This window comes from Martes martes, assembly GCF_963455335.1.
Source record: "Martes martes genome assembly, chromosome: 4".
Taxonomy (NCBI): Eukaryota; Metazoa; Chordata; class Mammalia; order Carnivora; family Mustelidae; genus Martes; species Martes martes.
The window spans coordinates 103,687,288-103,759,376 of NC_137891.1; positions in this window are offsets into that span (position 1 = coordinate 103,687,288).

The following is a 72,089-nucleotide window of genomic DNA, read 5'->3' on the forward strand; positions in this document are numbered from 1 at the left end:
TCCAATCACATTATCATCCCTATCATCATTTATGATAGCCAGGTGTTGAGTTGTAAGGTGAGAACCCTTATTTTAACATATGCATTCTATACCAGCCCCATGTCACTTCATCAAACACTATTCAATACACTAGCAGTAGTCTCACCCAGGGGGAGTATCCTAAGCATTTAAAAAAATATTATATATTCAGTTTTGAGTGCACATCATCAAATTATTTGTTTTTTATTTTAAATTTTCCGAGAGCATTTTTCATCATAGGCACATAAGACATTTGTAACAAGCAAATGATCTGATAAAGGGACAAACATGTTCCTAGCTATTGGAAAACATAGTTGCACATCCACATCCGATGCTCAGATTATGATGATACACTTGTCAAAACACAGTACAATTATGTTATGAATAGGAAGTTGATTTCATATTTTAATCTTAATGGAGATTAGATATTTGAATTCTGTAGACATGTGTCTGAGTTTAATAACCATCAAATGCATGTTCAGATTGAATGACCGAGTCAATTATTTCTCCAAAAGTAGTTATTAAGAGAGTTTTAAATACATAAGAATAGCAATGGAACAACTCATGAATATTCTATGTTTCCAAAATTAATCATAAGTCAACTTCATAGTTTATATTTGTGAAATCATTATTGTATGATTTGGAGATGCTGATGACTTTCAAAGTAATGGAATGTTAATAACTTTTGGAAGGGGTAAAACAATAAAAGGGCATTAATAAGCCAATGACATTTAGCACAGTGATCTCCTTGGCTACATATTTTGGGTCTGGACTTCCATGTTTCTGAAAGAGATCATTTTCTAACCTATAGATTTCATGGTTTGTGGGACAGATCTTAAAACACTAAAATAGTATAAACAAAATTTTTATACTTTATATTTCAAACTTTTAGAGTAATAAATTAATGATTACTTTTCCTCTACAGTGTACAATTCTGTATTATTTGATGTTTGTGTACTTTCAAGTTATAGTGCACATTTCAAAGACATGGAAGAGTACTTAAGAAGGTTTAACTGAAGTTAGTTTGCCTGACCAGCTTCCTCACTAGCCCTGTGTCCCCTCAGCATTCAGATAAATGGAATGAGACATTAGGGGGTCTCACAGTAATTCACCTAAACTGAATTTAGGTGCTGCCACTGGTTGTGTACAGGGAAAAGGTGGAAGAAATGGAAAAGAACAGGGAAAAAATAATCATTATAATGCAGCACAGTAACAAAGTAACTGTTTGCGATCTGAGAGCAGATTGTACTTCAGGAGACCTGCTAGCTAAAATGCGCTACTTTCTTGACAAGATTGTAGGAGGTTTTTTGTTTGTTTGCTTGTTTTTAAGATTTACATTTATTTGTGTGTGTGTTTATTTATTTAGAGAGAGAGCAACAAAGAGAGAGAAAGACAGAGAGTACAGAGGGGAGGGGCACAAGGAGAGAGAGAGAGAAAAAAAAAAAAACAAGTAGACTCCCTGCTGAGCATGAAGCCCACGCAAGGCTGGATCTCAGGACCCGAGATCAGTCCTGAACTAAAACCAAGAGTCAGAGGCTTAACTAAGCCACCCAGGCACCCCTGTAGTTTTTAAACTCCCAGCTAAGAGAAGGCAGAGAATAGGCTCTTGCCTATGGAACTATAGAAAATTTTGTTGATAAAGTAAATGGAAAGATATTTCTGATTGAAATTCAGAATATTAAAAGAGCTGTGATTTTAGATAAGTTCGTGAGTAGGGAACTGGCTAAGAATAAGTTCTAGATAGCAAAAATAGGACATGAGAGCCATGATCTAGTATGACAGAATATAATGCAAACTTACTTCTACCTTGAATGTTGGTTTTTTTAATCCATTCATAAACCTATTTTCTATATGCCTATGCCTCTATTATTTCATAAATTCAACAAAAATTGAATAATTTATTAAGTCTGTGCCAAAGGCTATACAGAATAAAACAAAAAGACTTATAAAATTTCTGTCTTCAAGAAAATTTCATTTTCTTAGAGGGAGCTGGAAAAACAAGTAATAATACAGTAGAGGAAATTTCAAATAAGAATGAACTGGATGTCAAGGGAAGGGTTGTAAGAGACAACAGAACAAATCTGGAGTATAACAAATAGTCCCAGATTGCTGAAGCATAATGATATAGGTGAGGAATGGCAATGATCGAGGTCTAAAGAATGGAGACATTGATCGTGAATGTCCTAATGTATAGTGCCAGGAAGTATGTAATAATCAATGAGATGAGATTGGAGGATTTTAGAAAGGCGATTGTTACTGGTTATATGGACCATTATAGGAGACAAGATTGTAAGAATTGAGTCCAGGGGCGCCTGGATGGCTCAGTTGGTTAAAGACTCTACCTTTGGCTCAGGCCCTGATCTCAGGGTCCTCGGATCGAGCCCCACATCAGGCTCTCTGCTCAGCAGGGAGCCTGCTTCCCTTTCTCTCTCTCTGCCTGCCTCTCTGCCTACTTGTGGTCTCTGTCTGTCAAATGAATAAACAAAATCTTAAAAAAAAAAAAAAAGAATTGAGTACAGTTAGAGAGCTGGTATAGTTGTCCAGGTGAAAAATATTCTGAGTATACTAATATGTTATTGGAGAATATAGATAACTATCCTAAGTGTATTCATAGGGAGGGAAATCAAGAGCTTAACATCTGATTTGGTGGACATAAGTATTGGCATAGGGCGTGATGGAAAGGAAGCTGTTCGGGATAAATCCAAGATGCAAGTAACTCGATAAATAGAGATATTTTGACCAAGGCAAGAAATAAAAGAAAAGTAGATGGATATACATTTAAACAAAATTTTAAAGATAAATGTGTATCTCATAGTTATTTGATGAATCATTCTGCCTTTACTGATTTCATTTTTAAAAAATGTTTTTCATAATTGAATTTCGTCTCCATCTTTGTTTTTGAAGTGTCTTCCAGGTAGGAGGGTAAAGCCTTCTGGTTTCATACAGGATTTATTTCCATAAGTGAGGGAGAAGTAGCATGCACAGACATATTCCTAAAACTCACAAGAAAACTATAGATGTATGTGGTTTAAACAAGGAATATTCAGAAAATTAAAGTTTTATTCTTTGCTGCCACCATTTGAAAATCTTGTCAGGAAGACACAGCTGTGGTTTTTCACCTTCATATCAGTCTTGGTTTAAATAAGGCTGAAATATAAGGGGGATGGGGGTGGTGGGTGGGGAGAGGCTGTTAGGTAACTGCAACCAGCTATTTTTGAAAAAGATTAATGGAACAAAATTTCTTCTAATATTAATTTAGGTATAATTTAGAAGCCATTCTTGTGTTGCACCATCCATCATAGGCATAGGATATAGAAAAATAAATAAGTAATTAAAAACTTGTTTATTTTATGTAACTTCTTGTTCCATTATATTCACTAGGAAAGTTATTAAAAGGGGGACATGATTTGTTTTTCAATTTTTTAATACATAAGTAAAAGGATATATTATAATGAAAGTCTTTGCAAGTATTTCCTTTGGCAATTTAAGGTCAATTCATTGAAAAACTAAAACACATTTTTCAAAAAAAAATTAAAAAATAGAACACACTGTTCACTTGTGTATCCTGTAAGAAGAAAAACAAACATTTGCTTATCACCCTTCATTCTGCCACACACTGTACTAAATATTTTTGCATTGTCTATTAATTATCACAGGAACTATTTAAGAGAGAAATTACAGCCTCAACCTTTCAAATTAGAGAAACTGTTTTCATAGATGTTATTTGTTCTAGGTCATTTACCTAGTAAATAGTAGCTAGAATTTGAGCTTAGATGATTCTTAATTCTATGCTATGTCCAAAGCACAAATAGAATATGCAAAAAAAAAAATTGAAAGGCAATTCCTTAAGCAGAAAATAAACTGGAAATTTTATCCCTATAACTTTAAATCTATCATCTCATCCCTTCCAATCTACTCATAAGAGTCTGTTCGTTAGCCCAGATCTTGATATGATCACTTCCTTTTACTCCAGGATTTTGTGCAATCATTTCTTTGTCTTCTCTTTTGTATTAGTCATCCCTCCCTGTTCACTGGGTTCTTTATTGCCAGCTGGAAAACCTACTGATGTCTAAAATATACTTAAAACTAAAAATAAATGCCAAAAGTACAACACATTACTGGACCATGAACTTTTCTAGCTACTTCCCAATCACCTTCCCTTTTCAGACAGTTTCTCTATGGTATAAATGACTGTCTGTGTTCACTTTCTCACTTCTAATATACCCTAAACATTGAGAATCTGGCATCTGCTTGCAACATTTAAACAAAACAATGGCCTCCTCCTTCATATAAAATATACATTGAATCATTTAGTCCTATTATTTGGTCAATAGAAACATTTGAAACCACTGACTACATAGTTCTTGAAATTGTTTTGTCTTTGGCCTCTCTGAAACTGATCTTCCTTGATCTTTACTCCTCTCTCTGAATCTTATGGATTAAATATTCTCTTTTTCAGACCACATTTTAACCCAAGCTGCTCATAAATCTTAGTTCAATTTTAAGCTTTAATAATTTTAGAATTATAAATGCTATAAATTGAAAAAAAGTACTTGAGAGTTTAATTATTTACACTCCTTTTACACTTATTGAGTTTATGAATTTTAAATAATAAAAGTTCAGCTTTCTTCGGTTACTCTGAATGAAGATGTCAGATATTCACTGAAAGAAAAAACACATATAATTATAAATTTGCTTTTTTCCAGGGGTCAACTCATTTCAAGTGTCCAGTTTATTTTTTTCTGCAATATCTTTTATTATGTTTGTGTTTTTATTTAAGTTCATCAGTTAATAAATAATATAATGAATATAATGAATAATATATAATTATAATGAATAATATAGTTATTATAATATAACATTATATAGTTATAATATAATTATAATGAATAATATATAATATAATGAATAATATAGTGTAATATTAGTGTCAGGTGCACAATATAGTGATTCAACACTTGCATACACCACTGGTGCTCATCACAACAAATGCCCTCCTTAATCCCCATCAGCTCTTTCACCCATCCACCTAATCACCTCCCTTCTGGTAACCATCAATTTGGTGTCTGTAGTTAAGGGTCCATATAATTACACATTTATTATTTGAAATCCATTTGTTCCCTCTGATTAAAGATGAAAATGCTGCCCAAATATTTTCCATGAGCTCCATTCCCATGTACCTGTTAGACTGCTTCAAACCTTCTGTTAGAAGTCATCTAGGCAGATTATCAACATGCTCATCTTATTTATTGGTTTCTTCCTCAAACCAATTCTCCTCAAATCTGTTTTTCTTATTTTAAATGATGGAGTCTAAAGATCCAAGCCAAAAACCCTCTTCTTCAACTCTAACATCTAAGAAGCCTTAAGCCCTGACTCTTCTTCTCTTTACACTATTGTACATACCCTCTTCTTCCTGTTAATAATACAGGTAACTTAATGTAGAAATTCATAATAGATTGCTAACATTATTCAATAAGCTTTAAACTCGTCTTCCTATATCTTGTCTTACAACTTCCAAATGCCATGTTATAAAGTATGGCCAGGAAAATATTGAACATGCACACATGCACACAATTTATAGACTTTCAACTTCAGATAAGGCCTCGCAGATCAGAGTAGACCATTGCTTCAGCAGAAAAGTACTACACAAGAAGGATACATTTTAAAAATCACGTTTTTATAAGGATTAGCTACGGTGATCAACTGCTCATTAGTGGTTCCATGGTGCACTGGAGGAACTCTATGATTGCAGTTGTAATGATACTTCATTGATCTTTGAATGTTTACTCTAGTCAATAAAATCTAAATTACTTTAGAGGAAAGTCCATTTTACATTTCTTTTCTTTTTTTCTTTTTTTAAGATTTTACTTTTTATTTATTCATTTGGGAGAGGAACGAGTAAGAGAGAGTGCATGAGAGAACACAAGCCAGGGCCCAAGGGAGTAGGAGAAGCTGACTCCCTATTGAGCAGAGAGCCTGATGCAGGGCTCGATCCCAGGACCCTGAGATCATGACCTGAGCTGAAGGTAGATGCTTAACTGACTGAGCCACCCAGAGGCGTCTACATTTATTTAATCATTCCTATCATTCCTACCATCTACACAATACTTACTGTTCTATCATTATTTAACAAATAATTATTCAAAAAATGAATAGGGAAAAATAAATGAATATAAACATTAATGAGAGGACAAACAAATAAATACCAAAATGTGATTAGAAAATAGTTTTCAATGCCATCTCAGTCACTGTGGTCAAAAGATGGTGTACGTGGTTGGTACTTTCAACATGGCATATTTAGTCTATACCATCGGTGATTGTAAGCTGCTTGTGATTCTTTTTTAATTTATAAACATAAAATATTTTATTCCCAATGGATTTTTAAAAGAATAAAATGTTAGCTAAGATAGAAGGTATTAATTTCTTATGCTAAGAAACATGGGCACTTCAATATTTAAGTAAATTTTTTGAAGATTTATTTATTTATTTGAGAGAGAGAGAGCAGAGGGAGGGGCAGAGGGAGGGGGAGAAAGGGTCCTCAAGCAGACTCCCCACTGAGCATGAAGCCCAGCATGGGGCTTAATCCCAGGACCCTGAGTTCATGACCTGAGTCAACACCAAGTACTGGCTGATTAACCAACTGAGCCACCCAGGTGCCCAATATTTAAGTGAATTTCTAACCAAAATTAGAGTTAAATGATTCAAAAAATAAATGTGATGTTAATATGATGCACATTATCCACAGAATCCACTCTGACCTTCCTAACAGGGTGCCTTGCTGTAGCCCTACTGCTGGGTGATAATCTGATTGACTGGTGCATGATAGACCTCACAGTACTCAACTCAGTCATTCGACTAGAGATAAACTCAGGAATCTAGTTAGTTCTTTGACCTTCACTGGTAATAAATCCTATAAGCTCATTAGTTGCAATCTGAAGTATTTTAAAATTAATTGCCTTTAGTTTAATGAAGTTTTTGCTTGCTTGAAAATCAGACCAATAGTAAATACCTCAACAAACTCCTTAACAATCATTTATTACAGGCTAGCTGTGACCTTGAAGAGACCCTTTTTCCAATTGTAATGGCATGTATTTTACAGAATGCATAGAAAAGGTTTTATTTTAATTTTTAGAACTATTCTTTATGCATTAGGAACCTTATTATACTTGCATTCATGTATAACTCTTTAAAATATATTAAAGTCTCTTTTAAGATTGCATTTGCTCAGAATTATCCATGATTTTAATTTCTTGTTTGTTCAGCTTATTGGCCATATGATTGTCATATTGCTCCAGGCACAAAAGCAACCACCCTGACACTAATTTTTTTTTAAAGAACATTACATTATAATTCATACATATGCTTAACGGGATATGAATCGATGCCAACATTATAAAGGAAAAAAATCATGAAATGTAGTGTTACATAGAGGAATAATTTACTGCAGAGGAAATTAGAGTTCACTTCCATATTTTGAATTACTAATTTTACCTGTGTACAAAAATAAGTTGAAATATTTATTAATTGGATCAATTGTGTAATGTTGTATTTATAAATAAAAATAGTAGTCCCATAATTTTTCAGTTAGAGTTCATGCCTTCTGTTACTGGTTATTCTATTACTGATAGATTATTCTGTTTTATAATTATGTTGGATTGTATTTTCCTATGTTTGTTATTGCAGAAGGCACTCACTTTCATCATTCTTATGTGCTTGAGTTGTTTTTGTAAGGGTAGGGTGAATTTTCACTGGAACATTCACACTCTTGACTGACCAAAGACAGGTATAAAGAGCCCCGAAGTAAGATAGCTAAATCCTGGGCTTAGATTGTTTTCTAACTATGTTGCCCAAGGAAGTTATTCACATTGTATGGTTTTCAGTTTACCCATTGACAAAAAATGTAGATATGGATTAGACTATTAAAAAAGGGCTATTCTGGCTCTGATTACATTGGGATTATAGAGTGACAGAGATGATAAAGGAAGACCAAAATGAAATCCAGAAATGTTAATCTTACTCAGTCCCATAGCAAGTTTGTTTCAGTGAAAAGACAAAACACCAGGTTTCTCACTTACAGTTCAACATTCTTTGCACATACCTTTACTTAAACACACACTTAACATTCTTAAATCTACATTTTAATTAGATGAATTTATTACCATCACTGAGAGTATAGAAGTATTTCATTCAAATTGATATGAGATCATTTCTATAGATGCAAAGAAAACTAAAATGGTCTCTACCCATGCCTATTTGAGATATATTACTCTATACTACATATGAATATAAAAACAATATACTGGCAAACCTATTTTCAAACATAACCTTGATATCGTTTTTGCCAGTAAAAATTTGAAACAACATTTAATGAAAAGAACATTATTGAAACGTTTCATACTATTCACTTTAAAAGAAATATATTTATTGAAATGTTTCATACTATTTACTTTAAAAGAAATATATTTCCTAGAAGAGTGATGATCAGAAGGAAAATGCATCTGAAGTTATGTAACATAGGATTTTAATATTTTACAAACATTTGTTGTTTTGAAACTACACTTTTTAGGGCAGTCAAGTGAATATAAATAAATACTAAAATGGATTTGAAACTTCTGTGTATGAAAATTATCTGTATCTCACAGAAACATTGGAAGAATTAAGTGAGATAATGTCTACGAATTACTTAGGGCAATGCTGGGATATATCAGGTAATAAGCATATTAGGAAATTCAATAAAGCAAACTGAGTATAGTTAAATAACACTGATATAATAAGTTCTTTTCTTTGAGTATAAAGCATAATTTTTAAGTGTTTTGTTAAATTTAGATGAGTTTAAAAACAAGGATTAGAGCAGCGAAGTAAATGGACACTGACAAACTGATAAATTTACAAGATAAATTCCACTCCATCTGGTTGACTCAACATATCCAAAGTTCTTTATGGAGTCACTATTTTGTCTTGAAATGGTTTCATATATTTTCTACCTACTTACTTCATAGATTTTATCAAATGCTATCATTTTTAATTTCCAGCCCCACCACTAAAGTAGCAGTGTTTTAAAAAGAGAACATTTCCCTGAACTTTTGGGATACTTAAACTAGAGAGGATTTTAGGAGTACTCCAGTCTGTCTCATTTTAGCCTGAAGAACAAGGTCGAATGGTGTATGTGGTATATCTAAAGTCTCGCTGTTTCAAATTTTAGTTTGCTGTACTTTAAAATCAGAAACTCTTGTTCAAGTAAATAGTAAGAAAGGAAGGATATGAAGGGAGAGAGAAAAAAAAATGGCTAGAGGGTGGAAGACAAAGTGAGAGACAAAAAAAAAACACAAAAGGAAACACAAAAGAAAGCATGTAAGAAAAGAAAAGAAATATATGTGTCTTATAATCCCAAAATATGATTACAGAGGAAGCCCAGGATATCATAACATTCACACTCAAACGTGTATATTAAGGCTGACTGTGAGCTAAAAAATGAAAAAAAAAAACAATGTGCTCTCACGTAGGTATAGATACTTAACAAATACAAACTGGTGGTGCCAGGATGGCTCAGTCAGTTAAATGTCCAACTCTTGATTTCTGCTCAGGGTCCTGGGATCAACCCCCACTTCAGTGGGGAGTCTGCTCGGGGATTCCCTCTCTCTCTCTCTCTCCCTCTGTGCCTCCCCCTACTCATGCTCTCTTCCTCCCTCTCTCAAATAAATGAATAAATAAATCTTCCAAAAAAAAAAAAAAAACAACAAAAAACAAAAAACAAGAAACCCATAAACAAACTTCCAAAGTGCTCTATGTGAAAGGATGTTTATTTTTTTTTTAAATAGACCTTGTCACAATCCATACCAGTATTTTAATATTTACAACTGAAATATTTTATATTTTAATAGTTGAAAATGTTTACCTTGTTAGAGCATTAATAGTTAAATAGTCCTTGAAAAATTAAAACAGTTAATTTTTTGATGAGAATTTTCCTCAACAGAAGTATTGAAATGAGTGTGCCTTAAATTCTATATGTAGAACATACTGTGCCTTTCAAGACTTTGCTTTTTAACATCATTATTAGCTTTCTAGAATTTGAATCCTTGCTATTTCTCATGAAAATGCTACATTTTCTCTTATAGTGTTCTACTGTGATGATTTTTATCCTAAGCTTCTAGAGTATATGTGGAGAGAATGGAGTTAGAGCAGTTGGCCAGTTATGAATGGACTCCCTTTGTGAGGGTTGGTGGGACACTCAGTGGTCTAATCTTTTAACATGAGAAATAATCTTGAGTAAATAGACCAATGATATTTGACAGGAGTCTGACCTAAGGACTATTTATTATAAGTAAAACTTGAATCTATATATTTATAATAAATGCTTCCACATAGAGTCATGGAAGTCATACAGTGACCTGGGGCATAAAATAGAGATATTTCATAACATAAAAATTCACTACCTGTTGATTAAATAATTTACACAATACATTTAGAGAACTCACCTTTTTGGGGACAAAGAATATTTGACTAATCCAAGAAAGTGCCTTTGAGGTTCTCCAGATCCTTCAGTACTTTGTCTTAACTTCTTAATTGCTTTAATCCTTTAAATCATTAATAAACCTTGAAGAAAGCTAAGATTTCTGGTTTTATAAATCTGAATAGAAAATCTGATTATATGCTCAATATGTGCAAAATTTTTGAAATATAAATATGACCATTAAAAACAACAAATTAAATTTAAAATATAAACCTTTCATATGAGATTAAAACAATATAATGGTTTCCTAAAAATGGCCATCACTATAGCCCCTTTTGAGATTTTTATTTCATGTAACCACTTCTTTATGAATGCTGTATAGGTATTTATAATAAAAATTCACATACTCGGTTATAAAATTTAAATTAATCCCAAGTAGATATTTAGTGAAATATTTGTGCCAGTAAACCTGTAGCCAGAGAAAAAGATGGAATAGGAAAATGCCCTTTAATAGCTGCTCTTCTTCAGGTAAAGCAGTGGTAAAAATAATCACCTCTTATATTTAAAATAATAAGTAAAGGAGGAAAAGCAATTTTTATATTAAAAGTTAGTCAATTTAAGTAGAAACTTTGGTTAGTTACTATTTTATGCTAAAATAACACTTGTTATGCTTTAGTCATACATTTGACATGAACTAGAGTATGGATATTGGAAAGTGATGGACGCTTATCAACTGACCTTCAGCTAATTGAATACATCCAACTCTTCTCCATCTTTAGCCCTTTAAAGATTTTATTTATTTATTTGACAGACAGAGATCACCAGTAGGCAGAGAGGCAGGCAGAGAGAGAGGAGAAAGCAGGCTCTCCACTGAGCAGAGAGCCTGATGCAGGGCTCAATCCCAGGACCCTGGGATCATGACCTGAGCCAAAGGCAGAGGCCTCAACCCACTGAGCCACCCAAGCGCCCCTATCTTTAGCCCTTTAGACCGACTTTTTCTTCTGCCAGAAATACCCCTTCACTTAATTGTACCTTCTTTTGATTGTTATGAATTAATTTAAATATAATTCCTGACCATTTTAGCTAAAATGCCTTTCCTCCCTCATTTTCTATGACGATATAGTCTATCGTCATGTAGCATTTAAATGAACTAAAATTCAATTATTTCTTCAGTTGTTTGTAAAATTATTTTCTCTCTGCCTCCACTAAAATATCAGTTGTGGGAAGTTAGAGATTTTGTCTACTTTATTCACAGCTAATTCCCTAATATCTAAAAGAAGATTAAGCATACAGTAACTAAAAATAAATATATAATAAATAAATAAACAAAACTGCAAAGTGTGTGGATTACTTCATGGAGTTTGCTAGAATTCCACAAATTATCTACTGTAAAGTGTTTTTAGTATAATGCTCTCCTGCACCCAGATTTGACAAAGTGGTCTTACTGAGGTGGAATTCCTTCCATCTCCAGTGTAAGGAAGCTACAAAGGTATTTGCAGACTATACCAGTGCTTAGTTCAATAATTGCTGAAGTTCTGAAACAAGTGTTCAGCTCAGGCCCCCAATTTTTCAGAAATACCCTTTCCTACTATTATATCATTCATAATCTACTAAGTATTTGTATGCTTCAGTGGCTAGCCATTCTCATCTCTTGGCAAGTTAAAATTAACTATGAACATTTTCAGAAAATGTAACATTCAGCCCCCTGCCTAGGGATTTTGATTCAATATGTCTCTGAGTGTTTATACTTTAAAATTTCACAAATCTATCTATCTTCCTTTCTTTCTTTCTTTCATTCACAGGAGATTCTTTTTAAAAAAAAAAATATTTTATTTATTTATTTATTTGAGAAAAAGAGTGAGAGAGAGAGCGCGCACCCACACAGGAGCAGGAGGAGGGGCAAAAGGATGGAGAGAAAGGATGGGGAGATCCCCGCTGACCAGGGATCCCATTGCAGGATCTCAATCCCAGGACCCTGGGATCATGACCTGAGGAGAAGGCAGACACTTAACTGACTAAACCACCCAGGTGCCCCTCGCAGGTGACTCTTAAAGACAGTCTTATAGGTGGAGGCTACTACACCAGGCATCATGGGTACCTTACCAAAAAATATCTTGCCTTGGGGAGGAGTCAAGATGGCAGAGAAGTAGCAGGCTGAGACGACATCTGGTAGCAGGAGATCAGCTAGATAGCTTATCTAACCATTGTGAACACCTACAAATCCAATGGGAAATTGAAGAGAAGAAGAGCAACAATTCTAGAAACAGAAAATCGATCACTTTCTGAAAGGTAGGACCTGCGGAGAAGTAAATCCAAAGTGACGGGAAGACAGACCGTGGGGGGGAGGGGCCGGCTCCCAGCAAGTGGTGGAGCAATGGAGCACAAAATCAGGACTTTTAAAAGTCTGCTCCATGGAGGGACATCGCTCCAGAGGCTAAACCAGGGGGAAGCCCAGGCACGGTCAGAGTAACCCCAGGTCCCATGGGGTCACAGAAGGACCGGGGGTGTCTGAGTGCCACAGAGCTTGCAGGTATTAGAATGGGGAAGCCGGCTACAGCAACAAAGCCGAGGAGTGAGCTCTCAGCCTGTGGTTACCTTGTGCTGGTCGCAGGCTGGGTGGGCTTGGAGCGGGGCCAGAGGCCACGGAGATGGAAGCGACCGGGCGCTTTTCTCCAAGTGCCAGCAACTGACTGCTTTCCTACCGGCGCCACCACAGGACAGGGAGGCGGGGTGGTTGGGCGCTTTTCTCTGAGGGCACACTGAGGAGCAGGACCCCAAGTGCTTGGCTCCTCCAGGCCGGAGATTGGGAGGCCGCATCTTCATTCCCGTCCTCCAGAACTCTATGGAAAGTGCTCAGGGAACAAAAGCTCCCAAAAGCAAACCCGAGCAGATTACTTAGCCGGGCCCCTGGCAAGGGCGGTGCAATTCCGCCTGCGACAAAGACACTTGAGAATCACTACAACAGGCCCATCCCCCAGAAGATCAACAAGAAACCCATCCAAGACCAACTTCACTCACCAAGAAGAGCGGATTTCTAGAGGAGGAGAAAGCAAAACTTTTCTGGACAAAATGACAAGGCAGAAAAACTCACCTCAAAAAAAAGAACAAGAGGCCATACCGAATGCTGGGGACATAATCAATAGAGGCATTGGTAATATGACAGATCAAGAGTTCAGAATGACAATTCTCAAGGTTCTAGACGGGCTCGAAAAAAGCATAGAAGATATTAGAGAAACCCTCTCCGGAGAGATAAAAGCCCTTTCTGGAGAAATAAAAGAACTAAAATCTAACCAAGTTGAAATCAAAAAAGCTATTAACGAGGTGCAATAAAAAATGGAAGCTCTTACTTCTAGGACAAATGAGGCAGAAGAAAGAATTAGTGACATAGAAGACCAAATGACAGAGAATAAAGAAGGTGAGCAAAAGAGAGACAAACAAATACTGGACCACGAGGAGAGAATTCGAGAGATAAGCGACACAATAAGATGACACAACATTTGAATAATTGGGATTCCAGAAGAAGAAGAAAGAGAGAGGGGAGCAGAAGGTATATTGGAGACAATTATTGGAGAGAATTTCCCTAATATGGCAAAAGGAACAAATATCAAAATCCAGGAGATGCTAATAATGCCCCTCAAAATCAATAAAAATAGGTCCACACCTCGTCACCTGATAGTAAAATTTACAAGTCTTAGCGACAAAGAGAAAATCCTGAAAGCAGCCCGGGAAAAGAACTCTGTAACATACAATGGTAAAAACATTAGATTGGCAGCAGACCTATCCACAGAGACCTGGCAGGCCAGAAAGAACTGGCATGATATATTCAGAGCACTAAATGAGAAAAACATGCAGCCAAGAATACTATATCCAGCTAGGCTATCATTGAAAATAGAAGGAGAGATAAAGAGCTTCCAGGACAAACAAAAGCTGAAAGAATTTGCAAGCACCAAACCAGCTCTACAGGAAATATTGAAAGGGGTCCTCTAAGCAAAGAGAGACCCTAAAAGTAGTAGATCAGAAAGAAACAGAGACAATATACAGTAACAGTCACCTTACAGGCAATACAATGGCACTAAATTCATATCTCTCAATAGTTACCCTGAATGTTAATGGGCTAAATGCCCCAATCAAAAGACACAGGGTATCAGAATGGATTAAAAAAAAAATCAATATGCTACCTACAAGAAACTCATTTTAGACTTGAAGACACCTCCAGATTTAAAGTGAGGGGATGTAAAAAAATTTACGATGCTAATGAACATCAGAAGAAAACTGGGGTGGCAATCCTTATATCAGATCAATTCGATTTTAAGCCAAAGACTATAATAAGAGATGAGGAACGACATTATATCATACTCAAAGGATCTGTCCAAGAAGAAGACCTAACAATCTTAAATATCTATGCCCCTACATGAGAGCAGCCAACTATATAAACCAATTAATAACAAAATCAAAGAATTACATCAACAGTAATACAATAATAACAGGGAACTTTAACACTCCCCTCACTGAAATGGACGGATCATCTAAGCAAAAGATCAACAAGGAAATAAAGGCCTTAAATGACACATTGGACCAGATGGACATCACAGATATATTCAGAACATCCCATCCCAAAGCAACAGAATATACATTCTTCTCTAGTGCACATGGAACATTCTCCAGAATAGACAAATCCTGGGTCATAAATCAGGTCTCAACCGGTATCAAAAGACTGAGGTCATTCCCTGCATATTTTCAGACCACAATGCTCTGAAGCTAGAACTCAATCACAAGAGGAAATTTGGAAAGAACGCAAATACATGGAGGCAAAACAGCATCCCTCTAAAAAATGAATGGGTTAACCAGGAAATTAAAGAAGAATTGAAAAAAAATCATGGAAACAAATGATAATGAAAACACAACGGTTCAAAATCTGTGGGACACAACAAAGGCAGTCCTGAGAGGAAAATATATAGCAGTACAAGCCTTTCTAAAGAAACAAGAAAGGTGTCAAATACACAAACTAACCCTACACCTAAAGGAGCTGGAGAAAGAACAACAAAGAAAGCCTAAACCCAGCAGGAGAAGAGAAATCATAAAGATCAGAGCAGAAATCAATGAAATAGAAACTAAAAAAACAATAGAACAAATCAACAAAACTAGGAGCTGGTTCTTTGAAAGAATTAATAAGATTGATAAACCCATGGCCAGACTTATCAAAAAGAAAAGAGAAAGGACAAAAATAAATAAAATCATGAATGAAAGAGGAGAGATCACAACCAACACCAAAGAAATACAAACAATTATAAGAACATATAGGAGTAACTATAAGCCAACAAATTTGACAACCTGGAAGAAATGGATACATTTCTAGAGACATATAAACTACCACAACTGAACCAGGAAGAAACAGAAAACCTGAACAGACCCATAACCAGTAAGGAAATTAAAACAGTCATCAAAAATCTCCAAACAAACAAAAGTCCAGGACCAGACGGCTTCCCAGGGGAATTCTACCAAACATTTAAAGAAGAATTAATTCCTATTCTCCTGAAACTGTTCCAAACAATAGAAATGGAAGGAAAACTTCCAAACTCATTCTATGAGGCCAGAATCACCTTGATTCCAAAACCAGACAAGGATCCCATCAAAAAAGAGAATTACAGACCAATATCCTTGATGAACACAGATGCGAAAATCCTCACCAAAATACTGGCCAACAGGATCCAACAGTACATTAAAAGGATTATTCACCATGACCAAGTGGGATTTATTCCAGGGCTGCAAGGTTGGTTCAACATCCGCAAATCATTCAATGTGATACAAAACATTAATAAAAGAAAGAACAAGGACCATATGATACTCTCAATAGATGCCGAAAAAGCATTTGACAAAGTGCAGCATCCCTTCCTGATTAAAACTCTTCAAAGTGTAGGGATAGAGGGCACATACCTCAATATTATCAAAGCCATCTATGAAAAACCCACCGCAAATATCATTCTCAATGGAGAAAAACTGAAAGCTTTTCCGCTAAGGTCAGGAACATGGCAAGGATGTCCGTTATCACCACTGCTGTTCAACATAGTACTAGAAGTCCTAGCCTCAGCAATCAGACAACAAAAAGAAATTAAAGGCATCCAAATTGGCAAAGAAGAAGTCAAACTCTCACTCTTTGCAGATGATATGATACTATATGTGGAAAACCCAAAAGCCTCCACTCCAAAACTGCTAGAACTTGTACAGGAATTCAGTAAAGTGTCAGGATATAAAGTCAATGCACAGAAATCGGTCACATTTCTTTACACTAACAACAAGACAGAAGAAAGAGAAATTGAGGAGTAAGTCCCATTTACAATCGCACCCAAAACCATAAGATACCTAGGAATAAACCTAACCAAAGAGGCAAAGAATCTATACTCAGAAAACTATAAAGTACTCATGAAAGAAATTGAGGAAGACACAAGGAAAAATGTTCCATGCTCCTGGATTGGAAGAATAAATATTGTGAAAATGTGTATGCTACCTAAAGCAATCTACACATTTAATGCTATCCCTATGAAAATCCCACCCATTTTTTTCAAAGAAATGGAACAAATAATCCTAAAATTTATATGGAACCAGAAAAGACCTCAAATAGCCAAAGGAATATTGAAAAAGAAAGCCAAAGTCGATGGCATCACAATTCCAGACTTCAAGCTCTATTACAAAGTTGTCATCATCAAGACAGTATGGTACTGGCACAAAATCAGACATACAGATCAATGGAACAGAATAGAGAGCCCAGAAATAGACCCTCAACTCTATGGTCAACTAATCTTCGACAAAGCAGGAAAGAATATCCAATGGGAAAAAGACAGCCTCTTCAACAAATGGTGCTGGGAAAATTGGACAGCCACATGCAGAAAAATGAAATTGGACTATTTCCTTACACCACACACCAAAATAGACTCAAAATGGATGAAGGACCTCAATGTGAGAAAGGAATCCATCAAAATCCTTGAGGGCAACGCAGGCAGCAACCTCTTTGACCTCAACCGCAGCAACTTCTTCCTAGGAACATCGCCGAAGGCAACAGAAGCAAGGGCAAAAATGAACTATTGGGATTTCATCAAGATCAAAAGCTTTTGCACAGCAAAGGAAACAGTTAACAAAACCAAAAGACAACTGACAGAATGGGAGAAGATATTTGCAAACCACATATCAGATAAAGGGCTAGTATCCAAAATCTATAAGGAGCTCAGCAAACTCAACACCCAAAGAACAAATAATCCAATGAAGAAATGGGCAGAAGACATGAACAGACATTTCTGCAAGGAAGACATCCAGATGGCCAACAGACACTTGAAAAAGTGCTCCACATCATTCAGCATCAGGGAAATACAAATCAAAACCACAATGAGATACCACCTCACACCAGTCAGAATGGCTAAAATGAACAAGTCAAGAAATGACAGATGATGGTGAGGATGCGGAGAGAGGGGAACCCTCCTACACTGCTGGTGGGAATGCAAGCTGGTGCGACCACTCTGGAAAACAGTGTGGAGGTTCCTCAAAAAACTGAAAATAGAGCTACCCTATGACCCAGCAATTGCACTCCTGGGTATATATCCAAAGATACAAACGTGGTGCTCCGAAGGGGCACGTGCACCCGAATGTTTATAGCAGCAATATCCACAATAGCCAAACTGTGGAAAGAACCTAGATGTCCATCAACAGATGAATGGATAAAGAAGAGGTGGTATCTATACACAATGGAATACTATGCAGCCATCAAAAGAAATGAAATCTTGCCATTTGCGATGACGTGGATGGAACTAGAGGGTATTATGCTTAGCGAAATAAGTCAATTGGAGAAAGACAACTATCATATGATCTCTTTGATATGAGGAAGTGGAGATGCAATGTGGGGGGTTGAGGGGAGCTAAGAAAAGAAAAAATGAAAAGATGGGATTGGGAAGGAGACAAACCATAAAAGACTCAATCTCAAAAAACAAACTGAGGTTTGCTGGGGGTAGGGGGGACGGGAGAGGGTGGTGGGGATATGGACATTGGGGAGGGTATGTGGTATGATGAGTGCTGTGAAATGTGTAAACCTGGCGATTCACAGACCTGTACCCCCGGGGATAAAAATACATTATATGTTTATTAAAATAAATAAATTAATTAAAAAAAATATCTTGCCTTATTTGTTTCCATAGAGTGGGCAATAATAGTAAAACTGAGGAGGAAAAGGAAATGTAAATAAATGGTGAAGGACTATAAATTAACCAGTTCACTTGCTGGTTAATTATCTCTTAAATACAGGAGAGTTTTAATTTTTTAAGATTTTGCTTGGCTACAACATTGCTAGCCCTTTGTATTAAGTAGAAAATACTCAGAGTCAGTGCTATGGAAGAGATAAGAAGAGAAAAACAAGAAATGAAAGAACATATGATAGAACTAATGAATGTTTCTTTTTGACAGTCAAATGTATTTCTTACTCTGCCTTCCAGTGAACTCACAGTTTCCAAAATTGTGTTTTAAAAGATGTTGCACTAATTTCTTCCTTGATAATAAAACCCCGCTGTGTTCCCAGCTAATTTACTCAGTTCTTTTATAATGAAGGCCAGGAGGCCCTGTCTTTTAAATTTATTTCTATTTGCAAATTCTATAATTTCAGAAAGGTACTTAAGACATGGGGAAAACTTGCTTATTTATTCATTTACTTCAACTTAGCCTGAAGGAGTAAATATTCTTATTTATCTGAAGTGTAATTAATATTAAATATTCTGAGGTAGATATTGAGAATTTGGCTCAATCTTCTCGTGTTTTCACCCCCACCCCCCAAATCTCACTTAGTTATATTCACTTGTGTTAATTCATGAAATACATTTCCATTGCTAACCTGATCTATTATGCTCTAGCTGCAAGCCAGTATTTCATTCCCACTGTAATGCACGCCTAGAAACCTTGAAATTGTATCTGATTAAATTTCCACACACTTGAAATCATTGGTTTACCCAATTCTTGTGTTTTTAATCCTAATTCACTAGCATGATTGAAAGAGAAGAATATGACATTAGAGAGAAAAAAGTAACCAAGGTCAAATGCATTTTAGTAAATTCACTGTCTTGAATCAGAATAATTCTGTACACTCAGGTTCTTGTATTCCTATCCCATGTATGTGAAAAATTCACATTCTTTTTCTCTTTTGTCTCCCAAAATATGTTTAGCATATTAAAATTTATTTTAGAAATAATTCATCCCTTTCCTATAAAAAATTTTAAATATTGACTTTTTCTCTCTGCATTATCTCTATAAACATTTCAGTTCACTTCCACAAGATATTATTGTCCCTTTCTTTGTACGTAACAACATGCTAAGTGATTAGGATAGAAAAATGAGTATAATGAAGTCCCTGTCCCAAAGTAACTCACATTCTCATGAGAAATATAGCCATGTAAACATATTAATTTAGTTTAGTACAGTGTAAAGAAAAATACATGCTCATATTTCTATGGGAGCACAGAGGCAAAGAAGTTAGTTGCTGAAATATGATTGAGAAAGAAAAGAGAGCAACAGGCCAAAGGTAGATTCCTGAAAAGCACACATTTTAACTCGCAAGAAGAAAGGATGATGTAAGAGAAAAAAAAGACACTAAAGGAGTGAAAGAAGAAAGAATTTTAATAAAGGGAGCATAGCTCAATAGTGTCAAATATCATGGAGAATTTCTGCCAGAAGGGGCTATAATGGTTCATAGGTTGTGGCGAAGTGCATGCTGTTGACTCTTTACCAAAGAACCGTCTCTAAATGGTGGAGACATCATACTGCTCCAAGCTGGGAGAAAAATATAAGACAACAGACATAAAGTGTGTGTGTCCTTGATACTGATTAATCTTTCAAAAAGCTGAGTCAGAAAGGGACAATAAAACAAAGAGAAACCTATGGACAGTATTCTCGCTCTCAGGGCAGAAACTAAGAATCCAGAATCTATCAAATGTTTCAGGAGAAATTACATTGTATTTCCGTCCCGAAATGGTCTCCAAACCTGTATGAAAACATTCATGTGTGTGTATATATATATATATACACATATAGTCTGATAGCCTCTGGGGAAGAATGAAGGTTTAAAGAGAAAGAGAAAGAGACATCTGCTTTGCTTTAGCTCTTTGCTGCCTCACGTTGAGAGAGGGCATCCTTCTATGATGTTAAGCAGCACTCCAGGTTCCAGTGATGTAATACACATCAGAATCTGGGGCTGTGGGAAAAGACACCTGGTCCAGAAAAACACTTCAGAGAGGAAAAGTTCAAGACAAGCAGCAAACAAAACTGTTTGCTTAATCCTGATGGTTGATAATGCTGACATGGGGAAGAAAAGTGCTTGGACTACATTATACTTCTCTTTAATGTCTTTGTCTTTCCCACTATATGTTAAATTACTTATAGTTAAGGATCTTTCCTTATTTATCTCTGTATCTTCAGTGTTTTTAGATGATAAGAAAGTGAATGTAAATTAATACTTATTTTCTTTATAGCTGGAACTTAAAATGCTTATCTGTGTGTTATAGGGTATTACCCTTAAATCAATCTAATTTGCATATTGTCATTAGTATTATGACTTTTTATGGTAGAACATGGGAAAGATAAATCAAACTAATAATTACTTTAAAGGATAAAAAAGAAAAATCCTTAAAGAATAGACCTTGCTGAAATGGTCTGATACAATAATAATGGGGACCTTAATGTTTGGCCAAAGAAAAACAAGGAATATGTACTGAAAAAAGACTTACATTCTGCTTATGGATTGGGGAAATAATAATAATAAGATAATATTGATTGAGTGCTTATTTTGTGCCAAGCACATTTTAAATGAACTTTCCACTTTTTAATAATTCTCACAATATTATCTGCAATAACCTTAGATAGATACTAATTTATCCTCATTTGCAAAAGAAGCATTGAAAACATCGTGTAGTCAAGAAACATACTCAAGTCTATGAGACTAATAAGGAGTAGAGCAAAATTCAAACTCAGGTAATTTAGCTCCAAAGCCTACAAAATGAAGTAGTATACCAATAATAGTTAAATACGTGGATATCATGAGTAAGAATAATTTGAGGGTACATACTGGCAATTTTTAATCATAAATTATATGCAATTATTTATATCAGACACTGTTAAAAATTAGTGTATTAGTCAGTGTTCTCCAAAGAGCCAACATGGTATGTGTGTATGTGTGTGTGAGAGAGAGGGGGGTGGGGGAAGAATGAGAGAGATTTATTATGAGAAACTGTCTTACATGATTATGAGGGCTAAGAAGTCATAGGATCTGTAGTCGATAATCTGGAGACCCGGAACACTGATAGATAGTTCCAGTATAAGTCTGAAAGGGCCGGGAACCAGGAGAGCTGGTGGTATAAATTCTAATCTGAAAGCTGTCAAGCTGGAGATGGAAGAATAGCTGATATTTCAGTCTGAGTCTGAAGGCCAAAAAACACCAATGTCCTAACTCAGCAGCCAGACACCAGGAACTGCTTTTAGCCTTTTTGTTCTATTCAGATCTTCTATTGGTGGGTGAAACTCACCCACACTAGGAAGGACTATCTGCTTTACTCTACAGATGCTACTGTTAATCACATGCAGAAACACTGTCAAGGACATACTCAGAATGTTGGCCAATGTCTGGACACTTATGGCTAGTTAAGTTGAAAGATAAAATTGGCCATCACAAATTTAACCCATGTCTCCTTAAACAACACTTAATCACCAAGTAGAGACAATAATAAGGTTGTAATTCTGCCTAGCAAGATACAACTATCCTACATATACCTGAAAATGTACTTAATTCCTTTCCCAGAGAAAGGGGGGGGAAAAAGAAAACCTTGAATGTTATTCTTCTCTTGATATCACATATTATGATGTAAAGTCAATGCAGTCTTTGTTACATGATGAAAGATTAAGGGGGTGAATAAAGATATTTACTGTCTATCTCTATGAAAATGAAGAAATTTTTATAATATTTTAATAATATTTTTATAAAATACTCTTGTAATAAGGATTATATGTATACAAATATAAAGCTATCCATGGTTATTTACCTGGTGGGGTAACCAAAAAATTCATCATGAAGGGCCTGAGCAATTAGTAGCCCTCCCAGATCGGGTGGTTGTAGTTTTCCTCTTACCTTAATTTATAGAGCATGATGAAACTAAAAGATGCCTTAAGAGAAACACTTAGGGGAACTCCTAGATTTTAGGTATATTCTTCTTCCCCCCACTGTGGAGTAGTAATCCAAATTTCCCTTGGAAGTCAGGGTTAATTACTCATCCAGTACAGTAACTCTCTTATTTACCTCTTGATTCAGAAGCAGGAGCACCCCAATGTAAGTGGACCAAAGTCTTAAGTTCTACTTCAACGGAATCATTGCTCCCTTTGGAGATAGACCTACAGGCTAGTAGAGCTTAGTACAGAAACAGGAAGCAAAAATCTTGCTAGTGTGGCAGTAGGGGTAATAATGAGTGGTATCACTCCCATTTTTCATATATAATAAAAATAAATTATTGTAATAGGGTGCATAGCATACAGAACATAAAAAAAAATAAAGTATTCAGAGGTGTTTTGTTTTGTTTTGTTTTTATCTAGATTAGAAAGTGTGGCCAATAATCTAACCTAAAAGTAAAGGGTCAGGAGCCATAATTACTTGAAAATACAGGTACTAGAAATGCTAGGTACTTTAAATGAATCTCATCATTCATGTTTGGGTAAATTCCTTTAAACAAGTAAGGTCCATTAATTAAGATGTCATTGAGCACAGGAGAGCAAAATAAATTAAAAGCAGTTGGGGCAGTGAATAAAAGGTAAGGTAGGCTAGGAAAGGAGCATAAACACATACCAAAAAAAAAAAAAATTAAAAAAAATATAATATATGAAAAAGACCTATCAAAAAGAGATAACAATTTATATGCATATAATTTAGAATGAACATGCAATAAGAACACTTTTAGATAAAACAGTGATGCAATAATTATTCATCTTTAATTATGATTATTTGATATTTGGCCCATCATGTATTAATTTAAGCAGAGAACTATATTATATACTATGGACAACTAAAATATATAGATGTTGCTATCTGGCTCTCTTCACTTTTTTATTCCAGAATGTGAAGATAATACATATACATTTATATAATGTATAATAAGAAGGCAAATATAATTAGGTTATTGTAGTGGTTGTGAGTACTGAGAATATTAATTTGGAAGAGAGTTAATTTGTGAAAAGGAAATTATTTAAAACTGGGAGAGTTATAGGAGAGAGTTATCTGAGAGAAGGGAGGAGAAATTATAGCATAGAACTATAAATCTGATTATAAAACTGAATCAGCTGAATATATGAGACAATTATCATTAATATAACCCTATGTCCAGCATATACTTTAGACTAAACTATTAGGAAAAAAGATTCCTTTGGGGCTGTCAGAATAAATTAAGCTTTAATATAAAGTAGGAGAGTAATTGCTTTCTCATTTCTCACTACCTGAATATTAGAGTTCTTCCACTTATTAGGGTCACCAAATGTAGCTAAAAAGAAAAAAAAATAATTAAGTAAAATTATGGTTCAGTGGTTAGATTTAATAGCAGTATAGATAGAGCAGAAGAGAGAATCAATACACTGGTTTTGGGGTCAGATTAAAATGTCTACAATTAAGTATGGAGAATATATTTTAAAGTGGGGTATATAGAAAATAGATGATACAGATGATATTTAGGAAATCAAGTAAATATGTTCTGATAGGTATAATTGAAGTATTGAAAATGGAAAGAATGCAACAAAGATAAAAAAAAAAAAGAGAGGAACATAGGGAGACAGGCAAAAACAGGTTGAGAAAGGCAATATTTGAGAATAATATACCTGAAACTTTTGTAAAACTTAAAAAAAAATCAAATCGTATATTTGATAAATACTAGGAAACAGAAGCAGAAACAATACAAAGGAAAACATCCTATGAACTTCATATTATTACAGCTAAAACCAAGAACAAAAAGAAAATCTTTAAAAGACCAGAGAAATGCAAACTGGTACAGCCACTCTGGAAAACAGTATGGAGTTTTCTCAAAACGTTAAAAATAGAACTACCCTATGATGAACAAATTACACTGCTAAGAATTTATGCAAAGTGTACAAACACAGTGATTCAAAGGGGCACATGCACCCTAATGTTTATAGCAGCAATGTCAACACAAGCCAAATGATGGAAAGAGGCTAGATGCCCACTGACAGATGAATGGATTAAGAAGATTATATATACATAATGTTATATATATATATATATATATATATATATATATATATATATAACTCTAGGAAACAAACAGGGTTGCTGGAGGGGCAGTGGGTTGGGGATCAGGTAATTGCACACTTGACATAATGAGCACTGAGAGTTATAGGCAACTGATGAATAACTAAATGATGAATAACTAAATTCTACCCCTGAAACTAATAATACACTATGTGTTAAGTAAATTGAATTTAAATAATTTTCTTAAAAGGATTAAAAAAAATACAGGAAGTTTCACTCCATTGGCAATGATGTAGTAAAAGGAACTGCATCTACCTTCCTGTCTGAAACAATATCAACAGCAAGAAACCAGGCAAATTATACAGAACAATGATTTTTGATTCACTAGAAATCAAGCCACAAAAAACAGTGATCACTGAGAAACAGGAAACAAATGATGTGAGCTTAACAATTGCCCAGGGGCACCTGGTGCCTCAGTTGGTTAAGTGTCTGACTCTTGATTTCAGCTCAAGTCATGATCTCAGCTCGAGTCCTGATCTCGGCATCATGAGATCATTCTGACTTGGGGTTCAGGGTTCAGCACTGAGTCTGCTTGAGATTCTCTCTCTCACTCTGCCCCTCCCCCCTACTCAAGTGTGCATGAACACCTGCACTCTCTCTCTCTCTCTCAAAACAAAACAAAACAAAACCACAATGTCTAATGGCATTCAGAGAGTTTGCAGACCATGACACAGGGAAAGGAAAACTGAGGAAGAGCCCAGCAAACTTTTCCAAGTTAAGGGAATGCAGCTGACAGTCTGGAGAGATTGAGGAAGCTAGAGTTCCTAGAAGTACAGAAAAGAAGCTGCACATGAGAGAAGCCCAGAGACCTACAGAAGGTCTTCTTGATTATTCAGCAGAGTACTGATGAACACGTGATTATGAGGAAACTACTTCAGACCAAGAAAGGAACCATGAACAAGGGAAGGAGAGAACAATACCTGTTCCCATGCACCAGCCTAGGACGTCTAATCCACAAAATTTTATAAAGAATTCAAGAGTGTTTGGCCTCAATAGTGAAAATTAATCGTCCCTTCCTTGAGCACTGTTCTGACATCAACTAACAAAATTTAGACTACACATTTCAAGAGAATAAAAATGTTTCCAAATAATTTAACTGTAACATTAAACAAATCTCATGAAGACGTATAAGAATAAAAAATATCCAGAGACCAACAAGGTAAAGTGACAACATTTAACATCTAATCCAAGATTGTCAGGTATGAAAAGAGGTGGGATAAGAGAGAGATACAGGCTTCCAATTATATGAGTAAGCCACAGGAATAAAAGCATAAGAAATGCACTCAAGGAACCTGGGCAGCTCAGTGGGTTAAGCGTCTGTCTTCAGCTCAGGTCTGTCTTCAGCTAAGGGTCCTGGGATCGATCCTTGCATCGGACTCCCTGCTCAGTGGAGAGCCTGTTTCTTGCTCTCCCTCTGCCTGCTGCTCTGCCTACTTGTGCTCTCTATCTCTCTGTCAAATAAATAAATAAAATCTTAAAAAAAAGAGAGAGAAATGCACTCAATGACATTGTAACAGGGATGTAAAGGGACAGATGGTAGTTACACTCATAGTAAACACAACATAATAAATAAACTTGTCAAATCAATAAATTGTACTCCTGGAACTAATGTAACATTGTGTGTCAACTATACTAAGAAAAAAATCTGCCCCCAAATTAATTAATTCCTAAGTGCCATATAAAGAAAAAAAATCACTGAGAATCAACACCGAATTGGCACAGATGTTATACTTAGCAGAGAAGGACATTTAATAGAGTTACACAACTCTATCCCCTATGTTCCAAAAGTTAAGTGGAGACTTGTGCTATATTTAAATTTAAAAAAAATAAATAAAAAATAAAAATAAAACTTTAGAGATAAAAAAATGCAAGAGATAATTATACTGGATGGGATTAATATTAGATCAGGCATTTCAAAACAAAAGATTAGTGACCTTAAAAGCATAGCAATAAGAAACTATCAAATGTGAAATATAGAGAGAAAAAATGCATAATAATAAAAATAAGAACAGCTCATCCATGACTTGTGAGATTATTTTCAGAGGCCTAATGCATATGTAACACAGTTCCTGCAGGACAGAAGTGAGGAGAAAGACAGAAATAATATTTGAATAAATTAATAACTAAGTTTTTCTAAATTTGATAAAAATTATGAACCCACAGATTCAAGAAATCCAGTGGACCTCAAGCATAAGAAACATGAAGCAACATCATAAAGACACATCATAACCATAAAAGTCAAAACCAGTAATAGGTAAAAAATCTTTAGAGGAGTCAAAAAGAAAAGAGATACTTTATATACAAAGAAACAAATAAGGGTGGCAATAGATTCCTTCCTGGAAACAAAGCAAGCTGGAAGGCAATGGAGTAACATTGTTAAAGTACAGGGGAAAAAAAGTCAAATAGAATTCTACATCCAGGGGAGAGGAGTCAAGATGGTGGAGAAGTAGCAGGCTGAGACTACATCAGGTAGCAGGAGATCAGCTAGATAGCTTATCAAACCATTGCAAACACCTACAAATCCAACGGGAGATTGAAGAGAAGAAGAACAGCAATTCTAGAAACAGAAAATCAACCACTTTCTGAAAGGTAGGACCAGTGGAGAAGTGAATCCAAAGCGACGGGAAGATAGACCACGGGGGAGGGGCCAGCTCCTGGCAAGCAGTGGAGCAATGGAGCACAAAATCGGGACTTTTAAAAGTCTGCTCCACGGAGGGACATCGCTCCAGAGGCTAAACTGGGGTGAAGCCCACGTGGGGTCAGTGTGGCCCCTGGTCCCGCAGGGTCACAGAAGGATCAGGGGTGTCTGAGTGTTGCAGAGCTCCCAGGTATTAGACAGGGGAAGCCAGCTACAGAGACAGAGCCAAGGAGTGAGCTCACAGATTGGGGTTACCTTGAACCAGTCGCAGGCTGGGTGAGATCAGAACGCGGCCAGAGGGGAGGGAGACAGGAGTGATTGGGCTATTTTCTCTGAGGGCACACTGAGGAGTGGGGCCCTGAGCTCTCGGCTCCTCCGGGCTGGAGACTGGGAGGCCACCATTTTCATTCCCATCCTCCAGAACTCTACGGAAAGCGTTCAGGAGACAAAATCTCCCAAAAGCAAACCCGAGCAGATTACTTAGCCCGGCCCCTGGTAAGGGCGGTGCAATTCCGCCTCGGGCAAAGACACTTGAGAATCACTACAACAGGTCCCACCCCAGAATATCAACAACAAATCCAGCCAAGACCAAGTTCACCTACAAAGGACAACAGCAGAATTCCAGAGGAGGAGAAAGCAAAGCACGGAACTCATGGCTTTCTCCCCATGATTCTTTAGTCTTGCGGTTAATTAAAATTTTTTTTAATTTTATTTTTTTTCTTTTGCTAATTTTTTTGTTACTTTTACCCTTTTATTTTTTAACGTTTTTAACTAGTTTATATAATATATATATATATATATATATATATATATTCTTTTTTATATTTTTTCTTTATTTGTTTTCTTTTAAATTTTTTTTTCCTGAACTTCTTTTTATCCCCTTTCTCCCCCCCACGATTTGGGGTCTCTTCTGATTTGGTTAAAGTGCATTTTCCTGGGGTCTCTGCCACCCTTTCAGTATTTTATTTGCTCCTTCATATACTTTTATCTGGACAAAATGACAAGGCAGAAAAACTCACCACAAAAAAAAGAACAAGAGGCAGTACTGAAGGCTAGGGACCTAATCAATACAGACATTGGTAATATGTCAGATCTAGAGTTCAGAATGACGATTGTCAAGGTTCTAGCCAGGCTCGAAAAAGGCATGGAAGATATTAGAGAAACCCTCTCTGGAAAGATAAAAGCCCTTTCTGGAGAAATGAAAGAACTAAAATCTAACCAAGTTGTAATCAAAAAAGCTATTAATGAGGTGCAATAAAAAATGGAAGCTCTTACTGCTAGGATAAATGAGGCAGAAGAAATAATTAGTGACATAGAAGACCAAATGACAGAGAATAAAGAAGTTCAGCAAAAGAGGGACAAACAGCTACTGGACCACGAGGGGAGAATTTGACAGATAAACGACGCCATAAGACAAAACAACATTAGAATAATTGGGATTCCAGAAGAAGAAGAAGAGAGAGGGGAGCAGAAGGTATATTGGAGAGAATTATTGTAGAAAATTTCCCTAATATGGCAAAGGGAACAAGCATCAAAATCCAGGAGGTGCAGAGAACCCCCCTCAAAATCAATAAAAATAGGTCCATAGGGGCACCTGGGTGGCTCAGTGGGTTAAGCCTCTGCCTTCGGCTCAGGTCATGGTCTCAGAATCCTGGAATCAAACCCCACATTGGGCTCTGCTCAGCAGGGAGCCTGCTTTCCCCTCTCTCTCTGCCTACTGCTCTGCCTACTGGTGACTTCTCTCTCTGTCAAATAAATAAATAAAATCTTAAAAAAAAAAAATAGGTCCACACCCCACCACCTAATAGTAAAATTTACAAGTCTTAGCAACAAAGAGAAAATCCTGAAAGCAGCCCGGGAAAAGAACTCTGTAACATACAAGGGTAAAAACATTAGATTGGCAGTGGACTTATCCACAGAGACCTAGCAGGCCAGAAAGAACTGGCATGATCTATTCAGAGCACTAAATGAGAAAAACATACAGCCAAGAATACTATATCCAGCTAGGCTATCATTGAAAATAGAAGGAGAGATAAAGAGCGTCCAGGACAAACAAAAGCTGAAAGAATTTGCAAACACCAAAGCAGCTCTACAGGAAATATTGAAAGGGGTCCTCTAAGCAAAGAAAGACCCTAAAAGTAGTAGATCAGAAAGGAACAGAGACAATATACAGTAACAGTCACCTTACAGGCAATACAAAGGCACTAAATTCATATCTCTCAAAAGTTACCCTGAATGTTAATGGGCAAAATGCCCCAATCAAAAGACACAGGGTATCAGAATGGATAAAAAAAACAAAACCCATCAATATGTTGCCTACAAGAAACTCATTTTAGACTTGAAGACACCTCCAGATTTAAAGTGAGGGGATGGAAAAAAATTTACGATGTTAATGGACATCAGAAGAAAACTGGGGTGGCAATCCTTATATCAGATCAATTCGATTTTAAGCCAAAGACTATAATAAGAGATGAGGAATGACACTATATCATACTCAAAGGGTCTGTCCAAGAAGAAGACCTAACAATTTTAAATATCTATGCCCCTAACGTGGGAGCAACCAACAATATAAACCAATTAACAAAATCAAAGAAACACATCAACAATAATACAATAATAGTAGGCAACGTTAACACTCCCTTCACTGAAATGGACAGATCATCCTAGCAAAAGATCAACAAGGAAATAAAGGCCTTAAATGACACACTGGACCAGATGGACATCACAGATATATTCAGAACATTTCATCCCAAAGCAACAGAATATTCATTCCTCTCTAGTGCACATGGAATATTCTCCAGAATAGATCACATCCTGGGTCATAAATCAGGTCTCAACTGGTATCAAAAGATTGCGATCATTCCCTGCATATTTTCAGACCACAATGTGCTGAAGCTAGAACTCAATCACAAGAGGAAATTTGGAAAGAACGCAAATACATGGAGACTAAACAGCATCCTTCTAAAGAATGCATGGGTCAACCAGGAAATTAAAGAAGAATTGAAAAAATTCATGGAAACAAATGATAATGAAAACACAACGGTTCAAAATCTGTGGGACACAACAAAGGCAGTCCTGTGAGGAAAATATATAGTGGTACAAGCCTTTCTAAAGAAACAAGAAAGGTCTCATATACACAACCTAACCCTACACCTAAAGGAGCTGGAGAGAGAACAACAAAGAAAGCCTAAACCCAGCAGGAGAAGAGAAATCATAAAGATCAGAGCAGAAATCAATGAAATAGAAACCAAAAAAACAATAGAACAAATCAACAATACTAGGAGCTGGTTCTTTGAAAGAATTAATAAGATTGATAAACCCATGGCCAGATTTATCAAAAAGAAAAGAGAAAGGATGCAAATAAATAAAATCATGAATGAAAGAGGAGAGATCACAACCAACACCAAAGAAATACAAACAATTATAAGAACATACTATGAGCAACTCTACGCCAACAAATTTGACAATCTGGAAGAAAAGGATACATTTCTAGAGACATATAAACTACCACAACTGAACCAGGAAGAAATAGAAATCCTGAACAGACTCATAACCAGTAAGGAGATTGAAGCAGTCATCAAAAATCTCCAAACAAACAAAAGCCCAGGGCCAGACAGCTTCCCAGGGGAATTCTACCAAACATTTAAAGAAGAACTAATTCCTACTCTCCTGAAACTGTTCCAAACAATAGAAATGGAAGGAAAACTTCCAAACTCATTTTATGAGGCCAGCATCACCTTGATCCCAAAACCAGACAAGGATCCCATCAAAAAAGAGAATTACAGACCAATATCCTTGATGAACACAGATGCGAAAATTCTTACCAAAATACCAGCCAATAGGATTCAACAGTACATTAAAAGGATTATTCACCACGACCAAGTAGGATTTATTCCAGGGCTGCAAGGTTGGGTCAACATCCGCAAATCAATCAATGTGATACAACACATTAATAAAAGAAAGAACAAGAACCATATGATACTCTCAATAGATGCCGAAAAAGCATTTGACAAAGTGCAGCATCCCTTCCTGATTAAAACTCTTCAAAGTGTAGGGATAGAGGGCACATACCTCAATATTATCAAAGCCATCTATGAAAAACCCACCGCAAATATCATTCTCAATGGAGAAAAACTGAAAGCTTTTCCACTAAGGTCAGGAACACGGCAGGGATGTCCATTATCACCACTGCTATTCAACATAGTACTAGAAGCCCTAGCCTCAGCAATCAAACAACAAAAAGAAATTAAAGGCATCCAAATTGGCAAAGAAGAAGTCAAACTATCACTTTTCGCAGATGATATGATACTATATGGGGAAAACCCAAAAGACTCTACTCCAAAACTGCTAGAACTTATACAGGAATTCAGTAAAGTGTCAGGATATAAAATCAATGTACAGAAATCAGTTGCATCTCTTTACACCAACAATACAGAAGAAAGAGAAATTAAGGAGTCAATCCCATTTACAATTGCACCCAAAACTATAAGATACCTAGGAATAAACCTAACCAAAAAGGCTAAGAATCTATATTCAGAAAACTATAAAGTACTCATGAAAGAAATTGAGGAAGACTCAAGGAAATGGAAAAATGTTCCATTCTCATGGATTGGAAGAACAAATATTGTGAAAATGTCTATGCTACCTAAAGCAATCTACACATTTAATGCAATCTCTATCAAAATCCAACCCAATTTTTTCAAAGAAATGGAATAAATAATCCTAAAATTTATATGGAACCAGAAAAGACCTCGAATAGCCAAAGGAATATTGAAAAAGAAAGCCAAAGTTGGTGGTATCACAATTCCAGACTTTAAGCTCTATTACAAAGCTGTCATCATCAAGACAGTATGGTACTGGCACAAAAACAGACACATAGATCAATGGAACAGAATAGAGAGCCCAGAAATAGACCCTCAACTCTATGGTCAACTAATCTTTGACAAAGCAGGAAAGAATGTCCAATGTAAAAAAGATAGCCTCTTCAATAAATGGTGTTGGGAAAATTGGACGGCCACATGCAGAAAAGTGAAATTGGACCATTGCCTTACACCACACACGAAACTAGACTCAAAATGGATGAAGGACCTCAATGTGAGAAAGGAATCCATCAAAATCCTTCAGGAGAACACAGGCAGCAATCTCTTCGACCTCAGCCACAGCAACATCTTCCTAGGAACATCACCAAAGGCAAGGGAAACAATGGCAAAAATGAACTATTGGGATTTCATCAAGATCAAAAGCTTTTTCACAGCAAAGGAAACAGTTAACAAAACCAAAAGACTACTGACAGAATGGGAGAGGATATTTGCAAACGACATATCAGATAAAGGGCTGTGTCCAAAATCTATAAAGAACTTAGCAAACCCAAACACCAAAGAACAAATAATCCAATCAAGAAATGGGCAGAAGACATGAACAGACATTTCTGCAAAGAAGACATCCAGATGGCCAACAGACACACGAAAAAGTGTTCCACATCACTCGGCATCAGGGAAATACAAATCAAAACCACAATGAGATATCACCTCACAGCAGTCAGAATGGCTAAAATTAACAAGTCAGGAAATGACAGATGCTGGCAAGGATGCGGAGAAAGGGGAACCCTCCTACACTGTTGGTGGGAATGCAAGCTGGTGCAACCACTCTGGAAAACAGCATGGAGGTTCCTCAAAAAGTTGTAAATAGAACTACCCTAAGACCCAGCGATTGCACTACTGGGTATTTACCCTAAAGACACAAACGTAGTGATCCGAAGGGGCATGTTCATCTGAATGTTTATAGCAGCAATGTCTACAATAGCCAAATGATGGAAAGAACCTAGATGTCCATCAACAGATGAATGGATATGTATATATACACAATGGAATACTATGCAGCCATCAAAAGAAATGAAATCTTGCCATTTGCGATGACGTAGATGGAACTAGAGGGTATCATGCTTAGTGAAATAAGTCAGTTGGAGAAAGACAACTATCATATGATCTCCCTGATATCAGGAAGTGGAGATGCAACAAGGGGAGTTAGGGTGGTAGGAGAAGAATAAATGAAACAAGAAGGTTTCGGGAGGGAGACAAACCATAAGTGACTCTTTTTTTTTTAAATTATTTATTTATTTATTCGAGAGAGACAGAGTGAGAGAGCATGAGAGGAGAGGTCAGAGGGAGAAGCAGACTCCCCATGGAGCTGGGAGCCCTATGCGGGACTCGATCCCAGGACTCCGGGATCATGACTTGAGCTGAAGGCAGTTGCTTAACCAACTGAGCCACCCAGGTGCCCCGACAAACCATAAGTGACTCTTAATCTCACAGAAGAAACTGAGGGTTGCTAGGGGGAGGGGAGTCGGGAGAGAGGGTTGGGGTTATGAACATTGGGGAGGGCATGTGCTATAGTGAGTGCTGTGAAGTGTGTAAACCTGGTGATTCACAGACCTGTACCCCTGGGGATAAAAATACATTATATGTTTATAAAAAAATTAAAAAAAAAAAAAAAGAATTCTACATCCAGGGAAGTATCTTCCAAATGCAAAGAAAAGTAAAGATATCTTCAGACATTAAAAAAAAAAAAAAAAAAAACAGAAAAAACTTAAAGAATTCATCACCAGCAGATGTTCATTGCAAGAAAAGTTGAAATTTTTCAGGCAGATGGAATACACCACCAGATAGAAATACAGATCCACACAAAAGTAAAAAGAGCAAATGGTAACTGTATTAGCAAATAACTGATATTTAACTTTTTAGAGATAACTGACTTTTTAAGCAAAAACAATAACAATGTGTTAGAGTTTGTGTCATAAGTATAAGCAAAATATGTGACAATAATTACAGTTCAGGAGAGAGAATGGAAACTATTTCATGGTTCTTATGCTATATGTGAAGTGGTATAATATCTTTTGAGAATAGATTATAATTAGTTAAAAATGTATCCTTATACACCCTAAAGCAACCAGTAAAAACAGCAGAACACAAAGCTATGTGGACCTCTTTGAATTTGGGAGACAGCAGAAAACACAGTACATGATATTCCTTCAGATCCTTTATTGGATGACATGGAAGGCTGCAAGAACAATGGCGCCCCAGAATAAAACAAGTATTGCAGCTGTTCTAGTCTGTGATATAAGAATCCCTGCTTTTCCTGCTCAGGGTAGATGACCTTGAAGATTCGATGTTGCTGGAGGAATCCATAATAGCTAAAGAAATAATGAACTATTTAAATAGCAGTTCCTGGTATCCTTCTGAGACCCATAAGAAACTATCACCTACCTGGAGGACATTGATTAACTGTGAAATTGTATGACTTTCTTACACTGGATATTTTCAGAACCAATAAGTCATCAGATTTAATAGATACGGAAAAATATGACTGTATAATGGTGAGTCTATTTGGCATTGGTCTCAACCAATATCAGATAGCACAATTAAGTTACACAAAAAAGTGGACCCAGACACCCATTTTATTTCTCTCTTTGTACCAATGTCTCTCCTTCAACTCAATGCTTTTAGTCTGTTGGAAGGTTTTATATGACCAGTCTGCAGGAAGAGAAATGAAAACACAGTTCTGGTTCAGAGATATAATTTTCTTGAAATGTAGGTGTGTGCTAAAAATATAATATTGCCCCACTACAACTTCACCTCTAAAGGATGTTGATAAATGAAAATCATTCAAGTGGACAGAAGTACAAAAAGTGCATGTGATATTTCCATTTTGGAGACGGAAGTTGACTGAGATAAGAAAGTAAATAAATTTAAGGACAATAGTAAAGAATTTGACTGTTGATCAGTCATCTAAAAGGTGCATAACTAGAAGATCACATACAAAGGGTTCTGGATAAAAAACAAAACAAAACAAATAAATGGATCTGTGGAAGTGAGTAAAAATTCTGTGGATCTTTTTATCTCACTATCAAACCCCATTAGGGTACATCCACTGCAGAATCACTCTACAACCAGGTGGATAACACAGATTTCCCAGTGGCCCTCTCTTAACCTCTGTTCTTGTGTATGATGATGAAAGGGCCACAAATAGAGCATCATGGTAGCAAGGATAGAGACTATGTAAGCGTTCACCAGAATGGCTTCACTGACACCCAGACTGATTTAAGTACTGCTGTTGTTGATTTCTCATCTTGTCAGTAGCAATGAATAATGCCAATTCCTTCATATGATACCATCTTATGAAAAGACCAGCCTGTGATTTAGTGGAAAGTTAATTACATCTGTCTCCTTCAACCCTGGAGGATTCAGTGATTCATCTTTTTTGGAATTGACACTTGCTCTGGATATGGTCCTCTGCCTACAATTTTTCTGCCAAAGTCACTATGTAAGGCTTACAGAATGCCTGACTTACATTCATTGGATTCCACATGATAACATCACAACAAAGGGAATGTATTTTACAATGAAGGAGTTGCATAATGTGTTGACCACAAGATCCACTGACTCTGTACATTCTCATTCAGAAACAGCCGTTCTAACAGAGTATCAGAATAGCCTCAAGACTCAGCTAAAGCCCAGGTTAAGGAATGCCACCCTGTAAGACTAGGATGCTGTCCTCAGAATGCAGTTCATACATGGAACAAACAACAAATATATGATGTTATGCTTCTAATATCTAGAATACACAAATTTGGAAAAAATGAGCTGATGTAGTATTATTCCCGCCCATTGTGACTCCCAGTGACCTACTTTTTAAGGTCCTGAGACAGACCACATTTTTCAGGGGAGCCTGTAAAAACACAGTAAGTTCCAGTGAACCTGAAGCTATTAACTAATTAATTAATGTCTACCTGGCATTAATGGACCAGCAGACCAAGAAAGAAATCATTCTGTTAATATTATTCTGATATAGAACTAGGGTTGTTGCTACAAATGGGGACTAGGATGAATAGGTTTAGAACTTGTTTCCCTGTACATAATGGCATAATGCTGAGAGGTTTCTTTCTGGAAACAATGTAAGAAGACACTAAAGTAGCATTTTTAAAGTACAAAAAAAAAAAAAAAAAGAAAGAAAGAAAGAAAGAAAGAAAGAAAGAAAAAAGAAAAGAAAAGAAAGGAAAAGAAGAAAAGAAAAAGAGGTACCTCTGTTTCTTTTTGCCTGGTGGTAATAAAGACCTGACATGGACTAGATAAAGAGAAGTTCAGACCATACAACTTAGTCCAGCTGAAGTACTGGAACAATTAAACTCCAAGAAAGAGATGATGAGTATTATTTAGGGCTTTGAGACAAGTTGCAATAACAATGATTATATTGTTCCCTTAAGCATGGTAGTCAAATATGTCTTTGAGAGATTCCTGCATCTTGAAGGCCCAGTGACAGCGATTTGTTAATGGAAGCAGGGGTTGCAGCGGACATCTTTGCTGTGCCTACTACATTCTTTCAGCTTACATTGATTTTAGCTGCAGTTGCAGAAGATCCTGTAATCCTAGGTTCTTCCAAACTAAAATGAACACTGTGGACTTTTCCAATTTTTAATTCAAGGCCTTCTCCAAAACCACAGGATTTATTACCCAAGAAAAGACCAGAATTGATGGGGGAAGATAACCACTGCTGGGGGTAACCTTCCATCAGAGGGCAAAAGTAGCTGGTGGATGAATGCCCCAGCCTCTTGTGCTTGAAAAAGAGAATATAGAAAATGATTCTAATCACTTCTTTAAGACCCTAGAACATTTTGCCCTAACTGCTCAGAGCAAATATTTCAATAATGCACCATTATTTTTGCTTTTCTCTGTTACCTGTATCACTCTGCCCACTTCCTACTCTTCTACCTTTCAAATCATATTGCAAATAAACTACTCACATCTTGGTCATTGTGTTCAGTTCTACTGAGGGGGAAAGCCAAACTGAAAAAGGAAGAGAATGTCTTATTTACCACTCTATTTCCAGTTTTTATATCAATTTCTGGTATATAGTAGTACCCAATGATTGTTCATTTCCAAATACTCAAGATTGTTGACCACAGGGAGAAACAAATTCTTGAGACATTTTAGTCAGACTGAAGTGGAAACAACAAAAACATTGTCTATATGTTCTTAATTTTTTTTCTGAAGAGAGCAAAAATTAGAATATAAAAACCAAGATATATATAAGTAGATAAAGAGATGATATAGATAGATGATAGATAAATAGATAGATGATAGATAGGTAGATAGATGATGGATAGATGATAGATAGATAGAAGTGTACCAAGCAGAAGCACAAGAAGCAAGAAAAGAAGAAAGAGAAGACATTAACAATACTAAAGAAATGTAAAATAATGATAATAATAATGATAGTAATGTTACTTTCTCTTTCTTCCTTTCTCTCTTTTTCTTCCCCTTTACCACCATTCTCTAATTTCTATTTGATTCATATGTCTATATCATTCTTTTATTCCTCTGCAGATGTTGCTATTGATTTTGTTTTTCCTTGCAATAGCCCAATGTAACTTTCATAGATCAAGTTGTATATCAATTTCTAGTTGAAGCTTGCAACCTGAGAGTCTGAGCTACAAATCCTAACTGACAAGATAGCAAGTCTTGGCCCAAATATGACTACAGCAATGGGGTCCAATATCTTGCTTCTTGCTCAGCAGGGCTGAGAAGTGCAGAATCCAAGAAACACTTTGGCATTTCTCTAAAAAGAAAATAAGAGAATAGGAAGGGAATGATTGCCAAAGATACAGCAAAATAATATTTTGCAATTTTGATATTGGATCTTAATTTCACAATGTCAGTGTTAAATAATATAGCATTTCCTTTTTATAAATAAGTGCTTCTTTAAAGTGATTAGTTGAAAAAAATTGAATCTCACTGGTTAAGGACATTTTACTTGGGATCTTATGAGATAGCTATATAGTGTTTTATTGCAACATTTTTATATTACATAAATATTATAAGTAGTATGAAAGTGAGCCATCATCTTTGATACTGGTGTTTTAAAAGAAATCCAGAAAATTGGTGTTTGTGTGTATGTTCCTGTAAGCTTAATGCCTAAGAACATATCAATAATTATGAATTCTTTGAACTTTTCTTCACTAAAATGGATTCTGGTGAGGTAAAATTGTATATGCCTTATGATGATTGGCTGAGAAACTCAAAATTTCCCTGTTTAATAATTGGTTCATCATTGTTTACAGCTACAAATGTTCCTGTTTATATTAATGTCAGGCCATCAGACTCCATATTTATTTTTTCATTTTTGCTAAGCAAGGATGACTGATTAAGGGTGCTAGGGGGAAAATGTTTTCCTTCTGGAATTTAATTAGTTTGACTTTAACTCAAGAAAAGAGATTCTGGTAGCTGTCAGCTACTACTTGGATCTCTAGTTAATTAAGGCTCTGAGGAAGCCTATTAAAATTGTTCAAAAGTCAAGCCCCCTTTAAAACATCTCCAGTGTTTCCGTACAAGGAGTAAGGGTGATGTTATTGCTCACATGTCTTATTTATTGCATCTGTGTTGAAAATAAGCCAAGATATGCCCTCTACTTAGTTCTGCCTTTTTAAAAATGCTTTGAAATGCATCAACACTTGAGATACAGTACTTTTATCTGTCTGATATATCTCTTGATAAAACAGATGTAAGAACAATTCAGAGTCCCCTCCTCTGAGACAGTTGTTGAGATATTTCATTTTTCTGTGTGTGCTTTCAAAGCACTAGTTATTACACCTGTGAAAATTCCTGTTGAAATAGAAAGTGGAAATTATTTACCTGATTTTTCTTAGTGAAGGTACTATCAGTTTAATAATTTGCACATGCCAGAATCAGAGAAATGGAAATATCTGAGTGGGATTTTTAACCTTGAGAATTGTTAGGGAAATAAAAGTATTTGTTGTCCATGATTGAACCTACATTCTGTAATAAAATCTAATAAAATAAAGCTTATTCAATCTACATTGGTACATTTTAGAGTATGGAGTCTGTTCTCTAAAGAAGGGTCTGATTTTCCCCATGAGAAATGTGACAATCTCTATAGTAAAAATAGAAATATAGATCCAGGCAATTTCAAATACACACACACACACACACACACACACACACACACCTTTCCCATTTTCTCCCTATTTCTACTAGTTCTGCTTTTTATGCTGTGGTATCTGCTTTTTATCTTTAGGGACATTGATAATGAGTCTTGGTTTTTGGACATGCACATGCTCAAAGTTCAGTCTGCGCATATCAAGGGTATAAATTGATTTATATAAGAAGCTTTCCTTTTTCCTATATTCTCTGCAGGATGGTAGCTATGACTTTGAGATATTGCAGCTCTCTTTCTCTCTAAACTCACCACATGGGCTCCATTGTCTGAAAAGAAAGTCAGCTCCAAATTCACAAACTAATGCACTAAGGAAGGGAAGTGCCAGGATTCTGTTCTGTTTAGATTGACACCTGGAAACCAGTGTTTAGTATTTCATCAGTTGAAATGCCAGTATAATTTCTGGAAAAAATAAACTGTCCCTGGGAATGCTAGCCAAAATTTTTACTTATTCATAACTCCATATAAATCATTGTGTTATTCTTAGCATAGTAACTAGTACGAAGTAGCAGCTTCATAAACATCGTTTATGGCATCACCAAATATATGCATCAGATTTCATTCAGGAATGGTATGAAGGACAGGCTTCTAATTTAAGAGGGCTTAATTTGGGAAATTTGGTAGGCAGTGGTTGCAAAATTATATAACAATATTTGCATGTATGGGTAGATAATTTTTTGAGGTGAGAGGCAGATTCTCAAAAAAAGAAAGAAAAACCTTATTTAGGACTTTTTATTGTTTTAGAACACTATTTCTTTCCATAAAAAAGCACCCTGTTCACAATTGTCTTATTGCAAAGAGATAATATTTATTCACCAAACCAAAAAATGAGAGAGAGCAGTTAGTGGTCCAAGGAAGTACTGGAACCAGTCTTAAACATTCTCTCTCTGCCCTGTCACCACAACCTCTCACTCTGTGAGTTAGCTTGTAATGAAAGCACGGAGCTTAAATTTTTTCTATACTTCCACTCAATAATGAGAAAAACAAACAACTTTTCCTTCCCATATCCAGTTTTTAAAATCCTAGCAAAGAGTTATCTTAGCTCATTTATTCACCCTTTGGCAAGAATACTGAGGGAGTTTGATACATGGAGAAAGACACTGGTCAAGCAAAGTCATAAATATTCCATTCACAGCGCAATACCAAAATTAAATTAATCAACTATTTGAAATAAATAATTTAAGAAAGAATTTACTATAGGGGAATATTCAAATTGCTATCATTTGTGTAAGTTCAAACACTCTGAAAGAAGAAGTGTAAGATGATGGTGAGACACAGAGATATCTATAGAAGTTGACAATGCAGATCTTGACATTGGAATGTAGTCGTCAGCATAAGAATTGTGTTTAGTAACATGCATAAGAGTGACATATGAAAGAAAATGTGGGCTGAAAATGAGAGAATTTATAGCAGAGTGAAGGATTAGCAAAGGAAACACGGAGGTTAAAAAACAAGAACCAGGAGAGTGTAAGTGAACAGAAGTCAAGGGTCAAGTCCTAACCAGAACAATCAGGCAAGAAAAAGAAATAAAAGGCATTCAAATCAGAAAGAAAGACATAATGCTGTCTATGTTTGCAGATGACATGATCTTATATACACCACAAACTGTTTCAACTAATAAATTTAGTAAAGTTGTAAAACACTAAATCAATATACAAAAATCAGTTGCATTTCTATACACTAATAACTACTCGTATCAAATTTTTACTGGAGGATACAGAGTGCTGAAAATGTCATTCCACTTACTTGAAAGGAAAAAACAGCAAGTTCATGAGTTTCTTTGATCCTTTTGTAGAGCTGAACTAGTACTGGGGAAAATCTTCAATTCAAACATTTCCTTTGCTCATTTGCCTTTCTGGGCTCCACTTTTTCCTTCCATTTTCATGCAGTAATTCCTTATTCTATTGACAGTTTTTCATTGCATTTAAGCTTTTAAATTTTGTTTTGAAACTGCATTTCCTCACCTGAATTCAAATAATCTAACCCATCACAATCAAAATCAGAACATCATCCTGAAATTTGATACCAACATTGATCAATTTGGTCAGCTAAGTCTATTTGTTATATGTAGATTAAGTTTAAATCTAGAAGCCTGAAGCTTATAAAGGTTTTATAATTTATAATTTTTAAATATAAAATATAATTTTATATTTATATGGCATTAGGTTTAGAATGTTTAAGGGTGTTAGGCATGGAACTAGTAAATAATGCATGTATTTTTAAAATTTAATTTATTTTAATTTTTAATTTAATTTAATTTTACATCATAGGTCTGAACAATAAAAAAGGAGTTCCATCATTTCGGCATTCATCAGCAATACCTGAGGATCAAATTGTTTCGATTAAAAGGTATTAAAAGTAGAAATAATTATTAAAAATGAATTAAACAGTAAGTTAGTAAACTAAATACAACAAATAATTAAATGGCTCAATAAATAAGTAAATACATAAGTATAACTAAGTAAATAAATAAACAAATGCAATGTATATTTAAAAGTGAAAACACCAAAAAAATCTGTAATCTAGCATCTCTTTAAGCTTAAGCTATTGTGAAATACTTTTACAAGTTGGAACACATGCAAAAAAATTTCTCAGATCTAAAAAGTACATTTTTATAAGTATAAATATATACTTGAAGTAATATTAATATTTATGAACATCTCAATTAAGCAATGATATATTATCAAGGATCCAAATATAATGTTCAAATATTCAAAACCAAACAAAACAGTGCATACTGATGGAGCCTTACTCATACTCCCTTTAACCAGCCATTGCACTTATGACCAGCTTCTTAATCGTTCACAGATTCTCCCTTCTCTGAAAAATTGCCCTTAGCTGAATGGCAGCTTCCTCACCCAGGAGGTAAAACACACCACCCAGGGGAGGCCTACAGCCAATGACTGACTGACACAGGTGTGAAAAGGACAGCCTTCTTGTCCAAGAGTGCAATTTTTCTTCCAGAAATCACAATGGAATTCTGAGGAAGCTTGACTCACTGCAACTGAAATTATAAATTTGTTTAATTCCTTCACTCCCTTTCTCCTGTGATTATACTCTCAATAAATTATGTGCATGTAAATCTCTGTCTCTTCTATAGAACCTCACCAAACATAGTAACTCAACCATCTCTTTCATTTTCAAATACCTAGGAGAGAAAACTGATTTAATCAACCCTGATCATTCATCTTGCTTGGTCCAAAGATCATGCATCAGAGATGTTAACAGTGGTAAAATAAAGCAAGACTAGAGGCAAAGAAGGGCAGAGATATTCTGAAATTCACCAGATCAAATTGTATCACTTTTCTCCCTTACAGAGATATGTAAACTTGATTCCAGTACATTATGCTTTCTAGTCGTTGATGAATTATTAATTTTATTGCTAACCCACCACACTGTTATAGCTCTGATATAATACAATGTCTCTGGATATAGAATCTCAATTTTGAATACTTTTTGAAAGAAAGCATTTCTTTTATTAAATTTTATTTTCAAACAGGGTAAACTAATAACAAAGCAAACACATTTCTTGTCCCCGGTGTAACAAAAAATGAATACTAGGCTAATACCCCAAGTTCTACTTATGTTCCTAGTTAAGCCACAAATCAATTGCATGCCTCTGAAATTTAGCTTTTTATCTGTAAAATAAGAGAAGGGTATTGTTTTGATTTAATTCCAACAAATATTTATTCAGTGTCTATTATATGTGACTGTGGTCTTTTGACTTCAATATTAAATATGGTAAGGGAAACAGGCTACTGAACCAAAATCAATATAAATTTTGTGATAGATATTTTTAAAAATTCAGGAGGAATTGACTCAAATGGAAAAATTAATATTGATTAGAGGTCAACGGAAACTTCAGATGAGGCTGATATCTGAGGTGAACCTTGAAAAATACTTTGAATCTCAATGGAAAGAGAAGGAGAAAAAATAATATAGTATCAAGTAACAGTGAAGCAAATGCATGCAGATCTCAAAGGACATGGGATATTCAGGGACATTTTCAAAAGGCAAATACAATAAATAATATATAGGAATTTATGTGTATAATCACTTGTACAGATGCTAAATTATATAAAACATAATATTTTAAAAAATAATATTTTCTACATTTTAGTATTTTTACTCAACCTCAAATACATAGCATGATTCCCATTGTTATTAAGAAAACTATTAGAAATAGCAAAATGTAGCATCATCTGATTCTCATGCCGATTTCATCACCTTTTCTAATACTTTATGAAACTGGTCTATTTCTACATAAACTATCCTTCTTAAAATCTCTTCTGAAAGAGACAACAAAATAAATAAGGAGTGAATCAGTTACTGCAAAGCTTTCTAGATTCATCTTATGCAGGTATAAGCATGGAGGACAGAAGCTTTTTCAGAAATAGTAGGCTAGCCATGTAAAATTTAAATGCATATTATGCCGTTGCCTGTAATTGAAAATGATTCAATGATATATTTGAAACATTTCTTTACATGAAAAGAAAAAAGCATTTTTTAAAAATAAAGACTCCATTAAAAAGCAAGCCTATAGTCAAAATCATTTTATTGGACTGCTCTATAAATTTCTAATGCTTTTTCAGTAAAGGTTTTATTTAGTTTAACAGAACATTCCAGCTTTAGGCAGGATTTTTTGGGAAAAGTTAAAGCTAATAATAAATCAAGAATTATAATACAATATGGTCAATGAAAATGTCCCAATCCAAAGAACAGTAAAGGAGAGATTTATTTAATATGTTTAAAGGTAATATGGAGAAAGATGCTGTCTTATTAATTCAGAACTTACTGCAATATATTATGAGCTCAAGTATTAACCACTTTGGCCAGAATTATACATTTTAACAATGAAGACAAATTATATCACATTAGAATATATAATACAGTATTAACTTTTTGGTGCATTGAACATGCTACTGAATGCTTAATCCAATTTCCTTAAACGTATGTTTTATTCTACATAAAATATTAAGTTGTGTATGTTAATCAGAGAACAATGTTGGTATTATGTGATTATTTACTTGAGGTGCATGGTAATATATATGAGTTAAGGAATATAACTTGCTTTATGAATTCTGTCTTAACTTTTTCTGTTAGAATTTTAAAACTCTTAGAAACCTGTCATTTCAGAAATAAAACTAATCTAATAATATACAGGTGAATAAAGTTATTTAACACAGAATGTAGTAAATTTAACTTACTGATTGTGAAATTAATTTCATAGATCTTTTATTTCTCTATAGTAAAAATGTAAACATTAAAACAGTAAATTTACATTTTTTCAATACAATTGTCATTTTTGCCCATTTGCAAATCATTTTTTTTGCATTTGGAGGTATATGAAAATGAGCTATAGTTTAAGACAAGAGAGAAACACTCCAAAACCATGCCAGTAACTGGGTAAAATTTTCCATAGCTTGTGCAAAATACTGCCATAAACACATTGTACAACCTTTTATTATTTTAACAATATTGTAGGCATTGTTTTAACTCTATATGTTTATCTTCTTCAGCACAATATCAGCATTTCAAAGGTAGGGTTTATGCACAATCTACCATAATCTGAACACCCAGCAAAACGATAGTTCATAGAAGGTATAAAATTTACATAAAATTACATTTTAAACTTTTATCTAAATTACCATATTGATTTACAATAAACAAGTGAGGTTTAAGCACTGCATTTGACTGAAGATAAATACATTTTCACTCCAAATATAAGACAACTTTTCCTGAAACTTTAACAAATCATACTGATTTTCCTTCTTACCTCCTATTGTATCTATCACTTCTATACTATTATTGACAAACTGTTTTATATAAAACATATAAGTGGATATAGGTACATGATATCTACACATATATGAGAACAAATATACACATGTACACAAAGGTAAAGGCCTGTATTTTATAGGAAATAATCCAATTTACTTCCAACTAGACGGATACCACAAATTTCCTTACTGAACATACCAATGTCTTAGCAAAATTATGGAAGAACTATGATGAGAAAAGCTGTGAGAATTGCCAAAACATTAAAAGTTTTGAAAGCTTATTTGAATATGTAATTTCATGAAACAAGAAGATCAGTCATTTCCATCCTCAATTACAGTGATGGAACACAGTGTAACTTAATGGGACAAACTTTGGACTAGAAATAAAAAGTTTGAGGATATTGTGTCAGCTTGGTTTTTAAGAGTGCGATCATACTCAAGGTGCATTGTCTGAAATAATGGAAATTAGCTTCACTGTAATAATATTCAAATGTGTTTTTTTACTTATGTTTTGTTTTGAAATTTTAAGTGTACATAAATTTATAGAGTGATTTATTACATTCAATAATACATGATATATATTGTATGCTGCAATATATATATTAATATAATATGATATATAAATATAATATACTGAGGGTTGCTGGAGGGGTGGTGGGTGGCGGGATGGGTAATTGAGTGATGGGCATATGCAACTGATGATCCACTAAACTGCTTCTGAAACAAAAAAAAAAGTGGGATGATAATTTTATTTATTTTTTTACTTTTATATTCTGTTCATTATTCTGGACATTTTGAGAGAAAGAGAAACAAAGCAGTATAAAGAAGAAGGGGTAATAAAGTGTATTAAATACTTAAAAATAAATATAATATATATTTTATGTATGGCATATATATTATATAACCTATAAAAAGAACAACCAATGTCAACACCTTAAAAACAAGCACAACTAGGTAAGCATAAATCTAAATGGTTGAATCAAATATATATGGATTTACTAGGATAAAGAACAGTCAAATTTTCACAAGCAATGAGTGTTGTTTTTTAGTATGCATTACAAAACAAATATGCTGTTGATTAATCAGGAAAGTCAGTTATCAGAAGTTATTTAAGAAAACTATGAAACACATACAGTTATTTATATTGAACATGTAAGTCTTGGATAAATCAGGTCAATTTATTCTTGTAAATTTCTATATTGTTATATCAACAAGCATGTGAACTCTTTGACATCTTTGCTGTCACATCACAGCCAACTGTCCTATATGGAACAATGCCAAACACATGACAGTGTTACTTTAAGTAGTATTTAAAATGCCTTTTTTAGTAGTCCAAATAATTAAAATAATGTGATTCATGTTCCATAGCTTTATTTATTATGTTAGGATGAAAATGGAATCTATAATAGAGAATGCAATAAAAAGGAATATGTCAAAATATTTTAAATAAAAGAGTAATATGATCACAGGCTATGGACAACATGATTCAAAATTTATCAAATAAAATGTTCTTTCCATGGAAATCAGTAAAATAAGAAAAGTATCTAGACTATTATTAGAATGGCTACTTTTTTCTTATTTCTATGACCTAATATACACATCAAAATGAGAAATTATTATGTCTTTAAAACAATGTTTTATTTCATTTTTTGTTTGCTTCATGATTTCTTTGTAGAGCCATAATTTCTTTTAATCATCTTGAAAAGATAGCTACAATCAGCATTGCCTTACTCAGTAAAAGCTACAAGAAGTCATTAATTCTTTTAGTTATTTTAAAGCACATTCCAGAGGAATTGGAAATCTATGTCAAAGGTTACTTCACATTAAAAGTATTCCAATGAGTTAAAAATGCAGACATTTATCCATTATACAATTCCTCCTGGTAAAACAGAACAGCAGCGTTCATGTAAATATCTATGAGAAAATTGCCATAGGCCTCTATCTGTTGACAGTATGCTACAGTGGCACCAATTTCTTGTAAATTATCAACACAATAGAACAAATGAGGGTCAGCAGATCTTGTTGGTATATTTATGAATAAAAAACATTACCATTATAATAATGTATCCTTATTGTCAAAATCTTTTTCAGCACCTGTGAACAAAAATGAGCATTATTATTGACGTAAATGACAAAGATGTTGGAATCTATTATCTGTGAAATGATGATTGCCTAGAGTATTTTAGGTACTAAGGTGATATTAACTTTTTATCTTATTTTGAAAAGTATTAGTGTTTAAGAGAGCTTTTTTTTTTCTTTTGTTTGGGATTGTGAGACTTCCCTTAGTCCTGTAGACATACAAAAAGTAGTCAAAGCAACAAGAAGGAGGAGAAAAGAGTTAGAATAACATTCATCTGACTTAATGACACTTTTACAAATAATGTGTAAATAGTGAAATACTTAGTATTATATATGCATTAAGATGTAAAAAGTCAAAATCCATTGTCTCTCAATTCAAGATAAAGTTCTACAAGTGCAGCTCTTTGAGTTAAAGATACGATACAAAAAAAAAAAAAAATCCAAATCTTAAGTGAAAGTACTTACTAATGAAAAAAAAAGCAAGCTCTGTCATTTCCAGCTTACCTTTTAACAGCGACTTTTAAAATGACTTTACCTCCAATATTATTCAACTAGTATTTTTAAAAGTCAAGATGAATCTAATTAAGATATTTATAATTAGAACCATAATATTGGTTGTTTTTCTTCTCTGAAGTTTTCAATGATAATGAGTCAAGTGCTCATTTTTAACCAATTGTCGCATTTGAGAAGCATCAATTATTGATGTGATTTTATCAACATCCCTTGAATTCCAAGCAAAGATTTCTATTATGTTACTAAGTTGTAGGAGGAAATAAAGGGGACATGTTCAGTCCGAATGTTTGACTATTTAACATTAAAAATGGGTGACAGAACAGAGCAGATTTGAAAAGAACATTCACCCAAAGATGCTTCCCAGATGGATCACCAGGAAGCTGCAGTGTTGGCTTAACTAATAGTCATTATATTTATGAATATCCTAACCTAGATCGGATCAACTTGCAATAGAAAGAGATTTGTTTGTTATGAATTGATAAATGAGCAGAAGAGAGATAAAGTAGACCACAGAAATCTCAGGCTTAGAATTAAAAAGTGACAGAAAACTCCATCCACCCCAGTGGCCGTAGTCATAGCCCTGAAGCAAGAATCTGACTGCAACTTGCAAAAACCATAGGCTTCTAACCAACATTCCATGAACTTTACTTCTCAGCTCCTTATTTCCTTAATTTTAACTTTCCCATCTCAGCTTCTGACTTTAGCTTGAAAAATGCTTCTTCAGGCTGTTCAGTTTAATTTTCTGCTCTTGACCTAACCTTGGCCTTTTTGTTTGCTTGTTTTCATGAAAAGCTTCTCATACTTCACTGTAAACTTTAATCCACCAGTGGTTACAATGTTCAGATCCCTCTCTGACTTCAAGTGAACCTGAGCTCCACAAGTGTGACTGCGTTGACTGTCTTTAGCATTGCTGTCTACACTGCACCGTTCTTAAGTTCCACTCTTAGAATTTAGGCTCCCAAATCATACCCACATCCTCTAAGGCTAAATAGGGCAAAACTTTTTGCCAGTGTTTAAGCAACTTCTGAATTCATAGCCATTTTTTTTTCTGGCTTCCCACAGTTTTCCTGCTTCTTTCTTTGTGGCTACTAATTTCCTCTAATCCAAAAACCTTCTTCAGAAGGAGGCAGAATGGATATTGTTGAAAGATTAGAATACTTCAGTTCTTTTTTCAGAATTTATAGAACTATAATTGGAAGGAATTCAGAAATATCAATTTCTTTTAAAATTTGCTTATGAGGGATTCTTGGTTTTCTGCCAATTGTACTTCAGAACAAGGAATTGGAGGGGGAAACCTGTAAAAAATTAGTGTTGCTTCATATTCCAAAAGTCTAAAAGAACCCACAGAGTAGCAAATTAAATAAAATACAAGATTTGGAATATCATGACTATAAGAAGATATATCATACTCTCAGAGCAGAGTTTTTAGAAAAAAATTGCTCATATCCACAAGTATCTCACTGCATTTCACCTCTTTGTAGGGGTATTATTGCCTTCTGTTAGTGTAAAGATAGCTGCTTCCACATTCATAAACTGAAATATTTTTAAAGTAGTATTTTCCCTCTGTGTATCTATTATATAACCTCTTTCATTTAAACAAGCATAGTATCTGTCCACATCAAGTCTCCTTTGGCATCTCAGTTTTGAATTATCTGTTATATTCACTATCAAAATCAGCAGAAATGGTTATACATCAGTATTTAGACATATGTTGTCATACTTCAGTATTGAATCATTACAAAACTCCACTCCTGGGTAGAATATATCAACTTCTAATTTACATGATTACCTGTACAGGATTATTATAATATTACACATTCAACATTTATTGAAGGTTTATTTAAGAATTTTCATGTATCTAAAATTTCACAGTATTTTTATAAACAAAATAGGTAATATGGATCATTTTTATATATGATTTGATGCTCAGAATACAAAGTAGTTCATCCCATTCTCAGAATTCAGAGCTAGAAAGAAAAATGAGCCTGCTATTAAAGATGTATGCTTTTTGTTAGAAAATTAAAACTCCGTAGTACATTGTTTTTTATTCTTGTGTTTGGCTCCTAAAAGATTAAGAATTAAAGTCTTTTTTCTTAACATAAATATTCAAATAAATTTGCACTCATTTTTATTCTCTTCCTCTCCATTTTGATATTTAGTTCACAAATTTTAATCTTCACTGTGACTTTTTGGTTTCATGTATCTATAACTTTTATAAATTATATAAATACTGCTTAGAATTCTATGGGCTACATAGTTTTTTTAAAAGTAGCACAATGTAAAGTGTTCACAATGAACCATAGCTAACAGTGTAGAAAAACATAATAATTGGAGGTAGAAAAAACATCTTGCATTTTATACAAATATCTTGCATTTTCATACAGAAGTATACATTTTATACTTTTTTGTCTAATCTATTAATTCAAATAAGTAGAGGATAGAAGTTATGTGCATACATATGAGCAGAAGGGTAATTGGTAATAACAAGTAAAAACTACTACAAATTAGAAAAAGTTATGTTTGGAGTCATGAAATCAACTTTGGATACCTCTCTAATATCAGTCCTCTGAGATGAAGACTTTTGCCAGTTAGATAGTCAAAGAAAAGAACATGAATAATCCTGACCAATGCTATCTTTGCTTAAAGCATCGAAAACAAATTACTGTCATTGAGAATGGCAGGGAAAGGTCTGGGCAGAGGACATTCTTAAAGGAAAAAGGAACAAACAGAAGAAATGACAAATGGTCAACATTTTCATTTGTAACTGAAACAAGTCACATAATGCCATATGCTAACAAGGCATCTACACTCATTTTGTGATTTAATATTTAGGCATTAGCCAAGAAAAATATCGACTTTGTTCCCAAAAAGATGTACACCATTGTCAAAACAGAGGGGAACAGAGCTTTGAGATGTTAAGAGCCTCTCTGGCTTCTGTAATCCTGATTGTACTGTCATTCACGTTGTAATAATCATCATTTACATAGCCCGAAAACAGATGAGATTATATTCTTCAGGATATATTGTTGCAAACCAAATGGCTTAAATTATGCAGTTTTCTAATAATATAAAAATATGTCACAGGCAAACATTCATACTAAGGGAGCCCTATGCTTCATTTTTCTAACACTTTGGTTAGCTATTCTCAGAACTTCTTGGAACTATTATTTCCAGGAGAAATTTATAAGAAGGGATCATAGTTGCTTTGAAAATCAAATGATAAATGTCCTAGAAAAATGAAAATGTCTAAGTTAAAAAAAAAAGGTGAATTGTTAAAGTCATATCCAAACCTCTAAAAATATTTTTGTGCTGTTCAACAATAGTGGTGTCCTAGTTTTCACATAACTTCCACATTAACAAAATGGGTTTTGTCAGTAAAGCTTATGGACACTTGGATACCTTAGGCATTTGTAGACCTCAAAGCCTGATGCATTTTAAACAGCTTTTTCTGCTATTGATATTTATATTGTGTAAATTTCTGTTTTCAAAATTATTTGACTACATTTTATAATTTTACCCAAACCACTTTGCATATTATTTTATTATGTTTAATTTTTACTGGATAAAATTGCTAGACACGTATCTTGTGCAAATTACTACACTATTTCTGCTCAGGACAGTGGAAAAGAGCTAATCCGAGATCATCTCTCCCATTGAGAACAACTAGAAAATTTATATTTGAAAAAATATATATATTAAAGTCATCTGATGGAAGCTCAGAAGACAGCAAAGGTAATATGATCACAGAAAAGAATGGAAGCCTAGACGGGGTCCACTTGAGGTACATGTCAAATCTAAAATAGACAAAAATGAGAGGCAAAAATGTGCCAGAGCTCTTTAGTCTTATGGGCTGGAGCCAAACAACTGGACCTCTGTATGTGACAAGTAAGACAAGGGTGACAGTTAAAGCATTGGAATAAGCAAGCATTAGTGGTAAAGGAGAACTGGCAGCAAGGTGGCAGTCACAAAGACTGGAACACATTCTCCAGTACAGTTAAAGATTTTCCGTGCCTAATCTACCTCCAAGAAGGAACAAGAGTAAATTATTTCTGAAGGGAGGTAATATAATTAAGAGACTCAAATCGTCATGGTTAAAAAATAAAATAAAACAGCAACTCAATGCTTAGCATTCAATCAAGATACATAAAAATAATGAGAATTGATAAGAAATAGAGAAAACAATGGGGCACCTGGGTGGCTCAGTGGGTTAAGCCGCTGCCTTCGGCTCAGGTCATGATCTCAGGGTCCTGGGATCGAGTCCCGCATTGGGCTCTCTGCTCAGCAGGGAGCCTGCTTCCCTCTCTCTCTCTCTGTCTGCCTCTCTGCCTACTTGTGATCTCTCTCTGTCAAATAAATAAATAAAATCTTAAAAAAAAAAAAGAAATAGAGAAAACAAATGATAGTGATGGGAACAAAGTTTATCCAGATATAGATGATGTTACATATTGACTTTCAAATACATGCAATTGAGATGTTTCAGATATTTAAATGACAATATGGAAGATTACAGGGAAAAAGAGATAGAACAAGGATAATGAAAAACAAAAGCTACTACAAAATACAAAATGGACTTAAACGGCAGATTAGACAAATGAGAAGAGAGAATTGTTGAATTATATGAAAAAAAAGGACTGCAGAATGAGGCATAGAAAGAAATGAATATGAAACAATAAGAAACAATATGTCAAAGAGACTTCCCTTTTCAATTCTGACAGGTAAAGATGTTGGAAATCTTCCCTCTTATTGTTATAAAGATAAAGCTTTGAACAAACAAAAAAATCAATTACCTTTTTGGACCATCCAAAAACTGTTGTTGCAAAAGGAAATTGCCACCCTGAAATTTGGAAGAGAGAGGCAAATACAGTCAGAGCCACTGAAGGTACAAGATGGTAGAAATAGTAAAATGGTCATTTTTTAAAAAGATTTTATTTATTTATTTGACAGAGATCACATGTAGGCAGAAAGGGAAGCAGAGAGAGAGAGGGGGAAGCAAGCCCCCTGCTATGCCCGATGCAGAGCTCTATCCCAGGACCCTGGGATCATGACCTGAGCTGAAGGCAGAGGCTTTAACCCAGTGAGCCACCCAGGCACCCCTAAAATGGTCATTTTGATAAAATACGGTTATAGAATCCTTTACCAGTTTCTCTTAGTGAAGATCCAGAACAATCCTCTTGGGGCTTTGACAGGGAGACAGTAAAAGTAATCGTTGTGAAATATGCCCAGAAAATGTTCTATTTAAAAGGCTTACTCTCAGAACAGAGACTTTATCAGAGCTTTATCCAGTTGGGGAAGGAATTTTCTCGCACCCCAGCCCCTCTGGCATTCCTTTCTCTAGGTGGGGAAAGGGTAGAAACACACGTGAAAGTCACAACCAGAGACACAGATTCGCGAAAAGACTGAGATTTAATCTCAAGATTCTGGACTGTTTCCCCATCTCACATTTTAGCACCATACTAACAAGGTTCCATGTAATGGCCTAGATTACAGCTAACATAGATACAAGAGGCAGACTTTCTTTAAGGAGGAGTACTCAGGGATGAACAAAGTCAAAGGAGGAGACAAAAAACAAGGCTGCCCCTGGCAGCTACAGCTTCAGCCAACATTTTACATAGCCCAGTTCCTAATCAGACTAGCATGAATCCTCTTAATGGTGTATTTGCCTCAGCTTCTATTACTCAAGACAATGCTTCTACTTTCAAAAAACAAAACAAAATTACATGGCACGCTAAAACCCAAGAAAACATTCCATCTGAAGGAACAAAGCAATCAATCGTCAGAACCAAACTCAGACAGGACATAGCCTAGAACCCAGTCTTGGGGGCATACCACATTTTTGTTGGTTTCACCTCCCGGAACCCCACCAAGTCCTCATAGTAAAGATATGAGGAAAATCCCGTCATATTTCAGGCAAGAAGAGGACTGTAATCAATTTTATGTTTTTAGAATTATTTACTTGTTTTATTTTTTTTAAAGAGTTTATTTATTTATTTGACAGAGAGACATCACAAGTGGCATAGAGGCAGTGGTGTGGGGGGGAAGCAGGCTCCCCTCTGAGCAGAGAGCCCAATGTGGGCCTCTATCCCAGGACCCTGAGATCATGACCTGAGCCGAAGGCAGAGGCTTAATCCACTGAGCCACTCAGGTGCCCCTACTTACTTATTTTAGAGAGAAAGAGTGCACACCAGCGTGAGCGGGGAAGGTTCAGAGGAAGAGGGAGAGAGAGAATCCCAAGCCAACTTCCCATGGAGTGTGGAGCCTGATGCAATATGGGGCTTGATCTCAGGACCCTGAGATCATGACCTGAGCTGAAATCAGAAATCAAGAGTCCATGCTTAACTGACTGAGCCACCCAGGCGCCCTGGAATGTAACCATTTAAAAATATGCCTAGTATGATCTCCATAACAAAACCTACCCTCCCAAGGAAAAGATTTTACTAGAGCCCTATCAGATCTGGAGGAAGGACTATTGTCTAACTCTAAACCCTCCAACCAGACTTCCTTTCTCACCTGAAGGGAAGAAAAAAGTTAAGAAATACTTGTGAATGTCACAGTCTAAGGACAGAGACCAATGAAAACACTAAGATTTAACCATAAAATTATGGAATGCTTTCCTTCTCCAACACTTTGTCATCACACCAAAAGGTCTCCAATGGAATAATTGTGGATTACAGCTGAAAAATCTGCAAGGCACAGACTCATTTAAAGAAGGCTTTCTTAGAGAAAACCAGAACTCATAAGGGAGACAAGGACACCAGAGAAAATTGAAGTCTCTGCCATCTACAACTATAGCAAACATTAAACATAACCCAAGTTTCAGCCAGTTATGACTCAATTATATACTAAAACCCTGTTTGCTTCAGTTTCTATAACCAGATGCATAACTTCCAGCCTTTAACAAAATAACCACAAAATTACAAAAAAAAAAAAAATACATGCTGAACAGCAAGGAAATGCACAGCAGGAGAGACAATACAGACATCAGAAACTGACTCAGATATGACACTGAAATATCAGGAATGACATGTGGAATTATCAGACAATGAATTTTAAATATCTATGGCTTAAATGTTGAATTCTAACTAAAAAATGAACAACATGTACAAATGAATGAGCAATGTAAACAGAGAAACAGAAACTCTAAGGAAAACAGAAAATCTAAAGGAAATTGTAGAAATAATAATAATTATAAAACCATAACAGAAATGAAGAATTCCTTTGATTGCTTTGTTTGTCGCTTGGACACACTTGAAGACAGAATCAGAATCAAGGAACTTCTAGGTAAGTCACGGTAAAGGCAAAGAGCAAAAAAGGAATAAAAGGAATGAAACAGACCATCTAAGAACACAGGAAAATGTAAGAGATGAAATACTCTTTTAAATGGAGCCAGAAAGAGAAGAAATGACACAGCTGAAGGAGTACTTGAAACAATGATTACTAAGAAGTTTCTAATATTAAAGATGAACAAGAAACCACAAACCTAGAAAACTCAGAAAACATCAAACTGGAAAAATGCTAAATATCAATAAATACCTAAAATAAGCAAACCTGGGTACATTACATTCAAGCTGCCAACATAAAAAAAAAATAAAAATAAAGAGAAAATCTTAAAAGAAAACAGAAGAGAAAAAAGAAAACAAGCACCTTACTAAGACATGAGAATGAGAATTACATTAGACTTCTCATAAGACACCATGAAAGCAAAAAGAGAGTAGAGAAACATGCAAAAATATATTTTTTTAAAAAATAAATTGCTTTCCCATATATCAGCAATGAAAACTTGGAGTTTGACATTAAAAATCAGGATTATTTCCAATAGAACCCAAAAATGAAATGCTTAGGTATAAGTCTAACACTAAATGTACAGAGTCTGTATGTGGAAAACTGTAAAACTGATGAAAGAAATCAAAGATCCAATAAACAAAACTGTTTCGTGTTCACTGAGTGAAAACCTCACTATTGCTAAGATGTCAGTTCTTTCCAATTCACTATATAGAGTAATACAATCCAATTAAAATCACAGCAACTTATTTTTGGATATTGACAATTTGATTCTAAAGTTTATATAGAAAGACAAATGACTCAAGATAGCCAACAAAATGCTGATGAACAAACTTGGAAGACAGACACTTCCTGATGTTAAGACTTTCAATAAAACACAATAATTGAGACAGAGTAGTGTTGGCCACTCTGTGGTCAGTGGTCACATAGACACATAGACAAGTGTATCTGTGGAAAAAAATGAAGATTCCAGAAGTAGGTCCACACAGTCAACCACTTTGAAGACAAAGAAGCAAAAGTAATTCAATGGAGAAAGAATAGTCATTTCAATAAACAGTGCTGGAAAATTGGACATCCATATGCAATACACTCACACATGAAATGCATCTAGACACAAACACAGATGGATCTGTCATTAAAATTAGCTCAATATGGATAAGAGATTTTAAGTTAAAATTCAAAACTATAAAAATTCTAGAAGAAAATACAGAAGAAAATCTATGTGGCTGTGAGTTTGGCAATGGATTGTTAGATACAACACCAAAATAATGACATAAAAATGTTAAGTTGGAATTTATTAAAATTTAAAACTTCTGTTCTCTGTGAAAACATTGTTAAGGACATAAATAAACAAGCCACAATACAGGAGAAAATGTTTATAAAGAAATATATGATGAAGGAATTGGACCCAGAATATACAAATAACTTTTTAAAACCTTAATGAGGAGATAAACAACATAATTTTTAAAATGGATGAAAGATCTGAACAAATACTTCACTAAAGAAGATATAAAGATGGCAAATAAGTATACAAAAAGATGCTCCAGATCATTTGTTATTATCGGATTGAAAATCAAAACAGCAATGAGATGCCAAACACACTTATTAGAATGGCTAACACACAAATCCCAGCTATACCAAATGCTAGAGAGAATGTGGAGCTACAGGAACTCTCATTCTTTATGGGTGGGATTGCAAAATTATGTGGCCTCTTTGGAAAATACTTTTACAGTTCCTTGTAAGCTTACCATATAACCCAGCCATTATACACTTATGCATTTACCCAACTATTTTTGAAAACTTATGTCCACAGAAACATACATGTTTATAGCAACTTTATTTAAATCACTAAAATCGAGAATCAACCAAAATATCTTTCAGCTGTTGAATGGGATCAACTGTAGTATAGCTATGTGATGGAACATTATTCAGCATTCATAAGGGTGGGGTACTAAGAATAAAACAATATGATTTTTGTCAAATGCCGATTGCAAAGTGACAGGAAACAGTCTAAAAAGTTACAGACAAGACAACTTCAATTATGTGAAATTCTGGAAAATAAAGCAGTAATAACCCAAAAAAAGATCAGAGGTCGCCAGAGGTTTGGATTGGGGAGGAAGAACTGAGTAAGTGAAGTATAAGGTTTTTATTTTATTTTATTTTATTTTATTTTATTTTATTATTTTTAGTATCTGTGATACTGTCATTTTGGATACATGGTACTATGCACTTGTCAAAATCCATGGGAAAAAAGTGAACCTTAGTGAATTCTATTTTTAAAGTACCATTTAGGAGCTCTGACAATCTAGTGTGGAATGAAGAATGTGATAAACAATGTAACTGTATTGCAAATATATGAAACAACTCCGTCAAAGAAGATTGAAAAAAAGTAACTTTGAAAACATATAGAGTTTGTAAGCCTCAAGGCAAAAGAAACTACATGAACACCATACTCTAGTTAGTAAATTCATTTCCCATGGGAGTTGAATTAACAATTCTAATACTGCTATACAGGAAGTTGAGCAATTAAGTAACTGGGTTGTAGATAGAATGAGTCATATTTCTCACTATTTGAATTGGATGTTACAGATAAGCAGCAGGAGAAGAGTAAAACTATCATTATATGGATATTTATTTGTGTATAGTTGGTATACCTTGCTTTGTCAGCTGAGAGGCCCCAGAAGATATAACACCTCAGTAACACCCTAAGACCCAAAACTTGATTTCCAGTGCTGTTCTCCCATAAAAGGAACCAGCGTTCACTGCAGAAATGACTGATTCTAGGATTGGGAAGAAAGTATAAGATGAGTCTGGGGCAGTTTTAGTGCCCCCAAAATAGGGATGTGCTAAAATCAGACAAAAATCAAACAAACAAAAACAGTGATAGGAGTTTGTCAAAAGGACATAGCAGTCACTATAAGTGTCACTATGTCACTAAAAGTGACATAGCAGTCACTAAATCTCAACAGCTAAAGCTGAAACAATATTTATGAGTTTATACTGATTAAAAATAAATGGGGGTGCCTGGGTGGCTTAGTGGGTTAAAGCCTCTGCCTTCGGCTCAGGTCATGATCCCAGGGTCCTAGGATCGAGCCCCGCATCAGGCTCTCTGCTCCGTGGAGAGCCTGCTTTCTCCTCTCTCTCTGCCTGCCTCTCCGCCTACTTGTGATCTCTGTCAAATGAATGAAATCTTTGAAAAAAAAAATAAATGAATAAATAAACACTTGAATAGGGAGGAGAGTCAAAACTCTCATGCAGAAGAATTCCAAATAATTCATATAGATAGGATGCCTTCAAGCAAGTGGAGCATAGTTCTCCACTCCTTAGAGAGTCATTCATAGTGACTTCCTTCCCCAAAATTCTCACATAGAACTCTATACTCTATCACTCAAATATTGCGACAAAGTCCTTAAAGACTTTTTCAGATATAAATGGTCTCCAAAAATTGATTTCTCACTCATACTTTCTCAGAAACCACTGGAAATACTTTCTTAAAACGAAGAATTAAAACCAAAATGTCATCCAGAAAACAGGGAAAACAAAGAGAAAAAAAAGAAGCCCCACTCTAAAAGTGGGACAAGAATCACTAGTATGTCAAATCTAAAGTGAGCAACCACTTAGTTAGTAATTCCATTTTTCTTAACATATTTGCAAGTATTTTCTTGCAGAGCTTTGCATAAATTAATTATAGTTACTTAGAAACTCAGCAAATGGAAAACAAAACAAAACAAACAAAAATATAGCCATTTGTTCCAAGCAAAAGAACTAGTTGTATAGAAGAAAGCAAATCTTATTTGCTACAGGACTGAGCTCTGAATAATATTCACAATATAATTACATTGGGTGTTGATTTGAACCAACCTGTGGTTGCGTATGTGTGTGTGTGTGTGTGTGCGCGCGCACACATTTGTGTGTGGGAGTGGGGTGGGGTAGAGAGATCATAAAAGGTACATAAATACTCTTCTTTCCCAATAGGAAGTCAATTTGTAAAATCCCAAACCCTACAATTAATAAATAACACATTCCACATATTATTTAGAAATACTAAGATAACAAATGAAGCAATCAAAAACATAAAAAATACCTGCCTTTGAAAAATAAGAATTGGTGGCAGCTTAGAGAGGAGATTACTTTTTCATCATCTCCATTTTAGTAATAAAAGCTAGCAATTATATATCATTACAAATAGGTACTATTAATAACCTCACTTCATACCTAAGAAAATCAAAACACAATGAGGATATGTGACTTCCCAAAATCACCCAAGCAGTGAATAGTAGAACTGAGATTTCAACCCAAGCACTTTGCCTTTCACAAAGGTCCAAGCCCTTAAACCAGCATACAAAAGTTGTAGTATCTAGAGCTCTTTGACTAGATAAGATATACATAATAATCACTGTTAAAAATAAAAAGTAGATTTTAAAACCTCTAGCTGACCTGAAATGTTTGAATGCTTTTATGTCGGGGTGCCTGGTTAGCTCAGTCTGTTAAGTATCTGCCTTTGGCTTAGGTCATGATCTTGGGGCCCTGGGACTGAGACCCAAGTCAGGCTCTTTGCCCAGCTGGGAGTCTGTTTCTCTTTCCATCTCCTTCTGCCCCTCCCCACTATTTGTACTCTATCTCTCTCTCTCTCAGATAAATAAATAAAATATACAAAATTAAATGTTTTTATGTCAATATTATTTCAGTGTCAAAGATAATTTAACATTTTTTTTTTAAGATTTTATTTATTTGAGAGAGAATGAGCAAGAGAGAGCATGAGAGAGGAGAAGGTCAGAGAGAGAAGCCGACTCCCCAAGGAGCTGGGAGCCCGATGCGGGACTCGATCCTGAAAGTCTGGGATCATGACCTGAGCCGAAGGCAGTCGTTCAACCAACTGAGCCACCCAGGCGCCCTTTTTTTTTTAATTTTAATTTTTTTTTTTAAGATTTTAGTGTCAAAGATAATTTAATGTGAAAGTCATACCTTGTTTGAATGTTTGTGTGAATTCAGATAATGGGGCACTAGCAAAGTTTATAAATACACTATATACTTGCAGTATGAGCATCACTTAAATGACCGCCTCTTGAGAGGTGAAATTTTTTGACCCATGATTATGTGTAAATTGTTACCTTTATTAAGGAAGCTAGACATAGATAAAATACAACTCTCAGGAATCACTCAAGTTCATTGATAATACGGTGATAAAGTTTTATTAGGCTACTTATTTTTATTTATATAGGGAAATTAAGAAACTTGAATACAAATATAAATAAGAATGTACAAAGTATATGAATAGAAATTAAAACATAAAATGAAAAATTAAAAAAAAATTAAAAACAATAACAACGAAAAACCTTGTCTCTGAAGCATTCCTGAAATATCCCCTTCATATCACCAATTTACAATTAGGAAATGGACCAAGAGACTATAGAAGTGATTGAAAATTTAGTTTACAGTAGAAATCCTTCACACCCTATAATAATAATGTCCTGTGCAGCCTTCTGCTTATGTCGCATCATTGAACTCTCCTTGAAGCATAATCACCACTGAACGTAAACTTGGTCTCAGCCATTGTAAACTTGGCCCTATGCTCAGTTTAGTTAGTCCCGATTTCAAGCAATACCTAGAGCTTAAGCCAAACCATTTACACACACATATGCCAAATATGTGGATCTTTTGAAAGGAACCTACTGGGGGCACCTGGGTGGCTTAGTGGGTTAAAGCCTCTGCCTTCGGATCAGGTCATGATTCCAGGGTCCTGGGATGAAGCCCCGCATCGGGCTCTCTGCTCGGCAGGGAGCCTGTTTCCCTCTCAGTCTCTCTGCCTGCCTCTCTGCCTACTTGTGATCTCTGTCTGTCAAATAAATAAATAAACTCTTTAAAAAATAAAATAAAATAAAATAAAATAAAATAAAAGGAACCTACTGGCAAATATGCCCTCTCTTTAATAGCCTTATAGACTGTAGACATTTACCAAAATAATTCTTAATCTCCAAGCTTTAATTAATAATATCTTATGACAACTTAGATACTCTTTTAACAAATTATAGCTCTACATAAAGAGATGTCTACTAATTTATGAATGCAAAAACATCCTTTAAATTTAGAATCAACCTCAACCAGAGAGGTCAAGAGTTTTGCCCACACTTACCAACATGACTCTCAACTTGGCCTGAGGTTGCTTAACAAGTGTTGAATGAAAAATATGTTGTGTAAGGTAGGTTAGACCATAAAGCGCTGTTCCAGGTCCAAAGAATTTGATAATAAACCTTTGGGCACAATTATGGGCTGCTTGGCTCTACTCTAAGAACCAAACAGAAAATATCAATGCAAGAGATCTACACCTGACAAGGATATATATGAGTATCCATGCATGCAAAACTCACAAGGGAAAAATATATGTTTCATTAGACAACATGCTGTGACATGAAACTTCAATTGTGCCACTTTCCATAAGGTTATAACATATAATTATATCACATTATGTCTTCCTTTCAGTTAAAAGGATACAATCCATTAAATTTGTTCTCTAGTTTGAACAATAACTGGGTTACTTTTAGTTTAAGTATGTTACCATTCTCTTAATAAGTCATAGGGTAGGAAAATAAGACTGAACATAACTTGAGTAATATTCATGTACTGCATGTAGTAAATCGAGTAGACCTCTAAAACCTCCCTGAGCGCCACTGATTTCTACATGCACTTGCAACTTTGTGTTGTTTCTAATCACTTGGTGTTTTCATTTTAGAATCTATTAAATAAAAATTGATAAGATTCATTTCTAGAAGATGCAATGTTTTTATTGAAGAGTATTAGAAATACATCAGAAAATGAAATTAAACTGAGGCCCTTGTATCACAAATTTTCTTTTGACTATTGTATTATCCATAGGACTTCATTTTCTTTCAGAATGTGATATGTGAGCAAGTCACTAAATGTATTCGGGTTATTTTAGGAAGCTTTCAATATTCAGTGGACTGTCCAGAACATAAATTACGAATACTGCTAAATTATATGTCCAATTTACTCTATCAAATATAAATTAAAATTAAATCAGAAATATTTGAATATTGCTACTGTTAATTATATTAAGCATTTTTATATACAGGCATTTTATTATAACATTGACATCAGCATATAATCATTGAAACCCTAAAGTTGTCCCCAAAGTAGTCCCATTTTAAGGGTGTCTATCTCATAAATGAGTTTTACTGAATGAATCTAGTGAAATAGAATGTTCTTTGAAACTAATTTTGTTAAACTGTATACTTTTATTTTTTTTCTTTCTAAATATCATTTTGTATCTGCATTCATACATAGCAAAACAATTCCATGAGTGTTTTGATTTCTATTCCAAACCTGCAGCTGGAGTGTTTCTAAAAATGATGCATATAAAACATTTCCTCAAAACTGATGTTAACAGAAAAGGCATTAAAGGTTGCCTCTACGAATGAGGACTGGTATTGATTTTTACAAATAGGGTTCTACTGTGCTTTTCATGTGTTCAGTCATTAACAAGAGTATTTGGATTATACAGCTTTTATGATTCTTTCTGCACATATAGTCTGATTTAATTTTAGCATTCTCATTGATTTCAAGGGGTGTCACAGAGGGCAGCGGGACGTACTGGGTTGACAGAGTTCAACATATGGCATCCAATTAGAGACACCAGAGAATGTTAGTACTTTCCCTCTCACTCTTATAAAAAAGAAGAAAAAAACACTCTAATGCAATTTATTGTTGAGAGAAGAATGCATCTAAGATTCCACTCAAAGGCTTGTATAGAGTATCTCTTTTTATCATATTTTAGCACAGTGGATTGCAGGAGTTATATAAAAGTTAAAAAAAAAATTTTAGATTGTAAGAAATACTTGTTCTGGTACAAGACAATTTGGAACCAGACAATGTTGTTTACCATCAATATGGTAAATTTAGATAATTTACATAAGATTTCTGAGCCCCAATTTTCCCTTGGTAAAATAAAGATAACAATCTGTCTCAAAAAGCTTGTATTTGTTCCCTAGGGCTGCCAAAACTGGATGACTTAACACAACTGACATTTAGTGTCTCCCAGTTCTGGAGACTGGAGGTAGTAAGTCAAGGTATGAGCAGTGCCACTCTCTCTCTCTGATACATGTTGAGGGAGAACCCCTCCTTGCTTCTCTGCTACCTTCTGGTGGTTTGCCAACAATCTTCAGTGTTCGTTGGCTTACATCTTCAGTGTTCGTTGGCTTACGGTTTTATCACTGTAATCTTCTCTCTGTTGTCACATGGCACTCTCCTGTGTGTCTCCCATCTCTGTATTTCTTCTCTTCCAATAACAACCCTATACCAGTATGACCTCATCTAATTAGTTAATTACATTTGCAACAGTCCTGTTTCCAAATTCTGTCACATTCTAATAGAGTGCAGCTTAGACCTTCAACATATTCCTTTGGGGGCCACAATTAACCCATAACAGAGTTGGAGTAAGGATCTGAGGAAAATAATGATAAAATTTCCTTGCATGCTATCCAGTAATAGTAGCTTCTCAATAAGTATTAGTTTAGAGTTGAGGAGAGAAAATAAATAAAATCACCCAGACCATGGGTCAAGCAGGAGCCTCTTGGTTCCATTAATGACAAAGTCAGATCATAGGAAACAGCTGGCAAACTAAGGGGCTGATCCCAGAGATTCAATAACCTATGGTATAGGCAGGAAACTCTTAGGTCAGTATTTGCAAAACAAACACTGGAACCCTTGTATCTGTTTTACTTGGGGAAATTAAAAAGAAAAAAAATGAGATCTCATACTTCTAATCACTCTGGTTCAATAGAGTTAGGTATATGAGGTATGTTAGTGTTTTCATGAAGTTACTTTGTTTCTGATACCTAACTAGGCCTGAGAACCACTAATAAATCTGGTTTCTATGTTAGTGTAACATACACATTTTAGGTGAAGTGTTTTCACTGTAACATAATTTTTTACTTCAAGAAAGTAACTCTCCTTCAGGTCAGGATTTGCATATTTTCCAGCTCCTCAGATTCCATGCCCTCTTTCTATTGAAGGGCGTAGTATCAAGTTAAAGCGAAGAAAATTAAGTTCGTAGTTAGAGTAAGAAAAGAGTAGTGCAAGGGGTGCCTGGGTGGCTCAGTGGGTTAAAGCCTCTGCCTTCGGCTCGGGTCATGATCCCAGGGTTCTGGGATCGAGACCCACCTCGGGCTCTCTGCTCAGCAGGGAGCCTGCTTCCTCCTTTTTCCCCCTGCCTGCCTCTCTGACTAGTTGCAATCTCTGTCTATCAAATAAATAAATAAAATATTAAAAAAAAAGAGTAGTGCAAGAGAACTAGATTCAAATCAGGAAAAAACAAATTCTAGAATCCAGATAATAGAAGAATGTGAGGCAAAAGTCTTTGAGAAGCATATAGATTTGCAGATGGGCTTTCTTTGTTCTATAGGCCTAGGAAACTGAAACTTCTCTATAGAGATCTTATCGTAGGTTATCTGGAAAAGTTACAAATGTGGATCTATGAAGTGGGGGTTAATAGGTACAAGTTCAGAGCTTGAATACCCTGTAGGCGGGGACAAATCAAGAATTGTAAGACAATTTGAGAAATCTTTTTAAAAATGATAATATAAAATTATGAATAAGAAGGAGTGTTCAACACTGAACATTTTATAAAAGTAAGCAAATAATCCACAGTGTACAAATTTTAAAATGCTGATAAATACTAAGGGATCCCCAAATTTAGAAAATAACATATTTATCCACTGAAAGCCTGATAAAGCTCTATACTACTTCTGCTATATATTTGCCTGTATAATACCAGCTACAGATTAGAAAATGACCCAGAATGTTATATAAATGATCCAAAGTTTAAAAAGATGAGAAGTGGCAGAACTTGACTTTAAATCTGGGCAGTCTTGGGACGCCTGGGTGGCTCAGTGGGTTAAGCCTCTGCCTTTGGCTCAGGTCATAATCTCAGATCCTGGGATCAAGTCCCATCTCGGGCTCCTTGCTTGGCAGGGAGCCTGCTTCTCCCTCTGCCTCTGCCGGTGCTCGCTCACTCTCTCTCCCTCTCTCTCTCTGACAAATAAATAAATAAAATCTTTAAAAAAAAAAAATCTGGGGGCACCTGGGTGGCTCAGTGGGTTAAAGCCTCTGCCTTCGGCTCGGGTCATGATCCCAGCGTCCTGGGATCGAGCCCCGCATAGGGCTCTCTGCTCAGCAGGGAGCCTGTTTCCTCCTCTCTCTCTCTGCCTCTCTGCCTACTTGTGATCTCTGCCTGTCCAATAAATGGATAAAATATTAAAAAAAAAAAAATCTGGGCAGTCTTATTCTATAATCCATGTTCTTAATTTTTATACTATTCTACCCAGTAAGAGGAATTCTCTTTTTTACATATAGATGCTTGGGAATGCTCACAGTCTGTGAAAGGACAGACAGAAAGTTCGAAGAGTTATAACCCCAGGGGAGGCAAGTAAGGGGTTAAAGGAAAGGAATATGAGGCAGAGTTCTCACTGTTCTACTCTTTTGTTCCTCTTGACTTTTATGCTATGCTCGTACTTTTTTTTTTTTTTTAAGATTTTATTTATTTTTCAGAGAGAGAGCGAGCGAGAATGAGCACAGGCAGACAGAGTGGCAGGCAGAGACAGAGAGAGAAGCAGGCTCCCTGCCGAGCAAGAAGCCCGATGTGGGACTCAATCCCAAGACCCTGGGATCATGACCTGAGCCGAAGGCAGCCGCTTAACCAACTGAGCCACCTAGGCGTCCCATGCTCATACTTTTATAAATCAATAAAATAGAAAAAAAAAAAAAGAAAAAAGAGAAGAAACGAAGGAAGAAACTAGTAAAGCCCATGTATATATTATGAATTTTTTTTTCTAGTCATGGCTATATCACTTCTCTATGGAGAATATTTTAGGGTTTTAAGATAGCTTAAAAGCATTATTTATTAAAATAATTAAAAATGCACACATTGTATTGTTGGGTGAAAAACAATTTACAAAAAGTTTGTATAGTTTGAGAATAGAGAGAAAAAATTATATAAGTATACATTATATAAGTCAGATTATATATGGAACAATAAAGACCAAAATTTTAGGATAATAGAGACAGCTATAATTATATCTATGATTGTGTTTTTAAACTTGTTACCTAAAATCAATACATACATGGAATTATCATAATAATAAATGTTTAAGCAATAACAATTGATTTGGCTTCAAAAAACATGACAGTGAATCTTATGTTTTAGACTGTTCATAGTGTTAACATAATTAGTGACTTTAAGAAAACAAATTACTTTATATTCGTGCTAGTAAGTGCAATGAGGTTATATTCTAAACCGTAGGAAGCCGAGAAACAGACTTCATACATTCAACTTATAAATGTTTTTTTTTTTTTTTAGAATGAAGGTTTCTTTACTAATTCTTTTATATAGACACAAATGAACTTTGAAGATATATAAAGAACATTGTACAGATGCATACCAGACTCTTCAGTATTTCAAAATAAATAACACTTTTATCTGCTGGTATGTAGTTCCAAGTTATCTATAACCACGATCATACTAGCAATGTACTTTGATTAGATTGTATTTATTTGATAACATTTGAGAGCAAAAGTGCCAAAACACAAAGGCAGAGATACAACAATGACAACTTTCAGCCTTTCACCGCTTTTGTGGAATGCTCATGGAATTCTGGATAAGGAAGATAAGAGTTGCAATCTCTGTCAAATAAGAAAATACACATCGACATTCTTTGATGAAAAACCAGAAATGCTGCCAATCCTGATCAAGATTCCTTCCTTCCAAGAAGGAAAAGAAAAGCAACAGAATAGAATAGAAGTCAGAAATCCGAACTATTTATGCTTGTGAATATATATATATATATATATATACACATTTTATATTGTATTATATGCTACATGAATATATATAAATATAATATGCACGTATTTTCTCAGGCCAAAGTCAAATCAATAAACATAAAAGATTCTTAAGTTTAAGAATAAATCAAATACTGGATATAAGAATAATTAATTAATGAGTTTTTAAAGAAATGTTTAAAGGCGTGGATAAACGTAGAAATGAGTGACATCTGTAGTTCTGAAAATAATTCTCAACTACTAAGGTTGAATTTTCCCTCCCACATTCAGTAATGAAGTTGTTCTCTAAAGACTCCCTGGCATTTTACTTTTATTATGTAGTTCTAGACACAGCACAGTAACTGTGTGTTACTGTCACAGTATACATTTTAATGTTAATGTCACAGTATACATTTTTTTTTTCCTTAGTTGTCTGCTCACTGCACAGTACCATAAGAAAACACTTTACTTTCATGAAAGAATTAAAGGGAGAGCTGTTGGACAAGCATCATTTGCCTGTTAAAAAAAGCATTTAAATTCAGGACACAAAACAAAAAATTACAGATATTACTAAACTATTTTAACAAGTCTTTGAATAAAATAGACATATTCCCTTTTCATATATAAATTTCCTCTAGAGATTTTATTTTTGCTATAGGTTCAGAATATGAATGAATAAAAAACAAAAATCAAATTATGAGGTAGAAGTTATTTTCTCCAATCATTATAGAGTGTTTCACTGTTCATAGATTTCATATGAAAATTCTCAAGTCTCTCTCTCTCGTATATATGTATACGTGTATACATATATACGAGAGAGAGAGACGAGAATTTTCATATATGTATATGTATACATGTATACACGTATACATATATACGAGAGAGAGAGACTTGAGAATTTTCATATGAAATGAAAATTCAAATGAAAGTATGAAAAAAATTTTTCATATGAAAATTTTCATATGTGTATATGTAAACATCTGACCATATTTATGCCTATACACAATTTAGAAGGTATGATATTAGGACATGATCTAGTTAAGTTAAAGTAAGAAGAAATAACATGTATTTACAGGAGAAGACAAGTAGACCCTACTATGTCCCTAGCATTGTTATGATAGCATGGAATGCTTTGGGTAATTTCATCATGTCCCACATAATACACATCCATCTCAACTTGTTAATACAAAAAATATACTGATGCTTTTGTCATATTCAATACCAATAGACATATCAGCTTTACCCAGATCGGCTGCCAACTCTTAAAATACTACTATTGTATTTTTCCTTTCTTCTATGCATTTGTTACATTCTGCTACACCAGTGGGAGATGGAAATTGTACCATTGTTGTCTTATAAATAGGGAACAGAAAGTCTGATGAGGGATAGAAAAAGTGTGACTTGGTCATGATGAATTTGCCAGCTTTGTCACTAAGTAAGAGTTGAAAAGACCATAATTTTTACAGGACATAATTTCTGTTTGGGATAGATTCACTGTTAAAAGTAATAACCAAGGGGTGGCTGGATGGCTCAGTCAGCAGAGTATGTAACTCTTATCTCAGGCTTATAAGTTTGAGCCCCACATTGGTGGTAGAGATTACTTAGAAATAAAATATTTTTTTAAAAATTATTTATTGAGAGAGAGAGAGAGAGAGTTCAGGGGGAGGAGCAGAGGGAGAGAACATTCAAGCAGACTCCCCACTGAGTGGGTAGCCTGACAAGGAACTGGATCTCAGGACCCATGAGAGCAGGACGTGAGCTGAAACCAAGAGTTGGACCCTTAACGAATTGAGCCACCCAGGCACTCTTATTTAAAATTATTTTTTTTAAAAGTAATAACCAAATGGTTAATATTCTGTAACAGATTATACATGATTTCTGGGTACATTGAAGGAGTAGGTTTGCCTGGTTGTAAACATTTCTATTATTGCTTTGATACTATGTTGTAAATATTAGTTTGCATATTGTCTTCCATTGGACAAGGAGCTCCCCAAAGACAGGAAGCATGTGCGGCCTGCCATGAGCATCATTGCTGACCCACAACACACACACACACACACACACACACACACACACACACACACAAAGTGAGTTAAATTCAATCTATTACTGATGAAAATAATAGCCCTCAAAAGAGTGGAATGGAAAGAAGATTACCTCAAAAGAGTAAGAATACTGATATGTTTTCAGAAGCAGACCAGTTTTTTTTTTTTTAGAAAAAGGAAATCAACAGTGACTCTTATTGGTATATTTAGCCCTTGAATTCAACAAAATCTATTTCTGCTTTTGTCTTATTAAAATTATTTTCCACAATTATCTAGGCATGAATCTGAAAAGTTAATAAATCAATTTTAGTGTTGGGAATAGACTCTCAACAGTCCAGTTGCAGAGGTGATGGAATTTGTATCCTTGTAGAACCAATTGCAAGGCCTATTTCTGTGCAGTTGCTCAAATACCTTTTAATTATGCCTTTGGCCAATGTTATAGAACTATAGAAAATTGTTGAAAAATATTAATCATGACTTTTTTGTTTTTGTTTTTTTGGCCTAAATTTGTGTTTTTATCATTACTAGCAGGTTTTTAGTAGCATGCCATTTCTAACAAACTTTCTTCATGATGATATGAAAAATGATTAAGGCAACTTGCAATGTGTTAAATTTGTTGAACAATCTACCTAAAGAGTAGATGGAACTATTTTGAATCTATTTACCATCTTTTTTTTCCTTAATTTTTAGGTTTTTATGTTAAAATAATCAGTTTTCAATCTAATTGTTTACAAATAGGTTATACACAGTGTTCAATACAAGTTATATTTTGGGTTTACCATTCTTTCTGCTCTGGTCCAAACTCTAAATCAATAGTTTTGTGGACACAAGATTTTTATCACTTCCTAAAACTCAAAGTTTAGGAAAGAAAGAACATATTCAGTGAAAATACTAATGCCTACAACCTTGAGGACTTACAGACAGGACCATGTGATCCAGCTGAGTTTGTCAGTGGCATTGTGTTGACTCTTCTGTGGCTCTCTGGCTATTGGTTCATGACCTGGGTTAAATCATTCATCAGAAGCTACAATGTGCTAGGAAGTATCCCAGGCATTGGGTGTTCAATGTTGAGTAAATCTAATTTTATGGGGGAAAAGAGACAAATACATAGATGGTTATGATACAGAATATCCTGAAGAATTTCTATATTTCTGAAGTATATCTTAGACCCATTAACTCTTTCCTACCTTGATTAATACCATTATTTCTTCGTAAAAATTATGACTTATCTAAGATACTAAGTTGGATTTTAGCATCTACTTCCACACCATTTTGTTCTACATATTTTAGGTAGAGTTATGTTTTAAACCGGCAAATCCAAAAATTTCAAGCAATTCTAAAACTCTGCAATGATTTCTCATTGTTTTTAGATAAAGTTTTAAATTATTTACATGTACTATAGAATTTTATATGATTTGGCCTTATCTATCTCTTTAACTTCATACTCTGATATGCATGAAATTGTTTTCTGTGTCCAAGCCACTTAGGATTTTCTCTGTTCCATGATAATGCAATGTTGCTTCTCACTTTAAAACCATAGCATATACTATTTCTCTGCCCCATAGGATGGTTCTGATACTCAGTTTTTTTATAGGGTGATGTACATAAGGCACCATGCAGTAAATGCCATCAGAAGATACTCATTAAATATTATTTTTGGCTTTTATTTCATATTAATATGGTATAGTCAGGGTCTTCTGTTTGATAATTTGGAAACTAGACCAATAATCAACATTGGGACAGGAAAAATTGATAGATGACAGTGGAAGAGAGCAAGGAATGAGGGTAAGGAGTATATACTTGAAATTGAAAGTACTTTGGGTAGACCTTTGGTCTATTTTTTTTATTCCATTATTCCTTTAATTTTTTTAATCAACCTCATTTTTTCACTTTCTACTAAATGTTCTAAATGCACTATTCTAAGTACACTATATGAGGATATCATTTTTTTAGGATTATGAACTAAGTATGTAAAACATGTCTAATAAACAAAAATTATGAAAAATATAAATTCTATAATATTTGTTACTTAGAAGAAGTCTTACTATCCTTTTTAAATGCATTTAGGTATAAGAATCTTCTGTTCTTTTCAAATTTAATTCCTACTAGAAAAATCTTTAAGATTCTTGTTCACTCAAATTATCTAAGAGTCTGAAGCCATTAACACCATATCAGACTTTGTTTCAGATCTAATTGATTGTTAAGGGATATTACAAGGTTGTCTTGCTCTAGGAAAGTAATGTGAAAGACAAAATCCTCTCCGAAGACCTGGATGGTATTGAGATTTAGCTGAATAAGAAAATAATGACTCTTATTAAGCTAAATGTTTGAATGAGAACCATGTCACATACAGATGTATTTTTTTTTTTTTGTGCTCAAAATTTAACATTTGTTTTTAACAATGATAAAATACAGAATTTAATATAAAAATGATTTTTCATGTCTGCACCTTACAGGAGAAACAAATACTATGACTAAGACATGTAAATAACATGAGTCTACTGGTCAATTCTTCTTTAGTGTCACCACAGGTAATTATCCTATTAATTGTGCTTTCCTCTTGACATTGTAAGAGTCAACTCAGTGACTAAATATTTAAACTTTGTACCAAGCACAGCATTATGCTGTATTGAGATTATTTTTAAAAATTTTTAACATTTTTTTTTTCATTTTATTTTATTTTATTTCTTTTCAGTGTTCCAGAATTCATTGTTTATGCACCACACCCAGTGCTCCATGCATTATGTGCTCTCCATAATACAAACCACCAGGCTCACCCATCACTACATCTGTATATTTGGGGTAAATACCCAGTAGTGCAATTGCAGGGTCATAGGGAAGGTCTATTTTTAATTTCTTAAGGAATCTCCACACTGTTTTCCAAAAGTGGCTGCACCAACTTGCATTCCCATCAACAGTGTGAGAGGGTTCCCCTTTCCTCCACATCCTCTCCAACACTTGTTGTTTCCTATCTTGTTAATTTTGGCCACTCTAATTGGTGTAAAGTGGTATCTCAGTGTGGTTTTGATTTGAATGTCCCTGATAGCTAATGATCATGATGAAGATTTTTTCATGTATCTGTTAGCCATTTGTATGTCTTCTTTGGAGAAGTGCCTATTCATGTCTTCTG